Raw genomic sequence first — 65,004 nt, 5'->3', positions numbered from 1 at the left:
TCTCACCCACAAACGCCATCTTAAGATACAGCGATAGAGGTAGGAGAAGCACTCCTGATAGTATGACTATACTAGCTCTGTGACCAAAACATAGAGGTACAAAGCTTTGTGCAGACACTTGTGGATTTCAGATTTCTGGCTTAGCTGTCAGTACTTTTTATCTTAGTCTTCCTCCTTTCATTCTTCCTGTTCTTTAACCCCCTTCAGCTCCTTCTCTCATGTATAGTGCCTTAATTTTTACGTGAAAACTTGCTTATTCTCCTTACAGATAAAATATGGTTTTAATAGCAACATAGAAAATAGATACAGTTGTGTTTAATTTTGTTTGTTTGTTGGTTTGTTCGGGGGCATTTTTGGTAGTAAAGTTTAAAGAAAAAAAAATAAAATCCAAAGCCATAAACTACCTCCACTCCACCCCCAATCCTGTAATGCATGTGAAGTTTTGTGTTCGTGTTTTGGGTGGGTGGGGGGAATTACCTGTAGGTTCTCTTACCAATGTACTTACTGTAGAAAATAGCATAATAGTCTTGCCAAGTCTTCATTTCATGGTATGTCTAGTTTAATTTTAGAGGGACTTACTTATGCAACAGAAAAAAATCTCTATGCTTAAGCTAAAAGCTAAAAACAAATAGGCAAATGAAACAACAATATCTAGTTAAACACACATGTAGTTTACAAATGAAGAATTTGGCCTGAACATACAAGTAAGAAATGTACTTGCAAAGGTATTAAGTGTTGCAGCTATCTTATTTGAGTAATTTCCTTTCATTCTTTTAAGATAAATCTACAAGTAAGGAAGAGTATTTTCTCTTGCTGGAGAGCGTCTTTTGTATTCTATTTCCAGAGCTGTTACTGCTGTCTAACATTTTTACCTGCATCTATGTTTATCTTTGACTTCCACGTTACAGATACATATGGTGGAAATTTTTCTCTACCTCTTCTCCACTGGATTTTTCTTAGCACAGTTTCTTCAAGGGGGGGGAGGCCAGCTGTCACAGCATACCTTTACAGATAAGTTTATTTTGACTGCATTCAGGTTTTACTTCACCAAGGTACTGTGTAAGTTGTGCCTATAGAATCTAGTTTGCCTGTTTTATAGTTGTCCAGTTTATGATAAATGAATAAATATAGGTAGTAAGAGGGAGGGAATGTGTAAATACAGTTATGTATGTATAAAATATACTGGAAATGTCTCTTTTATACAGTTCCTAAATTAGCATTTGTACCCTGATGGCTGTGTAAAAACCTCATTGTTGCTGCAGCTACCTGTAAACTCTTAAACTGGCAAATCTCACTTTAATGGCACATTTGTAGCAACAAACCCTTCTTGCAGGGGTCATCCTGCTGTGTAACTGTAGGAGCAAAAATAGGAAGGGAGAAAATGAAAACTCACTGAACTTTACTTCCCCTTGTGGCCTGCTGAACGTTTTTGTGCTTACAGATAGTCCTGACAGTTTACAGAAGTTGTTTTCTCATGAACTGAGTAAAAGGCTCATTACAATGGAATGGAGTGCTTAGGTCCATGCTGTGTATATATTTTTTTGTCTTAATAATTTGGTTATCTAGGGAACCAGTGAAAAGACTGTACACACTTGAAATGCTGCATAATTTACTGTAACAAAAGGATATCTGGCTGGGATGTGAACTCTCTGTCTACCTCTTCAAGTAAAGTAGCATGGTCATTCTAGAAGATGAACTCCTGATCCTAATAACAGATAAGTTATTGTTCTTGCTAGCAATCTTTCGTGAAGGTTAATTTTTTTTTTTTTTATATTATTATTTTTTCATCTGAAATGCCTTAAGAAGCACTTGTAAATCTGTCTGCCCCAAAACTGTGGGAAGGGTAGCCTGCAGATGTAACAAACTGCTTGGAGACTGACATGGTACTTGACAGAAGCTTGTTTTGAAATTAACTTTTATTTTCTTACACATGAAAGTTGACAGGTTTTGTTGAGTTCTGGTTTGTTTTTTGGTTGGGTTGTTTGGTTGGTTTTTGGTGGGTTGTTTTGGTTTTTTTCCCCACATCAGGCTTCCAGATGACCAAAAGTTAGATTAGAAAATAACCCAAACATTTTGTTTTGTTTTGAAGTAAACATCTGCATATCCTTTAGTTCCCCTAATCAGGCACACAACTGTTCAGTTCCTGTTTTGTGAAGGTATTGTGCACAGTTGACAATGAAGTCTAGAGCTTCAATATGAATAAACAGTCAGCTTGGCAATGGACAAATGCCTAATACACATTTTATAGTTTATTAATACAGCTGATGTCACTAAATGGAAATTAATGTTCAATAAGAAAATTCTGCATTCAGCTTTCAGCATGTGTTTCTATTTCCTTGAAGTATGGTAGACACCTTGGCATAACGTAGCAGCACATAATGGTTTGTGGGTTTTGAAAAGGTGCAGGCCATATTGTGCTGCCTCAAAAAAACAAGGATTTCATCATCCTGAAGAGAAATATCACTTATGAATTAGTCAATCTTGTGATGCTGATGTCTGTCATACCTTAGCAGCACGTAAATATTGGTGTTAAGACTGTAAATATCTCCAGTATTAACTGTGCTGCTGAAGTAAGGCTAGCCACTTCTGCATGTGAGTCATGAAAAAGGATATTTCATGTATTTCCAGGTGCCTTTTTGTTGTTAGTGCTGATTGTTTATGTCCTTGGCTTTTGTTTGTATTTACATCTGTTCAGGAACAATATTTAGGACTTCATAGTATCTGATGGCAAATATAAAACAGATACATACAACTTTGAATGCTTTGGTTTACATTGAAGCTGGATTTATTAAAGAAGCCATCTCAAGCTATACCTGTCTAACAATACTTTGGTAAGTGTGTTTGTATGAAAAAAATACTAAAATGGTTTTACTTTAAATATCAGTATTTCTTTATTAAAGCTCTTAAAATTGTGTGTTCATCTTTACATCATTTTCTCAATGAGTGGAACTGGGGAATGTTTTGTCATGCTTTTAGCAAAGTGAGCAAATAAATCAAACCTATCTTAAGTTTTTAACATAACTTTTTAAACAGTTTCTTAAATCACTGAGTCTACAGACAGGTAACAGGCTTATGGTTAGAAGTTTAAACTGTGTACCTGACTGAATTTACTAATTTTTTTCCCTCATTTTCCACTAAGAGTTTTTACTTGCAGGGGAATCTCATTGAGATGATTGAAATCGCTGCAGTGAGAATGGAAATTACTTGGGCTCCTTTCCTTTTAAAAGCTGCATGCAAGAACTGTGTGGTGAGTCAAATGTAGACTAATGGTTATGTAAATGTCACTAATTTTAGATACAGTCAAGATCTGCAAGTGTGTTTCCTTTTAAGATTTTATTTTCTTCACTATCATGACTCAGTATCACTTGCTAATCTCATTTTATTAGCCTTGTTAGATTTTACCATTAAAATACATGTGCCTTTTAAATAAGTGCTCGCAGCTTCAACTTTATATTGTATAGATGTTTTAAAATGAGAAAGAAAGCTTGTCTTCACTGGAGTTTTGTTGTGACTTAAGGCTTCACAAGCGTGCTACAGGTGCAGTTGCACAGGTACAAGTATGATGTAGATGAATCTTCATTTAAGTTGTTGTGATTCATAAATCTGCATTATATGACTGTATAGAATTTCAGCCTGGTGTACGTGCTGGTAAAATTCACACCTTTCTCATCTGCCCCTGCTATGGATTTCAACTGGTGAAAGGACTGCTGGCTAAGATTTCCAGTTCAGTTCAGACCTCAATTGTAAAGCTATGCAGTATTAGCTAGCCCACAGCTTTTCATAAAGTAGACACTTTTGTGTTTACATTTACCTGCTACAGGGTTTTAAGGTATGCAGCCAAAATGAGGTTGACTACTGAGAAGACAAAAAAAAACGCTGTCTGGTTCAGACTGTAACTGCTTAACACTAAAGATCTGCACTTGCATTTCAGCCATTTGAAAACTTAGAAATCCTTGGAAAGACCGGACCCAGTGAGTTGTAAAAGAAAAAGACCTTATTCTTCCGCTGTTCCCCTCACTTTAAAGGTCACTGACTATTGTTAGCACATTGCAAACTGTGATGCTTGCAGAGGGCCTTCCTAGGACTCTTGCAGAATCCAGTACTATAATGTATTTAGGCTTTTTCTCTGGGATTTCTAGGAGTGGATGTGAATCTAAAGAGCTGTTCAGAAAGATCTGAGACCATGCAACAAGTAAGTCTATTTGCATGGCTGTGTCAAGGTCCAGTAACCAGACCATTTGTTCCTGACTACTTCATTGTGCCAGTGCAGGCCTTCGTGTGAATAGTTAAAACAGACTGCTTCCTTCTGGTTCACCATGAAAGCCCCTTCAACTGGCACAAGGCAGGGGATGGCAGGCAGTGGGAAGAAGCAGAAGTGGAAAGGTTGAACTGCCTTGTTTGGTGGCCCTAGCAGCTTGTAACAGTTCAGTGATATGATGAAAATACAATTTGAGCATTCTCAGAACCAGAGCTCAGCTAAGGAACCAAAGCTCCCATCTGGATTAAGAAAATTACTTCAAGTGCTTATGAAGGCCTACTCGATTTATTTAGATCCTGAACCTTTGAAAAGACTGTCTTATTTTGCACAGTCCACAGTTGCCTTAAATAATATTAGCAATTGTATTTTCCAGATGTTTACCTGCATGGGCAGAGCCCATGGCTGAATGGAACTCCCTCTTCTTTGCAGCTCTGAGGTTTTAAGAGTTATGTCTGATTTAACAAAGGCAGGCTTGCTGTTTTCAGCTAGCCTTAGGAACCGTAGGGGAACAAAGATGCTTTATTCATATAAAACGAAAAGAGAAGGTAGGTCTGTTTGAAAATAAACTGAGACTAGCAGCTGTATAGGAGTGAAGACAATTAGTGAGAGGAGCATGTCTAAAAATCTAATGTTGAAAGGCTGGAGCTGAAAACTGATAGTGGAAAGACAGATCTGATGAAATGGAAAATTCAATGGATTGGGACAGGTTGGGCAAAATTTGGGGTTTTGTTTGTTGAAATTTGAAGAAACTGCAGCCTGACAAAAGGGATCTGACCTGAGGCAAAGAAAATGAGTCAGGCTTGGGGAAAGGGGCTTTTGCATTTTGGGTCATTCCTAACATTCACAGGAGCACACTGTGCTTCAGCTCCAGAAGGGAATGCAGACTGTTAAGTAGTAGCTTTTGCTTTCATCTGTGAAATCACTCAATTGCATGCCCCCCCTCATCATATTCAACACAGAGAGGGCAACCTTTAGCGTTCTCAGCTACTTCATTAATTTTGGCCCTGAAAAGAAATTCCGAAGTAACATAGATGAGGTTGGAAAGGACCTCTGGAGATCACCTAGTCCAAGCAGGGACAGGCAGAGCAGGTTTTTTAGGGCTTTGTCCAGTCAGGTTTTTAATATCTTCAAGGATAGAGACTTTTCAACCTGTCCTGTTCAGATAGTTTTTCCTGCATCTCATTTTGTGCCTGTTGCTCCTGTCCTGTCACTGGACACAACTGAGAGAAGCCTGGCTGTGTCTTTGCTACTCTCCCTTGTCCCCTGTAGCAGGAATTGATAGATTCTGGTAAGAAAACACACACACAAGCATTTTCTTCTCCAGGTCAGAGTCCCAACTCTTGGCCTTCATGTCAAAGGTGCTTCAGTTCTCTCATTGTCATTATGGAAGTAAATAAAGCGTTTCAACTAATATGGGAATTGGAACTCAAAGAAGGAAATGCTTTTTCTAGGGAAGGTGCTGGAAACAAAACACAACCTAATAACTGCAAAAAGAACATGACGATTACAAAATTAAACACTAAGAAGTTGGGTAACTCCTGCTTTGAGATTCTGCAATCTTCATTTGCCCCCTTGTGTTAGTGTACTATGAAGCAATCTGCATGATCATATGGAATATTTAATCTAACGATAGGACTAGCCTGGTGTGGTACTGAGCTACAGAAGATGTTTGTGGGCTGAGCATACAAGAAGCCTGATGCTGCTATAGGTAGAAACTGGTAGAAAATTCTGTAGGGAACAGAACAAAAGACTGCAAGTAGAGGAAACCATGTCCTCATGCCAAATGAGAATTCCTGAGAACTGAATGATGCTTTTCTGCTTTTATCCTTATATGTTGCTAAACAGGTTAGCAGGCTGTTGTTTTCATAGTACTTGCATTCCTCCCTTCAGAGGTGTCTGACTTAAGAGCCTAACAGGAAACACTGGCTGTTCAGATTTGCAGCTGAGCTTCTTAGGAGATGTTGTTTGAATTAATGTTATCATGTGATTTGATGTCTGTTGACAGTCTCTTCTTAAACAAGGTACCTCACATTCTTGCATGCTACTATAGTTTCAACATCTCCATGTCACATTTAAAACAGGGGTACTTACCTTGAAGGGCTGTTGGCTCTTAGTTTAAAAACACAACACTTTTATTTAGTAGCTGTACTACAGTAATCCTCAAGGAATTTTCTGTGGCCTTTATTCTGATCTGAGAGGAAGAGGTGAGTATTGTGCATCTTTTAAAAACCAGGTTTGTAATCAACTTCCCTTGTTGTCAGCTGAAGATGAGAAACCAAGTTTCCATGTTGCTGATTTATGGTCTACTCATCCAGTCCTGTGAACTCCAGAACGCTGTGATTTATGTCCAGTCTTGTCAGGGATTCATTTTGCATATATAGCTATTAATATTAAACACTTGTTTGTCCCATTTTTGTAATGTGGTTTCATGAGTAATATCTTTAATATTCTGCAGAACCTTTTACACACTAAAAGTAATGTTCATGTTTGAGCTTCAGCATATTTTACAATAAATTTACCTATAAACTTCTATGTTGCAAAAAGAATGAACTAAAATATTAACACAGTTTTTTTTCTGTACAGTGGGAAGCAGTGCATCTTTAGAAATGTTGAGTGACTTACACCTATGTATTTAGGACTTTTGCAGGCCATTGTTCAAATTTCAAAAGCAGTTTTCTTGGTACTGAGTATAGCACACTTTATTGAGTGAAAGTGGTTCTGATCTTGATATTTGGATTTAGAGACCTGAAAATGTTTCAGCTCTTCCCCTAATCATGGTATCTTGTTAAATATTGGGGGAAGTTTCTCTTAATCAGTGATGATCAAAATTTGAAATGTTTATAAACTGCTTTTGTGTTCTTCCTCACCATCTCCTGTCATAGAAGTCTCAAGAAATGATAGAAATATATCCAAAGTGGTTAGCTGCTGTTTTACCACAGTTTAAATTGAAGCAGAGCAGCAGTTCTTCATTTAAAACAAACATTTCAAATGAATTTGAAGGAAAACTTACATCTGTGATATATGTGAATCTCCTTTCTAAGGTGGCAGTTTTAAGTGTGTATCAGAAAATATTTAACTATAAACATAAATAAGAAAAAATGGTGGAGAAAATGCAATGGCACAAGTGACATTGCTCCTCTTTCTGTGAGGGAGCTAGTATCATTGGGATATTACCTTAGCAGCCTAAATGGAACAATTCGTTTCTGTTGTAAGTTATTTAATGACTCTGAGGAGCAAAAACTCAGGGTCTTTTTTTTCCAGATTTGATTTGCTTATAGCTCTGTATTAGTAAATAAAATAAAATTTATCTAATATCGCTTCCATCTCTCAGTGTAAAATTTGAATCATGTGTTTAAAAGTTCTGAAATTAACAAATTATTTATATCAGCATTGATCCAGTTCAGATCTTCAGTCTGAAGTCTACGGTGCTAAGTAGCTAGAGGCTGATTTACTTAGCTTCTGTTGAGAAATGGGAATAATATATTCATAATGCTTTCTTCTGCTGTTTATAGCCATAGGAGACAGCCATGGATAGAAAGTCTCACATTCCCTTATGTTTTTTGCAGGGCAAGCATGTGGCTTTATTACCTATAAAACAACTTTCTGTCAGCAGCTTTTACACTTTTAAGTGATTTTAAAAGTAAAACATTTTAAAATCTCTCATAAAATACTCCAAAAACTTTTAAGTATTATAAAATTTGAAAAATATAAGGTATAAATTGTAGAATATAAAGTCAAATGTATACATTTTTAATACTTTATTGATATAAAGGCAAAGGAAAAGCTTCAGGGATTATATTACTGGCCCAGCTAGAACAGTCAACAATAATATATGAACATGGTTCAAGCCATTGTGATTCTCAAGCCAGACAAGTTTGGGACTGACAGAGTCTTCCTTTTTCCTTCAGTATTAACCTGGCTCTGATACTTCCATGGTGGTTTCACTGAATGACTTTGGGTTCATTTTTTGTAAGCTCAGCCAGCTGAATGTGCTTTCTGTGTGAGCAACAGTGCTGGCACCAAGGAAAAGTTCCCTCTGCTCCCAAGAATGGCAGTCCAGTATTAAAGTTAATTTCAATTGCTTAAGGCAATGTAAGGAATATTCAGGACCTTATTCTTCCTTTCTTGGTACTCCTATAGACAGCCTTTGCATATTTGCTCCTTAAATAAGTATCAAAGGGGCTAACAACATCTTGGTCTCTTCCCCTCTACAAAAGATTGATATCTACATATGACACTAACACACAAATACTCGCATAGATACAGCTTCTTAGCATGTGGCAACAGCTGTGACTCACCTTTCCTGTCCTCAAAACCATGTGAAAATCTTCCTCTTCCAATAAGCAGTATCTGTTATTTTCAGATATATCACTAAATACATAAACTATATTATCCATCTATGTATAATGAAGCTTCAGACAACGAAAGACATTTCCAGTAGTATCAGACAAAGATGGAGAGCTCTGCTGTGTTGGAGGTAAGAAATCTGTGAAATTACCTGTGCAACAGCCAGTTTTAGGAAGTGTGTGGGGATAGTAGGTTGTACGCTTAGGAAAAGGATTTCACTGCAGACTCAATACCATCATGTAGCCAGACAGCCCCCTGTTGGTTGTATTGTTAGAGAGGTTCCAGAAGTGAATTGCACTTGAATTCAGCAACTTACTGCACACAACAAGCTATTTTTTTCATTCCCATATCGCAAATGGGGGGGGGGGGGGGGGGAAATGTGTGTGCTTGTAAAAATTACATTTGAATCCGATTTTATTCCCCTTGTGTATAAGATAAATGTTAAAACTTGGTCAAATAAGTGTGTCTGCACTCTATTTCCTTATGTGTTTATAGAAGCTTATTTTTAAAGAGCTGCAGTGAAAATGCAGAACAGTACCTTGTCCTTGTGATCAAACCCTAAGACTAACATGCTTTAATATCATATTTAGAAGCTGGCTAATGGGAAGTGTTTAGGCAAACTTAGGTTGAGAATGCAGGTAATAGGTTTTGAAACATAAAAGTTTGTAAGCCAGCAGTGAACTAGCCAGAGACAGGCTCCAGCCTTAATTAATGAGTTGGACTCTCTTGCAGGCGTATCTAAGAGCCTCTGCTATTTAACAAGGTACAGGTTTACCAAGAGGCTTGTTTTATTTTGGTTTTATTCAAGTTTGCTTTGCTTTAATCTGTTCTTTTCTATGTGGCTTACGTTGCCACCCATGCAACTAGCTGCTTACTTCCAGTTTGTGTTTTCTCATGTGTTAAGAAACCCAATATCTTACTCTTCAAAAGAATTCAGTGTCTAAAATATTGGAAATTGAATCATAGAATCATCAAATAGCTAGGGTTGGAAAGGACCTTAAGATCATCAAGTTCCAACCCCCCTGCCATGGGCAGGAAGACCTTACCCTAAACCATGTCACCCAAGGCCCTCTCCAACCTGGCCTTGAACACTGCCAGGGATGGAGCATTTACCACTTATTTTGGCAACCTGTTCCAGTGCCTCACCACCCTCATAGTAAAGAACTTCTTCCTTATATCTAACCTGAAGTTCCCCTGTGTAAGTTTAAGCCCATTACCCTTTGTCCTGTCACTACAGTTCATGATGAAAAGTCCCTCTGAAGCACCCTTGTAGGCTCCCTTCAGATACTGGAAGGCTTCTCTGAGGTCTCCACACAGCCTTCTCTTCTCCAGGCTGAACACCCCAACTTTCTCAGCCTGTCTTCATACAGGAGGTGCTCCAGTCCCCTGATCATCCTCGTGGCTCTCCTGGATCTGTTCCAACAGATCCATGTCCTCCTTATGTTGAGGACACCAGACCTGCACACAATACTCCAAGTGAGGTCTCATGAGAGTAAGAGGGGCAGGATCACCTCCTTCGACTTGCTGGACCTGCTTCAGCCTGCTGAAGGACCAGGTATAAGTTATTCTGGCTTTTTTGTTTGGGGTTTGTTGGTTTTTTTTAGTGCTTGTAAAGAGAAACTAAAATCTGCCTTTCGGTGGTCACTGCATACCCATGTGGTGATGGAATGCTGTAGGTACTGTATGAATGTATACAAGCAGTTATTGTCTAGAATCTGATAATGTATACATTCTTAAAAGACACTTTTTGTGGTTAAATAGGTAGCCCAAGAAAGGTTTTCAGGGAGAACTTTGTCTAAGAGTCCTAAAGGCACAGGATCTTCTGCTCCAAGATAAACAAACAGAGGTGATCTCTTTCTGCATTCAGTATGGCCTAAGTTACAAAAGCTCAACTTTATTTGAAGAATTTAATTCGTGGCTGAAAATCCATAGCTCTAACAGTAGTAGAGAAATAGATCTGAGAATTATCTTCTGCAGCATAGAAGAACAACATCAGCACCGCTTCTTTCAAGACGGGCTCAGATAGTTGGGCTTGTTCAGCCTGAAGAAGAGAAAGCTCTGGTGAGACCTTATAGCAGCTTCCAGTGTCTAAAGGGGGCCTACAAGAAATCTGGAGAGGTACCTTTTACAAGGGCATGTAGTGGACATGTAGGACAAGGGAGAATGGCTTTAAATTGAAAGGGGGTAGAGTTAGATTAGATAGTAGAAAGAAACTCTTCACTATGAGAGTGGTGAGGCACTGGTACAGGTTGCCCAGAGAAACTGTGGCTGCCCCATCCCTGGAGGTGCCCGAGGGCAGGTTGGGCAGGGCTTGGAGCAACCTGATCTAGTGGAAGGTATCCCTGCCCATGGCAGGGGGTTAGAACTGGATGAGCTTTCAGGTCCCTTCCAACCCAAGCTATTCTATGGTTCTATGAAAACCAAAGTGCCCAAGGATTCTTTTTCTTTCTCCCCTTAGGTACACATTAAAATATATATTTTAATCAGATATTTTAGAATTTTGAAATTACAGAGTGTAAGGATACATGCTGTCATTGAGGAAGAGAGTTGGAAAAACAGGAACAGACCAAAGAGCTGCTTAAAAATTGTCATGACTTGCTGAAGTCCATCAGCAGGCTTTAAGAAACTGGCTGAAACAGTCTCAAGGCAAGGGGATAGAAAAGCTTGGTTTCAAAAGCCTGAAGGAATACACGTTATTCTTCCAGAAAAGTGCCCAATGGATGTTATCCACAGATGTTCCCCATCTTTCTTGTTAAATCAAGGATATGTGCAAAAAAAAGAAGTCACAAAATGGCCTTGTTTAAAGGTTGTTGGCAATGATAACTATTACCATCAGCAGATGAAAGCAAGCTGCAGGTAGGATTTCAAAGGGTAGCAGAATTTGCTTTTATTGGACTAACTGTGCAGTTCCTTGCAAGTTCAATATTGCTTTCTTAAGATGTTTCCTGAAGTAACAGTAAAATGAGCATACAATAAATGTAAGTACCCATTAAAGCTCACTAAACGAACACCTTATGTTTCCAGTAGATGAACACTGAGATAACTGAATATTTGTGAATTGCATCACAGACCTCTTTTATGCCAAAGTTCTGGGGTTTATTGCTAAAGAGAGCACCAGTAAAAGTGGCTTTAAACTGCTTTATGTTCCTACTTTCTCTAATGCTCCTGAAGAGGAAAAGCAGGGAGCAGCAAGCAGCATTAAAAGACTTCATGGCTGTTCAGCAACCAGCAAGGCAATTCACCTCTTCCCTCCTTCAATCTACACACAAGCTGTTTTTTTTCTGTGAAGATGCTTTCTGAGGGTTTGGATTGGTGGGTTGTTTTGACAGGAGGGTTTACAATCCACTTAAATTAGTGGCATTGGTAAAAACCTATTCTGGGTTGAAGAACATTCAAGTATCTTACTCTGATAAGAAAAGTGACAACATTTTTTCCTCCTCTGAGGTGTGGTTACTTAGTCCATTTCCAAACCAGAATTAAATTGTTGGACTTCATCCTGGTTCTTGAGGTATCTAACTTTTATTTAGTTCAAGCAATTCTAGTAGCATAGAACATAAGGGTTACTTGCAGAGCTGTGATATTGCGATCCCATTATTTTATGCTTATGCAGGCATAAAGTAAGTAGCCTGAGAAAGGCACTACCTTATGCTGTGAAAGTATCTCAGTTTCCTCTGCAATTGGATCTTTTTCCCTTTAGCTATGAACAGTTGTCCAGGCAGTGGATATGTTTAATGGTAATTGACCAATTCTTTAACTTTATTTTTTCACATTTATTTTAGCGTTCTTGTAAAATAGCTCTTCCGAGACATGTGGGCCTGGTGAAACTACTCTCTTTTCCCATAAAGCATCTCCTTGGGATAGGAGTTTCTTTGTCACCCTCTATATTAAAACCAAATAATTTATATTGAGTTTCTTTACCTTTGCCAATTTCTTTCATCCTCTTCTTGGTACTATATAGACAAAACCAAAAAAACATCCTGGATTTTAGTATCTTTGAGAATTCTTGGAATTCTCCACATCTCTGTGTGTTGGTACAGGGGTACTGCATGCAGCCATTGGGACCTATGCATCTGATACTCACATGGGAGAAGGTTGTTCAGCAGCACGTGAGAAAGCAGTAACTGTGTGTCTGTGAAAGGGCAGTGTCAGTTCTGCCACCTCCCCATGTTCTTCAGACAGCTGGTGGCTACAGACAGAGCTTTTCATTAGCCAGTGATACACCAGGTAGTTTGAATTATTCACTAATTCATACTTACATTAACACTACAGTAGCCATTAAGATTGGATTTAGTTTTAGAAATGGTATAATTTCTGTTATTTGTTCCTTGGACAAGCTACTATAACCTCAGACAAATTAATTCTCTATCAATACATACCCCATGAATGAGCATGACCTCCCCAGCATTCAGACACTTACTGTGTCATGTAGTGGTGTCATTAAAAACCATCTGCATAAGATATGTTTTATTTGGCTTGATAAGCCAAATCTGACAATAATGCTGAGCAAGCAAAATGTCTTGCTTCAAGGTGTCCCAAGTGATACTGGCACTTGGCCTCTGGTTCTAGTTTGCCTGAGCAGAAGCACTGAGAAAGACCAGAACACTTGCTGTTCCCACTGCTTGCCCTAGGCTGTCAGCAAGTCTCCTAACATGGCTAGACCTTGATTAGAGGGTGACAAGGAGCAGAACATTTGCAAAACAGATTCTGATTTTCCCATACATAAATTCTTCTGAAGTTAAGCATAGCTCAAACCTGGAAACATCAGGCTGTCCAATGATGCAGAATTCAAATTACTTTGGTTATTTCATGGTCTGCAGTTCTTGGATCCCTCAGCAGCCATGATGCCCTCATGGGCAGTTCTTGGAGCCCTCAGCAGAAATTATCAGTAACACCAAAATTAATTTTGACAAGGTCAAATCATCTTTGGACCCTTCAGCTGCAAGCCGACAGAGCAACCCAGCACCCTACTGTCAAATCGTGCTTGGAATCACCCCTGGTAGGTCTCTATGGATGCCCAGCTTTCGGTATTGATTAAACTCTGCTGGCACTGAGAGGTCATTTTCTGTAAGTTTCTGCCATCCTGTAGGACAAGTTCCGTGGAAAACATTCTTCTGTTCAGTCAGAACCAGAAGAGGACTGACATTCCTTCTGTAAAGTTCTCTTTAGCTAGGTAGAGAGCTCAGGTGTGGCTCACACAATGGTCGTTCTTGCATTTTCCAGCATCTCTAGATTCTTATTAACACTTCTTAAATGCCAAGTGTCTTCAAGGTGCCAATCTTGACCTTCAGCTTCAGCCTTCAGGGTGAAGTCAATACCTATACAACATAGTTGTTATGTCTCCAGCTATCATAGTAGCATCCATGTCCACATTTCATTCTGTTTCTTAACACAAAGCAGTTCCTGACTTGCTACTTGCATCCAGGGAGTATAAAGCCTTCAAAGATCTATCTGGCAGGACAGTTTTAGCAAATAACAAAACCATTACTGAATATTGTTGGACTGGAACATTGTCTCAGGGCTGCCTTCTCTGGAAGGAAAGCTGCCTCCAATAACAGCAGAAATTGACACCTAATGCAAAAAGACGTTTTATCACTACTACAGAAAGAGCTACACTCTTAGAATGAGGGTCCCAAATAGGATATTATTAATCAATATTGCAAATACTGATTTTGAATGGCAAGATTTGCCACAGGCATCTAGGAAGAAATTTAGATGTGGTGCAGTAGGGACCATTTATGGCAACAGTAACACTTCCAGAGCCATCTTTGTGAGAACAACTTCATTATGGGTTTTTGAATTAGAAGCAGCTTTGCAGTCTGTATAGACAAGATTGGGCACACTGTTCTGAGGCCCCCGTGACAGTGAACACCAATTCCCAAGCACTGGCATCACAGAGCACACAAGCTTGCTAGCCACATGGACCTACATGCCCTCCAGGAAAGCAGCACAAGATTTGGAAGAGATAACCCAATTTATTTGAGTGTACCAGTTCACCTGCTTCTTCCATCAACAGGACAGAGTGTCTAACTGTTTGAGCTGGAACATTCAGAATGTTTAAGTTCTGCTTTTTTCTTTCAACCACTGAAGTGATTTTTGTAACAGGTTAGTGCCCACCAGTTGTCACAGAGATGTAAACCAGCCTGAAGGAGCTGTGTGGTCTTTGTAGCAGGAGTCATTGCCTTCAGAAGACCTGTCTTTGTCACCACTTATTTTAGAAGAACAGAAATTGACATATTCATATCCTGAACACTCTGGGTGCTATCTCCTAAGAACTGTTATATCCTTCACTCATGACTATCTTGGTGCTGGGTGTAGACAAGAAATAAGTTTAGATCCATCCACAGAATATAGATGATCAAAACTGTAGCAGTTGTGTTCTGCTAGCCTTCTGGGGCTTCATGTGATGTTCAGCTTTTCCATTCAAAACCTACCTCAAAAGTTCAGTGAGAGCATGGGTCAGGCTTTCAAAAGGGAAGCACAGGAAATTGTTACAGCACAACTCTTTAAAGGGCAACCTACAGCAAACAGAGCAGTCACACAAGTGTCCCTGTGCCTGTTTTTCCAGCCATGTTCTGCAGAGAACCCCTGAAATAAAAGCTGAGCCTAGCAAAAAGATAACCTTTTGCCCGTCCTTTTCCATATGTATCCGTAGAGATTTCAGGACTGTGTATGAACACTAGTGAACAGTTTTACATTCTTGGCATGGCCATAGTAATCGTTAAGCCATTAATGTGTTCCAGGGATGCACAGTTTACTGAACCATCTTCAGAAGACAATCTTTTGAACAATTTTAGGTAGCAAAGGAAAATTACATGGCTTAAGGACTGATTTCCAAAAAAAATGTAAACCAGTCTGCTCCAGGTAGGTTATCAGTTCATAGAAAATTAGGAACTTACAAGTAGGGTTACTGCTCACCCTATTGCACCTGAAATTGAAACAAAGGCCACCAGTGGGATGTATCCAGGAGGCTTATAAACCCAGTGCTACCAGAGCAATGCTTTCATTCTGCTCTGCAGGGTTTGTCTGTTTGGCCACCAAAAGCTCAGCTTCTGTTCCTAGATGTGAGGTACCAACATGATTAACCCATCTTATGTCCAGATCCTGCAATGTTTCATTTCACAGAGCAGATGCAGGAAATTACACCCAAGACAGAAATTCTCTTCTTCAGGTATGCAAACTATTGGCATAGGATGTTCTGCAGATCCACTTACTGATCACATTAGGAAAAAAATAAAACATCCCTATAGTCTCACGATTGTTTTAAGTCTCCCATCTAAGTCTGTGCGGTTTCCATGTTCCTTTAGCAGCTATCTTACACCCATTCATTCACAATCATAAGATCTGCTTTTCCTTATCTGGTGGCGCTGAAATTTCTGACAGCTCTGCTAACTATCCTCCCTTCAATACAATAAGTTGTGTCTCTGGTCCCACGAAGGCAGTGATTCTATCCAGCCAAATTTTATTCCTTAACCCACTCTCTGTGATGGGTAAGAAGTGAATTTGCTGCCTTCCATGGATCTCTGGCTGCCCTTATCACATAGCCTCTTTCTCTGTCCTAATAGTGACCTGGCTAAGGAGCAAGCTGAAGATGCAGTATAAAGACACAAAGATTAAAGGACAGAGGGATCAGCATGCCTTCCATTTATTGTTGAATACAACACTGTAAATAAAATGGTATGTCAGCAGTTATTTTATTACGCAGTTTAGTTACCACTGGGGAACAAAAACCATAGGCTCTCAATGAAAGCTACAAACTGCCTTCGGAATTCGGAGAAAACTGAGTTCCCATATCCAAAGTACTAGTAGAACACCAGACTGGATGTTTCCAATCTATTCCCTTTTTTCCAATGGAGAATCAGGATGGAACAATGTTGCAACGTTTAATTCTTCATAGTTTCAGCCAGCACTCAGCTGACTGGTGTACCAGAAACTTGCTTAGAGAGCAAAGCCCTAACTCCATTCTCTACAGCAGACTTGCACACATTAGTGTTTCCAGCCTTTAGGGCTACATTCATCATCCTTCTGACCAGAAAGAAGCCACCAATTATTGAACTGTTGTGTTAGAATGGAAGTGGAGTAGAACTGGAGGAAGGACTCTTGGAAAAATTTACACATCAGATCACATTTCAGGGGTTATTTCAGCAGAAGCTACACGATGGTCTAGAGAACGGACATGCCCTTTTTTTTTAATAGAACTCAGATTTATTTGTATTTTATATGATGACTAATGATTTACATCCCACCCACCCATTTGAGAGTATTCAGGGCTCCAGGCATATCTCCAGCTGGTTCCAGACTATTCACATCATTGTTGGTCCATCCATTAACTAGTCACAACAAGGCCTTCTGTGACTAATTATGGCCTGACTGCAGCAGGAGAGGCAGCTTCAAAGAATGTGTCTCTTCAACGCACTAGCAGTTCTCTTGATTCCCAAATTCTTTATTTATGTGGATTACACCGAGTTGACAGATTTAACTGGGCTGTTGAAGATATGGTCAGAGAAGCAGAGTCACTCCCTTCCCTTTTATTGTTTTCCTAAGACATAACAGCCATATGCATCTGTCACTAGAGAGAGGAAGTTCTCCATCGCTGGACTTCATTTTGGGATTTCATATGCTTTTTCAGTAGCATCTGGGAATAGATCAATACAGTATTTGGGAAGGAGTTGTATTTCCTCATGATGCACTGTAACTCTTTTATTGTAGATCCTCCCACTGTTGATTGTTGAAAATCGATAAAAATAAACCTTGTAAAGCTAAAGCCTGGCAATGGTTCAGCACAAATCAGAGGGAAGGAGTAAGAGGCAATGCGTTTCCCTCCCCATCTTGGATAGCTCCCAGCTTGTTTCCCAATGAATATTCGATAACACTTTCCAGCAATCTGAGAACAAATGAAATAAAAAAATAAGGAAACCCAAAGCTCTGAACACTTTGTTGTAATGTCCAACAGGAATTCTGTTCCACTTTGGTGCCTTCCTGGTAGTGAATTCAGCTGCGAATCAAAACAGTCTCACCCAGACTGTGTGTTGATATACCTTCAACTCGCCCCCTCCAAAGACAGACACAAGCACATCAGCCTTGCTCAGCTCAGACTAAAGGAGTTATTTTTGTGCACTGGGGAACTGGAAACCAACCTAAAGAGGTAAAAAGTGGGAACAGCCCAATGTGGAGAAAAGTTTCTTTGAAGCCAGAACAGAAGTCACCACCCTTGTTTGCCAGTCTGTCGAAGCAGGACAGGGTGCAGTTACTCCAGCATCATTATTTTGCCCTGTGGCTATTAGTTCCTCATATACCGCACCTTAAGAGTGGAGTCTTGTACTATTTCCATGAGGTTCAACTATGCAGGGATGTGAAAAATGGTTTGGAATTATTTAGTAAAGGGGAAACTTCCCAGTACTACGGTCAGCACTAAGAGATCAGTTGGTTTTAGTCTAAATGTAGTGTCAATTGCAATAGCTTTATTTAAGCATCTATTCTGAATCAGTTACACAATCTTATGAGCACTGAGTGCAGAATCTATAAAGAATGCAGAGACTGCACTTCCAAAAAGAATAAAACCCCTCATGAATCAACATTGAAATCAATACCCAAGGAACATGGAGGTATTTCATGTCAGACTCCTTCCTGGTATCAGCAGATTACTGAATAATTCAGGTGGAGAATAAATGATATGGCCCCCAAAGGGATAAGAAGAACATGGGAGAACTTCCTGGGGTGTGAAGAAGAATGTTACTTAAAAGCAGAAATATGTAACCAATCACTATAAAAGGAAGCAAACGGGGCAAAAACAGGGGGATGGAAATAGTGGCATGTCTTTATCCTGTTGGGACACCCAATAGGCACCACGAGACTACTGATAAATCCCTTGGCAGCCTTGAATATAGAAATACAGGATGAAACCCAACTATAAATGAGGGGAAAGTGATTAAAATAAAAAAGATAAGACAAATGAAGTGTTGTCTTTCTGAATCACCTGCCTTTGCAAATCCAGCAAACTGTCACCTCTTTTTTGATGATCTGTTTCTGCCACATAAACCTGCAGTTCATGTAGAACAGAGGAATGGTGCTACCTTACTGTTGAGTTTGCTTTCCTCTTAGTGATCTCACTGCTATGGCAGTCCCCTTGTGTGTTAAAAAGCAGAAGAGGGCTCACTGCTTGATGTAAGTGAGCGACAGGACTGACCTCCAGCACTACGGCATCTCAGGGAGCAGAACAGTTTGCACATCTTTGCTGGATCAAAGGAAGAATAAGAAGGCAAACACAGCAGTTAAGTCTACTGAAATCAGTAAGTCTTGCACCTTCCCAGGAAAAAGGAATTCTCTTGATAAAGTTGGCAATGACGAATCATATCAGAGATCCCAAATTCCAACCTCATTGGAAAAAAATGTGTAAATGTTTCAAACTTCCATTGCTATTTAATATAGACTGAGATGTGAGCAGTCAGAGCTCCTTCTTCTGTCACATGTAAAAGCATGGCTAAGCCACCTACAATAAACTTTCCACACTGCAGAGATCGCATTTTGAGTTACTAGAGAGCTATTAGTTACTCTTTCTTCTAAATAACATCCCCAGTGCCTGCAGGATATGCTGTGTAACACTCCAAAGAGGGCACATTAAAAATTGCCATCCTGGTTCAGCAACACTCTACAGTCTTACAAGGTGGAGGGCAGCAGCTACCCAGGCCAGCTGAGGATCCTCATAGTAAATTGGTGCTATTTTCATACTCATTTGTCTGCAAATGAACATACGTTCACCCTTCCTCTGTGATTACTGCCATTTAGTTGTAGCTTGAAGCTATGCCACCTGTAGGTCTATCAGTGATGCTTTCACTTTCTGTATCAAGAAACCCAGGAATGTGCGTTCCTTCAAAGAAGGTACATTTTTCCAGAGCCAAAATATTACATTCATAGGATGATGTTTGTGCTGAATAAAAATTAACCCATGATGGGAACCAGGGAGTGTTCAGTACTAGCCCATCACAAGGTGCTCCTGAAATGGTTGTTTCAACTAGTCACTTTGCCAAAGCCATGGAGCATCAGTGACGGCACAGTTTAAAACTCCAGGGCTTTTTAAAATTGAAATATTTCCTATTTTCTTTCCATTTGTTTAGAAAAATGTAATCCAAACTTTAGTTTTCAAAGTGGCTGCTGCAGCAGAAAAATAAACTCACTATTTCTGTGCTTGGTGAAGTAGCCTAATTTTGTTACTATCAGGTGTTCTGATACTATTCTCAGTCAACACTGCTGCTATCAGCCATCACTGAAGGTGTGGTGTTTAAACACAGCTTCAAATCCCTTTTTTTGCCTTTCCCTCTAGAAAACTGTCATTTTTGTCTTGTGCTTCTTGCTATTGTTGGTAAGCCTCTTCACCAGCAATATTCACAGTCGCTCACCCCTTCAATACTTGTCATTACTGTTTTCAGTTTTATCTCAAGTTGAGGAATGGGAACTTTCCTGGAAAGTCAGTACACGGACCTCAAAATGAACTTGGAAAACTAGTGTTGTCTTTGTAGTACAGCAACCTGTCAGGACAGTCTCCCCATACAGCTTGTCTGCTGTGTCACCCAAATGCTGCCCTCAGCAAAATGGCCTTTCAAAGGCCACCATAATAGGCTTTCTGACAGACCTTCACAGGGTCTTCACAGAACAGGCTGGGCTGGGAGGCACCTGAAATGATCATCTGTCCAGCCTTTGGTGGGAAAGGGAGCCCAGGGGAGATCATTGCACATCCTCTCCAACCACATCTTGAAAATCTTCTGCAATGGGGACTCCATCACATCCCTGGGGAGGTTGTTCCAGTGAATGATGGTTCTCACGGTAAAAAATGTATCGAGATGAACATATTGATGTTATTGACAAAAATTCCCATTTGAACTGAAAGCATCCACTCTAATGTTCCTCAACATCTATTACATTATAAAACTTGTAAGCAGTTTAAGAGCTGTAGTCCCATAATCACATTAATCTCAACCCAGAAGGCTCTGGAGAAAGAGGACCTCATTGTTGCCACTGAACTTCTGAGCTTGTGTTAAGCTAAAATGCACTGCAAAAGAAAAGAGCTGCCTGATAGCGGCACCACCAGCATGGGAAAATCCAATTCATGAAAACTCCTAAGGGCAAGAAACAGACAGGTGATTTCCACCACCCACCCCATTTTTAAGTACTGCAAATAAAGTTATAAAACACACTTTGAAGCTAATGAAAAGGCAGGTCTAATTAGCCAGCCAAAACAGCCCGAACAAACTCTACTTGGCTGTTTGTAACTTTGGGAAGATGGTGTTTTATCAACATCAAAAGTCAGATTCAAATAATGAACCCTTGAAGTTATTGCTGTCTTTCCCTGTCTTGGAGGACAAAAGATTTTTTATTTCTAAGGCCTCATTAACTTACCTCTCCTGGTACTTGAGCTAATTTTGGCATCTTTACAAAGCATTGTACAGGGCTGATATTCACAAGGCTTTTAAAGCCACTTCTGCCAAGCCTTCCTCCTAAATATGTTTTGCACTTGACAAGTTTCTTAATCCTTTGTACTATGCTTAAAATTGTACTAATTCTCCCATCTGAGGGACTGTTTATCACATTTTCAGTCTTTTCATAGTTCTAAAAATCTTGTATAGCTCTAGAAATCAGCTGACCCTTTGTTCACAAAGACCTTTATCGTTTCATTCTCAGCACTACAGAGCAGTTTAATGCCTTTGGAGTGGGAGGAGAGGACAGAGGAGTATTCTGCAAGAGACAATAGTAACACGTTATTTCATGACTCACTATTTGTGGCTTCACAGAGCCACTTTCTCATGCCTGTAGCCATCCAGCAATACAACCTGGGGTGTTTCTTACATTGCTTTCTCCTAACTGCAAGAGAGTTAAGTGTACGTGCATCTCTTGAAAGCAGAAGCAATATTCAGTCGTTGAGGTTTGCATTCCTTCTCCAGCCACTTCTCCAAACTGTTGGGATGACAGTTGTGTCAATCTGTTATTTCCTCATGTAGTATCATGTATTTAAAATCTACTTGCAGATTAGCACAGGACATAGAAATGATTCTCTAGCAGGAACAGCTGATTTTTTGTGAATCCTAATACAAATTTTAGCCAGAGAGAAAAACAAAAACCTTTGAAAACACTGGAAACTGGTCCACAGTGGATCTGTGGTTCTTTTATTTAGAGTTGAAGAGGGTGGAGTAGTAAAAAGCAGGAAAGCAATTTTTTTCCTTCCGAATACTAGAAAAAAACCCAACTTGTTTGTTTGTTCCTTCCCTCAATAGTTGCAGTTTGAAACAAGTCAGAAAAAGGCCACTAGCACTGACACACCCCTCTTCCACCTTCAGCAGATGAAAAGAAAAGCCTTTATTTCCCTTTCTGCACTTGGCTTCTCTTTGCCTGTGCCACCCTGGAGCTCCCTGGGGTGTTCTTCAGTGTGATGGCAAGGCCTGCTGGCCTCTTCACCCGTTCAAAACTGAAGCATTCCACTTTGTCTTCACCAGAGACTGTCCTGGTGCTTATGAGGTGAAATCCATCTCTGAGTAAAGTGTCAAGTAGCAGGCCTAGCACGTTTGTACCGTTAATCAGCTTTCTGTTATCTGGCTTTATGGAAACATACCTAAAATAAGGAAAAAATAATCAGTTACAACACACTTCAGTGACTTCCTGAAGGACAGAATAGATCTTTCTATAAAAACAATCCAGGCCTCAGATAGTGCAGGTCAGCACAGTTGCACGGGTTTACGGCAACCAAGGTTCCATGTATTTTTTACCTTCTTTAAGGACAGTTTAACTCTTCCCCTCATTATTAGAACAGTAATTCCCAGCTCATCCAGTTACATGCTGGGGAAGAAGCACTCTTCTTTCACCTCCACCCCAAAACTTACTTACCTAACAAATAGCTGTGATTGACCTCCACCTCTTTTCATTTATGTAACACTATACATCATGCCACAACAGTTTTTCAGGTAAGGGTAGATGATGGAAAGGACAGTGAAGTCACATTCACCCCAAGAGCACCACTTTTCATTACACAGGATCTCTCTACAAACAGTGACATTTATTGCAAAATTACTTTGTACAGCAGGTCTTGTGGTAGCACGTATGAAAACCATTTTCACATTGCTCAAATTATTTTACTTGATATAAAGTACAGTTTAAGAATCTATCCAGACATTGCAAGGAACAAAATTCAGGTAAGAATACTATTACAAAACACATAAGTTCACAAGGGTGAAACTGTTCCATGGTTCAGAGGAAAGTACAACAAATTATCACAGAAAGCACAAAAAAAGGTGAAAGAGTATGTGCCATCACAAAGGATAAGTCAATAGAAATTCAGCAGGCAACATAATCGAACTGAACTTGTTTCATTACTCAAGATTCTGCAGAGGAATACTTTTACTAAGTCTAAAGAAATAAAGGAGCAAGAACAGTTTCCCCTATTTAAGTTGCCATAACCTACTCAACCAGTTGTTAGTCCATTAAGATGAATAATGCATTATAAAGTTAAGGTCTAGCCCATAAATGTATGCTGCTTTGCAAATGCAAAGTAGTTTTTCTTCTACTTCCTTAGCTAAAGGAAGCTAGAATATAAACTTTATTATAAATCAAAAGACTGCTGGGTTGATTCACATACTCAGACTAACCCTTTTGGAAATATTTCAATAAAATTTCCTTAAAATCCCAGATGTTCTAGTAGCCACAGAGAACAAATTAGGCTATGTTTTCTTATACAGTAAAAACGTGTCTCCATACAGTAGAGGCATCCAGCAAAAGCTTGTTTAAAAAATGTAAGTTGTCATTAGAATACAATACTGCCATCACAAAAGTCACTGATATACAGTCATATTAATAAAAACAAAACCTGGCTCTTGAATTGAAAGAAAAGCCACTGTGTAGCATAGAATTAATAATCTGCCCCTTCTCCCTCCCCCTAGGAAAAGGTTATACAAAAGCTTTCAGCCCCCAAATTGGTATCCTAGTTCCACTGGTGTCTTTAGCCCTGTTCAGCTGCTCCCTTTTGCCTCTTTTCCCTATGAAAGTCTTTTGGACCATGAGCTACTAGAGATTTTAGGCTTCCCCGGTGCTTAATACCTTATTTATTTTGTTTGCTTTGCTTGATTTTGCTTTGGTGCTTTTTCAAGTCCTCTAGAAGGTCACTGATGCCATGGAATTCTAAAGCCTGAGAGAGTGAATGAGGAGGAAAGGGGAGAGGGAGAGAAAGACCCAAGAGAACTCAAACCCAAACATCAAGATCAGCATTTTAGAAAGCTGAAGAATAGGCAAATCTGTGTAACAAATTAAAACTTGAGTATTTCAGAACTAGAAAAAGATAATACTAAGCTAGCAGAAAAAAGGAAACTTACTTCTTTTCTCTCAGGCAGCTGTCCGATAGCTACCTTAAAATGGTCTTTGCTAGCATGTAGCATGTACTTTATGAGCTAGAAGTCATTACGACATCTCTGTAATGAGAAGTCACACAAGGGAGAGTACCTGGCCACGAACTGGTCACCAGCAGAGAGGTCAGTACCGCACTGAAAAACCATGTCATGATGAGAAGGTCTTTCCAAAGGAAGTGGAACAAGGGGTTTCTGAGAAGGAAAACAGCTGTTCCAGCTCTGTCCTGACTGCTGCACCATGAACACTGTGATCTTTTCAGCTAGTGCCTCAACAGTGGCACTGCAGGAACTAAAGATCCGGAAAAAGGCCTGCATCTCTTGGAGAGAAAAACGCACTTCCAAGATCTCCAGCCTTGGCTTCAGCAAGTGTTCTTGGCTCAGGAGGTCAGCCAGAGTGTAGAGCCCATAGAATTCTGCTTCCCTCTGCAGCCTCTGATAGTCTGAGAAATCAGTTGGTAAGGAGACGTGGAGAGTCCTCAAGAAGTCCATGATGTAACTAAACAAAGTTCCATCTCTGTCCACAAAAAACTCTCCATTCACCAGTTTGAATTCCTGGTTATCATCATTCAACATCCGTGCCAGCCTGGACTCTGGGAACTGCTGCAAGGTAGAAGCCCTGGTTACAAATCTCACCCCTCCCACACTCAGAACAACCACCTCTCGATTACTCATTGCTATCTCAGCCACTCACAAATTGTAAGTCTCTGATCTACGTGTCTGTGACTTGATCTTTCCTAAACTGCAGTGCATCTGCAACTGCAAGAACCATTCAGTGATTTTACCAAGTGTTTGGAGTGAGGTGTGGAGCAGCAACAGTATTCCCAGGCAACAAAGATGTAAATATCATGTACAATAGTTTTGTTTGCAGGGTTTGGTTGCTTGGAAACTTTGATTCTTGGAATCTAATGTTTCATTTTTGAAATGAACAGCTTGCAAAGACTACTGGAAGACAGTGAATTGACCGTCACAACTTATTAAACCTTGAGAGAGGCTAATGAATATCCCCAAAGTATGTCACACTTCGTGTTTGTTTCCCAGAAAAGTCAACTACATGTTTTCATTCTATATATACTGGTGCTCACAGGACGACTGCAAAAGGTTAGATGCTCTTCAAGCAATACATCTTAGTATTGTATGCTCTCAATGAAGGGCACTTCAAAGAACTCAAGCTTACAGTTCACTTTAGACCACTGTTACCCACGGCCAAGTCAATATTCTCAGAAAATTCAACTAACTCCTGAAACACGGTATCCAAAAATACAGTAACACTAGAAGAACCTATGTATGTTCCAATGCTAAAGCACTAACAACATCCATACTCCTGTCACTTTATGCACTCTGTTCCAAGGAAACATCCCATCATTTTTCCTGGGTTTTGAAATGATGATGTGGAGTCGGAGAGGGACAAGTGGGAAACTGCTCTACCTGCCACCTTTGCAGGGCTAGAGCGCAAGCTTGCCTTCCTGCAGCTGACCCAGGCATGCCTTTACCTGCACTAAACTCAACACATTAAGGCCGCTTTCAAGAAAGTGTGGCTTCAGAGAAGCATGGATTTAGTAAGACAGCTCGGTTATCCCTGCAATTTGATGCTGGAAAAGTAGACTGCAGAGTATGTACTACCTGTAGAGCACATACTACTTTATAGCTTGCTCTTCTCTTACCAACCTCAACTGATTTCTCTTTACCCTAGAATTTATGCTTGTCCTGAAGACACATTTTTTGTATAGAATGTGTAAACAACAACCTACAGTAATCTGAATGCACAGGATAATCACAACATCTGGTTATACAAAAAAATACATGTGTCTGTTCTAGCAAGAAGCAACATCCTCAGATAGAAAGTGGTTCCAGAATGTGAAAGATGCACACTGTATTCTGCAGTGGCAGGGCAGTCCTCAGCCAGCCTCCATACAGTGCTCTTCTCAGTCACAACTCGTCTTCCTCTTTGCCAACCACCTCCCATTTAGGAAAAAACAGTTTTTTAAATATGACCTCTGAGGAAGTGACACTTTTTATCTTATTCTACAATTAACATTAAACTACATACACAGTTTCGCCCTATATTTTGGTAAGAAGAATGATTTACAGTGAATAATATTCCCATAATCACCACTAAAAGAAGAATCCAAAACAATGTATTTTTCAAAGCTTCATTTCATCTTCCAGTTAATCAGCACTCAAACTATCTGAATTGTATGAATGTTTTGGAAACATTTTGAATCTTGGAATGTTTTCACTGGAAGCCTTAAAAACCCAATCAATTTTAAGAAGTTTTCCTCACCAGATCTCTCTTACTTCTCCTATTCCTGCATGGCCTTCACAACAGTTTATACTTGCACACAAACTGTGCAACATTATCCAGTACAACCAATGTATAGTTTTTACACTTTTCTCTTAGAAGTGAAGCTCCATCTGTCATCTGTTCCCAGTAAAAGACTGCGTGATCTGCTATCTCCACCGTATCTGCCAAATAGGACAAGTTAATTGCAAAGAATTGAGATCTCCAGCACTGGAGATTGTCAACAACTGACTCCACAAAGGACATCCTGGTGACAGCAAGAATAAGCAAGCAAATAAGAGAATTCACTATAAATCGGCGCGAAAAGACTGAGGAAATCTTGAATTTAAGAGTATTGTTTTCCTGAGGCAAGGAAAGTTTGTCCACATCAACTAGCTTTATGCCATTCCACTGGCTGGTATCAAAGCTCTTCATTGTAGGGCTGATGTCCACACTGGAACAAGGTAAAGGAGTTTCTTTAAGCACCTTGATTTTTTCCCTGAACTCCTGCATCTGCTGCAGAAATATAATGGGTTCAGACACATCTTTGAAGGCCTCTGCAATGTTAAAAGCCATCCGCTGCTCCTGCAGAATGGTGTTCAGTTTATTGATTTCCGGGTCATAGGCCTGCATCACTGCAAGTTTCATGGTCTCAAAGTCAGAGAGGATCTCATTGCGCTTCTGCTCCAGCGTGTGCTGTAGCTTCTCAAAGAATTCCTTCACTTTGTCAGAATCTTTGGTCAGCATCTGCAGAGCTTTCCTCTTACTGGTTTCTAAGGTATCCAGCCGCGAGAGGGCATCTCCACAACGCCACGTTTCAAAGCCCTGAAAAAGTGTTTCAAAAGCCCGCTTCTCCTGGGAATAAGCTTCTTCAATAGAACAGAAAACATGCTTTGTATGGTCACCACGGGTGGCACAAACCCCACAGATCAGCTGCATGTCTGTCCGGCAGAAAATGTTAAGGGGTTGCCCGCTGTGCACTTTGCACACGGGCATTTTTGGAGTTACTTTGATTTTGTTGTACTTCTCCACAATACCTTTCAGGGAGTAGTTGACTTGCAAACTGTTGACACCAGTAACAGGAGTCTCCTTCCTGCACGTGGGGCACTTGAAAGGGGACGGCCTCCAAAGAACATTCCGCACATTTCCATCAAGAATTCCTTCCAAACACTTTCTGCAGAAATTGTGGGAACAGGGCAGGACACGAGGATCATCAAACAGGCTACAGCAAATGGGACAGGTGAGATCTTCCTCTAGGAGCTCCATCATCTCCTAGGAAAGAGAAGAAAGATAGTAACGGGAACTTAGAAAATTTATTTGTCTTCTAGGGAAACCATGCAAAAAACAATCTCCACCTGAAACACAGCTCAGTGAGAAAAGGATCTGCCTTTTCTCCAGTATGCCTAAGACGGATATACCCCTAAGACAGCTGGGGTCCGCAGCCAGCCCAGTTAGCTGTGGTATCTGGCCACCAGATGGCAGGCACAGGAACAGCTCAGTGCTCAGGCAGAACCATTTCTGGACTCCCAACTAGAAATGCTGGAAAAAAAAAAAAGGCTTGCCAGACCCAGCAAGGACTCTGAATGGAAACAGCTCACGTACTCATAACAACAGTTTAAGACTTACATCTTTCTTCACTGACGCAATACACAGAAACTGGGTTTTCACAGAAGATACCCAGCCAACACACCCTGCTAAGATTTGATTACACCTTACTTGCTCAACTCCTCCAGGCCTTACAGTTTCAAACCCCATGCACCGCTGCTGTAGGAGGGCAATATTAAAAGTGTCTGAAAAAGCCCATCTTCAAAATTTCTTCAGCTAAAGAGTATGTGATGTGGTTCCGTGCTCTACCTGCAAAGCCAAAGGTGAGTCACCACACTTAAAAAGTCAGCTTTCCTCTTGCTCCTGCAATATACTTAAATAACCAAGTGAACATGGTATTGTGCAGCTATTCAGCACTAAGTTAAAATACTTCCAAGATCAGCTGATAATTCAATAGGAAACAAAGCTGTTCACCAGTTTTACCCATCTGCAATCTCTATTTCCAATTCCACTCTTAAGGCATTCACACCTCAGTAATTTCTTTCTGTGGGTAGGACTTACATGAAGAGGATTTATCATGTAATTCTTTCTACTGGGAAGTCTCTGTGAAGGGACCCAGTGCTACCCTCACAGTGCCTCTAACCAAAGCCAAGTTCTGGGTTGCAGACACCTTGTAACCTTGTGACTTCCAGCAAGCTCTAAGAAAACACACAGCTAATAAAGACCAAAATGGGTGACAATTTGTATTAGGCAGAACTCTCAAATACTTAGTTTCAAGATATAATTAGAAAGATGCTTCCCTTGCATAAATTATTTCCATACTATACGATATGCAGTCATATATAAGTAATACAGATATGTAATAAAATTCCATTTATAAATTAAAAGATGTATCACAAAGAAAGAGCATTAAAGTACTGCTGTGACAGCAAGGCATATGAATGAGCTCTTTTAATTAGTTTTGAAATTATTACTAAAGTTTCTGTCCCCTCAAAGAACTATGAAGTTGAAAACATGGAAGCCAAGAGTACAGCTGCAAGAGAAGATCCATGCTTGTACATGCACAGCACTTGGAGTACCGTGTACAGTTCTGGTGTCCTCAACATAAAAAGGACGTGGAACTGTTGGAACAAGTCCAGAGGAGGGCCATGAGGATGATCAGGGGACTGGAGCACCTCCTGTATGGAGACAGGCTGAGAAAGTTGGGGCTGTTCAGCCTGGAGAAGAGAAGGCTGCGTGGAGACCTCATAGCAGCCTTCCAGTATCTGAAGGGGGGCTATAGGGATGCTGGGGATGGACTCTTCATTAGGGACTGTAGTGATAGGGCAAGGGGTAATGGGCTTAAACTTACACAGGGGAAGTTTAGATTGGATATAAGGAAGAAGTTCTTTACTGTGAGGGTGCTGAGGCACTGGAATGGGTTGCCCAAGGAAGCTGTGAGTGCTCCATCCCTGGCAGTGTTCAAGGCCAGGTTGGACAGAGCCTTGGGTGACATGGTCTAGGTTGAGGTGTCCTTGCCCATGGCAGAAGGGTTGGAACTTGATCATCTTAAGGTCCTTTCCAACCCTAACCATTTTATGCTGCACAGAAGAATGAAAGCAATACCACTGATCCAAGGAAAGCAAAGATCACTACAGGTAAGAAAAGCAAGGTCAGTTCCGAGTTTCTTTCACAAGAGGACCCATACAGTCCCAGTGAGACTTCTCAGTAAAAGCCATTCTTGAGAAATGTGGTTCTGGGTTGCCAGCTGGGCTTAAACCACGACAGGTGTAAGCAAACCTCACATGCTTTTCCAGTGACAAGGAGAGGTATTCCCTTGTTTGAACAGGGAGAGTTTGAAAAAGTTGCCATCTTTTCTACTCAACCTCAGGACTAAGGTCATTGGGCAGAGGAAGCCCAAAGAACCATTACAGCTAGGGACAAAGCCTCAGAGAAAAGCTCTAAGGACTCCACTACTACCTAAGGTTTCCTGCAAGACCACAGATTCCATTCAGCGAGTTCAGTTTCTGTGAGAGCGTGATTTTGAAGCACTTCAACACTAGAATAAGCAGTGCTTCTCTTCCACCTTATTACACCTAAATAGAATGGGATGATGAGATGACCGTGATTTTGCCCTATACTCTTGAATCTTCCTCTTTATAACTAGTCCTCAGAAACAGCACAGAGATTGGTTTGGCTTCTGTATTAAGAGAGTAATAACTACAAATGTCAGTTATTAAAATGTCAGTTCTCCATTTGCTGTGCTCCACCTCCTTTAGCAGGAAGGATTTCACTTCTCAGGGAGCTGGGAGAGCAGCTCTGCATGCCTGAAAGTGAGGACTCCAAACCACTGCAGAAAATGCTTACTACAACACGTTCCATTAAAATTGCAGGACAAACACGGAAGACTTTCATGCTCCTAAAAATACAGGAAAGATACACAAAAACGTTTCAGGATCCAAATAAAACTGTTCTGTTTCATTCCAACCCCACTTATCCAATTAAATAATTACGCTTTATAAATGTAACTGAACTTCCAAACCATTATATGACATCATTAAAACCCTCAGATTTTTTAAAAAGGAAATGGGCAAGTCTACAAGGGTTTTTTTTCCCCTTCTTACAACACCACGACCACCAAACCAACAATACTGAAAACCCGTATGACTGGTTGGAGCAGCTGAACTTCTGTCTTGGTTAGGACATTAATTTCTGTGAGCAAGTCATCCATGGATTGAAACATCCCTTTGTATTAGCAACCTGGTCCTTTTGTGAGAAACTGCAGCAACATTTCAGCTTCTCCACTGTGTAACTTCTGATCCAGGTTTGGATGGCCCCGGAATTCCCCACACGTAGCACACGGCCCAAAAGGCACAGTGGTTTTTTTCTGTCACCTGAGCTACATAAGCTCTCTGGGTACAAACCCAGCAGATGTCACCCACCTCAGGAAGAGCCACTTGCAGAGTTTATCATTAGGAAGATGAACAGCCAAAGAAAACAAAACCTAAATGCAAAAATAACCACAGTGGCTTTTCCACACACTCCAGAGACATTCACTTAGCGTGCTTCTCAGCACAGACACAGGCTAATGACAGAAGCAGGCTGAAAGCAGAACCAAAATTTCACCAACCTTCAAACAAAACAAGAAGGTAGCTCTTGAATTACAAGCTTCCTGCAATGGCGTGCAAGGGATCCAAACAAAACCTGATCGAGTCAGGCTGCATTTCCACAAGCAACTGAGCTAGTCAGACTTCTTGTCTCCCCTCCTTTGCAAGGACGCCAGTCCTTGTCAGGCCTCTTACAAGCAATTTCCCCACCTTTCTGTCAGGCTGGTGTGTTGAATCTGCCCAGAAAGGGGTCTCGCACAAACAAGGTAGGAGGAATGGTGATGGAAGCTCCTCCCTCCAGCAGCAACGATCTTAACCACCATCTAGAGGACCCACAACTTAATGGAGGGTCAATGTAGACACTTGTAACATGGAACTATCGAACCCTGGGTGCAGCGGGTATCCAGGCAGCCAAGAAGAGCTGAAGAAAGTGGCCATGCTTTAAACCATGGCCAAACTTTTCCCATAAGAACCAGGTGGATCAAACACGTTCAGCCTTCAGAACTCCTGAAAGGCCTGGAGGAACAAGCAACGCTGCTTCAGCGCAGTCGCAGCCCCAAGCATACGGTGTCCTCCTCAGAGCCTGGCATGCCGACCGAGCAGCGCCAACGTCCGCTGCTGCGCTCGCTCTCCCGTCCCCCGGCAGGCATTCTCTCCGTGCTCCTGCCTACAGCCCCGCTCCTCCGGGATCCCCGACACGCGCCTGGAGGGCCATGCCGCGCCCGGCCCCGCTCCCGGGGGCACAGCCGCCCCGCCGGGCACCGCTGATCGGGAAGGGCCCTCCCTGCAAGGCATAGAAGGACCGAGGCGGGAGCAGCGCTGCCACCCGAACCAACGACCGTGCCGCCCCCCCCCCAGACCGCACAATGCCGGGGCCTTCACCCGCCCGTCAGGGCCTGCCTCTCCTGCCGCCCGGGCGCGGGCCGCACCGCCGCCTGCCCCCGCTACTCACCATGCCGGCCCGCGGGGCGCGGAGAGGCTGGGGCAGGCGCAGGGAGCGGGCAGCCGCGGAATCCGCACCACGCCGCGTCCAGACCGGCCCCCTCGCCGGGCCCCAGCCTGTCGGCCTCTGCTCCCGCCGACCCGCCTGTCCCGGCCCAGCGCGCTAGGCCCGGTGCCCCCTCTCACCCCGGCGAGCGCGGTCAGTGGCGGCGGGCGATGCCGAGGGCCGGCACCCGCTGTCCGCCCGGCTGCACGCCCCTCCTCGCCGCCGCTCGGCACAGAACGGGTGGGCAGGCCCAGGCCCCGGCCCCGGCCTCTGCAGAAGCTGTCGGTGGCTCAGGAGCTGCTGCCCGCAGCCCCGGCCCGGGTGCGCCCACCCACCTTGGCCAGCGGCCGCCGATCGGCCCCGGGGCAGGCGCTGCTGCGGCGGCTCTTCCTCCTCCACTCGCTGGCGAGAGGCAAAGAAAGGCCCTGAGGCTGCCCGGAGGGAGGAAGGGAGGGAGGGAGGAACGGGCGGCCTCGCTAACAGGCGGTGAATGCCTGTTCCCTCAGCTCGTGGCCAGGCTGCGTGTGCCTCCGCCGAGATGCTGACGGGGTTCTGTTGTTTATTAACCCTGCCAAATTAAACTTGAGGCTACAGCTCCCCAGCGAGCGCTGCGCAGCCTAAGGAGGAGCACTGCTGGGTGGCGATCCGGACGAGCATCTTCCACATCCTGAGAGCACTCATTAAACAATTAACATCTTAGCCAGGTATCCTTATGTGCTTTCTGAAGGGATGGAGATGTATTCGTGTTTGCTTTAACACACTGGCTGTACCATTTCCTAGCAGTGAATCTGTTGGAGAGTACCATGGCCTGTCAAAACTAGGCAGGTCTCCTGCACTAACACGGTCTAGTCCCAGGGGGATGGAGCACGATGGATTCCACATCTGCCTGGGAGGACCCTCAGCTTACAGGACTGTGAAACCGCAGCTGGAAGTGCTGAGACCACAGAGGATCTTTGTGCTTTGTATCTTCCTTGCAGTCCTTCTGTTAGATCTCAGTCAACAAGTCTCACATCAAAGCCAAACTGAACTTCTGAATTAGAATTTGTGAAACACTATGCAGAAGCTGTTCCCAAACGCCTGTACTCTGCCTCCTGCACCCCTGTCACTCCCCTGCTTTTCACTCACCCAGTGCAGTCGCGTCACTCGTCAGCATGGTGGAGTCTGTTCACATTCAGGAGTACCCACACAAGTAATGTCACAGGGTATACCGTATTTCTCTCAGATGGAGTTCCCTCATGCAGCTGACATCTTTCTGCCAATTGTTTAGGAACCTGGAATTTTAAACCCATTCAATAACATGCCGAAGCTGTGGTTCCCCACTTCACTGCAGCCAGAAGAGGAAGCAGTCTCCTCTTCCTTGCCTTCCCTCGTGATGCCTGGCCTGGCCTCTCAGCTGGACTTAACAGTTGGATCAAGGACAAGTGTTTTTGGAAACCACTTCAGAGTGCTCATACACTGGGGTATTTCATCCACTGTCAACCAGAAAGCAGCCCTGGAAGGCAGAGCTGCTGCACAAAAGCAACTGAGACCTTAAAGTGCTCTTAACATCCTGCTTGTTTCTTCCTAATTGTCCATCATCTCCTTTGTCCATCTGTCCATCACCAGATCATCCTAGTTTCTCAAAAGTGGTAGCTTAATCCACTCCTCCACTACCCAGACTGTGTTCAAGTGAAATCCCAGTGCTTGTACTTCGTGTTTTCAAAGTATCCCTCGTCTACACTTCCCCAACAGCCATTTTTATATCAAGAACTTCCTCATTCTTCTAATCTTCTCTGTGATTTTATGGTTTAAAACACCATCAGCAATAGGGCATTTTGGATTCCTCACTCATTATTAAGTTCATACATTTCTCATCCAGCTTTTTTTCCTGAGATATTTTTAGAGTACATTTTATTCACCACTAATTCTTTGCACTGGTCCTACTCTGTCCCCTTATAAAAGAAGAGGAGCTGTATCAGCATGAGTGGACACCTGCCCACCTGTGATATCTGCTCTTCATTTGAAGATGTTCTTGTCCCTCTTTGCCTGGACTTCTTTCAAAAGATGAAAGCCTAAACTTGGGCAAGCACAGCATGGAATTTCTGTTCTTGGTGCGTGGAGACAGTGCCCAGCCAGTGCCACGCTTAAGTGTGCCATGACTGTCCTGAGCACATCAAATATAATTTAGGCATTTTACTACTATCTGAGCACTAGAGTTGCACACCACCACCTGTTTTGCACACACATGAGTTCATCTTTCTGTATTCTTTTTAACCAGTTGTTGTTTATAGAGGTCTTTTGATAGCAGCTTGCTTATGAGCTTGCATTCCCACATCTGAGAGCACATTGTGTTCCTGAAGCAACATCAGGGACCATTTGTTGAAGCTTCAGAGAAAAGTTCTGGCTGATGCAAAAGAGCATTAGTAGATCTGTGGCAATATTTCCCTATCTAATAAGGAAATAAACCCAAGGGAAATCTAGGCTCAAAGGAGAGGCCCTCTTGGAGGGAAGTGTTAGGACAGATGTCACCCACAGGAGGGTTGAAAATAGGGAGGAGTGTGGAAGGAATTATAGACCAATGGCAACTTCCAGCTTTATCAGACAAACACCACATTTGTTGTAAGACAAAGGGATAGTGCCTATTGTCATCTGTAAACTGCATAGAGAACCCAGATTGTGACTGTTTTGCTAAGCGTTACAGCAGGGATTTCTGAGCCAGAATCTGTGTGCTGTGTTCAGTCAGAGACCTCAGAGCCCGCTGCTGCTGCCTTCCCTGCCTGTACCAGCTCTGCAGCCTTGGCAAATGTGTTACTGAGCTGATTCACCCACTACGCCAGCAGAACACTACTCCCTTTTCTTTGCCAGGGTGAGCTTTCTGCTGATTCAATGGGTTACACCAGTTCAGTCACCAGGTGTAACGTGAGAGGAGTGAGGAAAACAAGATTCTTCCCTTTCTGTGGAAGCAAGCTATTAAAGTGACTCAAGCTGTAACAGGTAATTTTACCCTGAGAGGTAGATTTACGGGGGTTAAGCCAAGCTGAGACTGTGCTATTGGCAAAAGAGATTATTCCATCCTTTTCCCTTCCCTTAGTCATGCTTTCCTGATGCCTCCTCTCTGCTGGCTCCAACATTCATGCAGCCACATGTTAAGCTAGATCCGCTAGCCAACAGAGCTGAAAGCTAATCTAGTTTAAAAACAAAGGAGAAGTTTTCAGTGGGATCAATTTTGGCAGCCAGCTGATCCCGCAGCCGAGCAAACACCAGTGCCAGGACGAGCCAGTGAGAGGGCCTGTTTCGGTGGCAGCCGGCACACACGTCAGCATAAAACACAAGTGCCCCCACAGGCCATACTTTCACAACTCCTTCCAGCCAGCTATTGCCGGCGCTGCTGCCAAAAGTAACACAGCCTTGCCCTTAGGCAACACCAGCTGCTCATTCCGGGCCCCAGGCACCCCCTGTGCTGCACTGGAGATGTCTAACACAAAACTGATTGATAAATGTAGCTGGAGTTAAAAGCAGCTTTTCTGTGTTTGGTTTTTGTCCTCCCAGGTTTGTATTCCCCATTAGTAAGGCTTCTCTGAAGCCATGCTATCAAACTTCTGTCAGACTGTAACTGTCTCCTAGAGTGAAAAACCAAAGAAAAGAGGTAGTTGGGGTATTTTCCCAGTCTTACCCTTGGCTGCAAGTCTGCCTTTTACTTCCCACTGAAGAAGGTTAAGCCTTCACATCCTATTGCAGAATTGTCAGAGTACACTCTTGGACAGTGACTTCATAAAATCAGACTCACAGAATAGTTTGGGTTAGAAGGGACCTTTAAAAGTCATCGGCTCCAACCCCCCTGCAATGAGCAGGTACGTCTTCAACTTGATCACACTTGAATCATGCTGCTTTATTCAGCTGTGCTGGCATGAGCCTACCCTCAAATGGAGAGGGACAATCGGACATGTATGATGCAGTTGCCGTGAGGGGCTAAATACAGACATAAACCTGCAAGAGCTTTGATGCAGATAGCAGCTTGGTAAGAAGACACTGTAAGATAACACAGATAAAAGAAACTATTCAAAACAGCTCAGTGTATCAAACATCTTACTCATGTACATGTTTCACAACTATATATCTGACCGCATTTCTTTTCAACAGATACATCTGGACTATATTAGACACTCCAAACAAGGAATCAGAGAATACATTTTCTTGTTATTATTCCATAAAAGCTACTTTCAATACGCATTGTAGAAATACCAGGCATTAAAAATCCATGAAGGGTCATCAGCAATGGAAATGATCAACTGTTGTTTTGAGGTCTGAATTTCAGAGACTGCCTTGATACCTGCAGGGTCTCCAGTGACCATTTTAGCAGTACTGGCAAGCCCTGTAGTTCCAAGTACAGAACTTTGACCCACACAGTTAACTAATATTCAGCACTTTGCCATGTTTTATTTGGAGGACTGGGAGGGGGGATCGATGATGAATTCAGTTAGCTCCTTAGCGTAATCCTATTTATTTACAAAGAATGTACAGCCATGTCCCATTTCCTTGCACGCAGAGGAAGCAAATGGGAGGGAGTGCTGCGCGGCAGTCCAAGTTTGCTGCTCTAGCCAGGATCCTTGCCCAGAAGAAGCTGTCCCTTGGCTTTTTCTCAGGGCCATACACCACTGCTTCTCCCACTGTCTGCTGGCTCTTGCATGGTGTTTCCGGCCCCGGACATGCACACAGGCAAACACAGCTGCAACCAATCTGTGCTCTTGCTGCCGCATCCGCAAGCAGTCCCTCGAGAAATGGCTCTGACTTTCCCCAAATTAGTGCTTGCTCATACAAGCCCGCTCATCCCAGTGCTTGGCCACGCAGCCCTCTGCCATGGGCAGTGGTTTCCAGTCTTCAGTAGTCTTATGCCATAAAAGAATTGAATTGCTCCTTCCTGAACAAAGCACGGCCAGCGTGCCTGTCAGGTTTAATGAGGTTTGTGATTGCCTGGAGATCAAAGCTCTGCTCTGGTGGGTTTTGCTTAGATTGCATAAAGAGGAAAGGAGCAGTGACCTCCAAAGTAAATAGAACAACGAGGAACAAAATTAATTTTCATATACAATTTCTTCTATGATTTGGCAAGCGTCAGATTAGCTGTATAAACCAGAAGACTTTCTACAGAACATTAATCCTCACAAGAACACGTTATAATGAAGATTTCAAAAGTACAAGCACAACCTGTTTTTCATCTGAGACCTTGTCTGTATCATCTTCCAAACCACAGGCCTGACCCTGGGAGTGGAAGGGCTGCTTTCAATAAACAAACCTTGATTTTCCAGTCCTGCACCATCATTTACTTCTGTGCAAGCTGCATGGCGATGTTCCTAAAGCCATTCCAGCATATTTAATCACTATTTTTTTCACTGGTTTGCACAGGTGTAAGTGCCTCTGCAAAGCCTGTGGCAGGAGAGAAGCAAGTCCCAGAGGGTTTTACTCACAGGATGAAGAGGAATTATTTTTCTGAGAACTGGTTCATTGTGTTGCATTACATACTGAGACAATTGGTGAGAGAGTTCTCGTCTCGCACACAAATTTGGCGGTATCAGGGAGCCCTTCTGAAACATACTCGTCTGCAGCCAGTGTAGATCTACTTTGCGGGGCTAATGAGAGACGGTTGTGTTTTTTGAATGAAGCTGTGAGCTAGAGAACAAAACAAGTCAATGACCGCCATTTTCTTTCGGCAGGACCTCCAAATATGCCTGCATCTGTGAAATGGACGGGACCGGTCATTTTCCTGTTCTTCTAACATGGTTCCCAGACAAAATGTCTCTGCTGCTACTGTTCAAGGAAATAAAGTTAAAACCCTGTGAGCAACAAACATGTTTAGGCATGCTGAGCATAATTTTGCTTCCGGTGTGGGAGGGTTCTAAACACTTGGCCTCCCCAGTGAAAGAAATGCACACTGAAGAAAGGCAGAAGCTGAATTAACCCTTCATTACCAAGCACAGTTATACTTCTAAATACTTGAGCCCAGATCTTCATTTCCTTGAGGAAATGTGCACTGTAAAAATTTCAGTGCTCAAATATACTCTGAACAGGCTGACAAGCACATTTACAAATAAAATACTATCCTGCTAGAATTGCTCACCTCATCCTCCAAGACAGGCATATGGATAAGCGATGTTTCCTATCAGCTGACTTTTGCCTTACTTTCACTGGACCAGTACTATTACCTGCTTGATTTTGTCTAGCACTGGAGCCTTCACAAACATCTTTGCTGCTGTTCCTGCACAATTCATTGTATCCCCAGCTGCTGACAGGGTGCTCAGCAGCAAAGCTACACTCCTGGAGGGAGAGAAGATGGGCGCAGGGTAAGGGCTGCACTGACCTTGGTCCTCCGAGGCTTCCTGACTGCTGAGCACATCGGCACTGGAGTCAGTGTGCTCCGAAGAAGCACCAGCAACTTTTCCAAGCTGTGGCACGCACTTTACCCCATAAGTGCTGCAGTCTGCTCACCTGTAAAACCAGCCTCTCAAGTTAAGAAAGAAGTGGAGCAGGAAACTGGCAGGAAGGCACAGCCAGCCACTGCTCCCCAAGGCCCCATCTCCTGGGAGTCCAACTGATTTGGCAATGCTGACTTCATGTGGTGAGATGTGTTTATATTCCAGTGCTTCTTTTGGGGAAGAAAGGACATACTGGGTCTCAGAGGAAAAAAATGGGATAGGGAGTCATCTGGAGTTTGAGTCTCCTTCTAAGTTTGGGGTTTGGGTTTTTTTTAACCATATTAACATTTGTCTTTCAGCATTTACTGTAGCAAACCCACAGTGTGTGACAGACAATAAAAATCCCGCAGTGATTTAAATGGGACTAATTATGTGAACAACAAGCCACCAATAAGAATCATGATGCCCTCCACACGAAATAAATAAACATCAGCTTCCACCTAATATGTACTTCTTAGAAGTTCAAGACTAATCCCATTTGGCATATTTTAAGGAAGTGAGCTCTTGACCCCAAATGTTTATGGGCTGTAACAGTAAGTCCAATAAAAGAAAGGAAGTATATTTTAAAGCTGCTTTTAAAATCAGATTGGTTTTAGGCGCAATTTTGAGAAAGACAGCGTTTCACCTCATATTTCAAGTAATGGGGTAAGTGTGACTGATACACCCCATCCAGAACAATAAGATATTTCTTGCTATGAAGATTTCTTTTAACAAGGGTTTTTGAATATTCGCTTAACCCCTCACCCTCTTAAAGACAGACAACACTGTACCACATGGGTTACATTAGTTGCATCATATTATGTACTGTAATAAAACGGTAACGGAGCTTTGTAGGTGAAATGCCACAGAATCATGAGAAACAAGAGTTTTATCCCAAATTGGTTTCGGAAGGAAACAGACCTTTAAATGTAAGTATTTAAATTATCTGCAAAACATTTTAGATCAGCAATAGATGGCACAACATGTCTTGGATATTTGCCTGTAGATAAATAAAAACGTGAAGTAGATACAGGTGGGCTTTATAGCCGTGTTATCACTGTTTGTTATACTTGTTGGAGCCCAGTTTGTGGCCCCTGTTCTGGATGCTGTAGGGACAGCTCTAGGGCTTTTGCTAAAGAAACACTTGTTTAACCCGAGGCTACAAGCAAAGCTACAGCTTTTTTAATTAAGTGGCATTCTGCCTCTATGAAAGGGACACAAAGCTGGTCCCAAAGCATGCTTTGCAAAACGACTGCTAAGCGCAATGATAGCATGCTGGCTTTTCACTGCAGCAGTCTTTCCAGTTCAGTTTAACGCTTACCAAAACTTCTGAACGAATGAGGAGGTGCTCTAGAAGCAAACAGGACCCGAAAAAGTTAACACTCACAAGCCAGACAGGCCTGGAAGATGAGGAGAAAGGGAAACACACAGGGGGCAGACACCATCAAGGCAACCATGGTAGCTGGCCCTGGCTGCACAAACCTTTGCTTCGAGTAGTCCTGTCTGTTGACTTTTCTGAGAAAGAATTAAAATAAGGAAGGGAAAGAACGAATAAATAAATAAATAAATAAATAAATAAATAGGGTTCCTATGGGAGGGAGGGAGGGAGGGAGGAAGGAAGGAAGGGAGGAAGGGAGGAAGGGAGGAAGGGAAGGGAGGAAGGAAGGAAGGGAGGAAGGGAGGAAGGAATGGGGTTCTTATGGGGTTCCTGTTACTTGGAGACAGAAATAACTGCCCGGTACATTTCCACTGTGGAGTGTGCTGATGTGACATGTACTATCTGCCCATCATGATCAGTTTCCTCTTTCATTCATGCATATATATATATATATTCTCACATATACATGTGTAACTTGTTGTTTAGGTGGCTGCATGCAGAGGCTTGTGTGCTCACACCTCAAGCCACCACCACGTTACCCCACAGCTGCAGAGAAGCAGAGGGTTCCTGTCCTGCACTCGCTTCCATTTGAATTTTCACTGCCTGAGGAAAGGCGGAAGTTTAATGGGATTTTATTTTTCAGGACGTGCTGGATTTAACGTGGCCCCGTGTGCACAGCCTGCCCCAGGCGCCGCTGCCCCCCGCCTCCCGCCATGACGCGCCGGGGCGGGCATACAGGAAAGCAAGCCCGCCCGCCCCGCTACCTCCCGCCCGCCAGGGGGCGCTGCCCCGCCCGCCCCACTGGCCGCTGTTGCGCCTGCGCGGCGCGCTGGGGTACGGCCAGTCATGGCCGCCTCTGTGTGGTGTTGCTTCTCCTGTTGCAGGGGTGGTGGTGCCGGCCACATCCCTCTAAAGGAGATGCCGGCGGTGCACCTCGACACGCAGCGCATGGGTAAGCAGGGTGAGGTGGGACCTGGTCTCCCTTCGCCTCACCATGAGCCGCCTGCGACGGGCCGTGGGGCGGGAGGGAGAGCGGAGAGTGAGGGTTGGCGGCGGTGGGGAAAGGCCGCAGGTCCGCGGCGCGGCGGGGCTGACTTGAGGCGAGCGGGAGGCTTATACCCGGGAAGCCTGAGTGTGGCGCTGGTAGCGGTGTGGAGTTAATACCGTGTAACCATACTGGCCGGAGGGGGAATGTGCCCTGCCCCAGGCGCCTTCTCTCCTCCCAGTGAAGTGTGCTGGGGAGGTCGCTTTTGGGCTACTTCTCCGGAAGGATTTGGCAGTTTTCAGGAAGAAGTCTCACTTTGGCTTAAATTCAGTCGAGGCTTAGCAGAATGAGTATGTAGGGGTGCACCTCAGTTTCAGAGGGGTTCCCTGAGGAGAGAAGGCAGGCTGATAGGGCTGAAGATCCTATTCATTCCACAAGGGATGGTGATGCAGAGGAGGGGGTTACAGGAGTGAAGGTGCAGAATGAGCCACGGGTGTCTGGTCCATACCGCGTGTTGAGGATGAGCTGTCCACAAAGCTATGCCTGGGCGTTGTTGAGGAGAGAAGGGATCTGGGTCAGCTGCTGCAGCAGAGCAGGGGATAGAGCTAGGAGGAAGGCAGTGTGGCTGATCCCAGCCACTCAATTGTTAGTCTGGTTTTATTCATTTGTATCAGTGAACTTTGACTGTTTCCCATGTTCCTCACAGTGACAACAGTGCCTAAGGAAGAAGTGTTTCACTGGAGAAGAAAAATTTGGCAGAGGGCTTCTTCTCTGTGTTTTGCCAGTCATGTTTCTAATAAAAGGATTTTTTCAGAGAATAACTAAACACCTTGCAGTTCCATCCAGTGTTTCTACTCAATGTGCCTTTTCTTCTCTTAGCAGACATATTTCTGTGTATAGAGACAGGGTACAGGGTTCTGGTCTCACAGTGAACCCTTTCTAACTAAATAGTAAGTTATTCTTCTGATGTGGCTGAGCAAAGGTTGTAATCAGCATGGTGCCGTGAAACCCAAGAGGCAAAATTAGAGCAGCATATAGATTTTAAATAAATAAACCCTAGTTGGAAGATGAACTACCCCATAAACAGGCTTCCTTTTCCTACTTCAAAGCATAGCCTATCATCATTATTCTCACAAGGTAATGAAGCTCTTACATGGGCAGAAAGAACAAAAACAGTTCTCAGTGTTTAGGGCTTTTAAGGGCTGCTTCCAGACTTCTAAAGATGTTTTGAAGTTTTGCGGGTGTTTTTCTTCTTGCAGGAACAGATGTTGTGATTGTTAAAAATGGCAGAAGAATATGTGGCACGGGAGGCTGCTTAGCCAATGCACCTTTGCATCAGAACAAGAGCTATTTTGAGTTTAAAATCCAGTCCACAGGTTAGTCAGCAAAAACGTACAACTTTAAACTTGGAAGGTGTGTTGGTGTGACTGCGGGTGGTCGTATCTCCAGTGCCGAGCACGTGAATCTTTCTGATTGCATCCTTGAACTTGTGAATGTTGGAGAGGTCTATAAGCTGACGTTGTGTAACAGGAAATTTTTTTTCTTTTTTATCATGGCTCTGAAATATTAAAAAACATGGTAAGTGTATTACTAAAAGAGTGCACCCCCTAAAAAACACCATATTGTTTTATATGCTGTTATATGCATGTTTTTCAGTTAGCATATGTTAGAAATGTTTTTTGGTAAATAAATGCTTATAACCACATAAAATACTGTCGCTGTGAAGTATTTTTTTAATAGTGCAGTTTATCCAGCAGTATTTATAGCTATTTGTCTACCTCCATTTGCTTTTAACATGCACCGTGTTTGCCCAAGCAAGGGTAACACTCCTTGTGCTACACTTCGCTGTTCAAATCAAATGTGCAGCATTTACTCCAACACCGCCTTATCAAGAGGAGCCTTTCAGCACCCTGTTTCTTCGTTTTGCACAGATATGGTGCAAGGCAGCTGAAAGTGAATGGAATTCAGAAGCATTAATACAGCCAACTTCACTAGTACAGAGCATGCTTCTGGCTTGCCTGTTTTCTGATGTTAAAAGTTACCCTGTATTTTTAAAAACAACAGACACTGTGAAAATGAAGCGGTTCTTTCCCTAAGTACATAGGGAAAGGGAAGAAGGGAAGTGTTAGTCCAGAGACAGCCAGGCCTTACAGTACCAGCTGGAGCTTGAACCTGGCACTTTCTGGGTAAGGGTTGTTTGCATTCAATTGGATTGGAGTGCAGGCAGCATGAACACAAATCTGTCCAAAACACCTTGCAGTCAAACCAGTTGCTTGGTTTTAAACTGTATGTAAACCCCAGATCAGTCTTAGTTTGGCAATTTTAGAGTCCTATATGTTAGGGGAAGAATCCACTGCAGCTGTTATTCATATATGGTCATTATTCACACAGATACATATCCATGTTCTTGTGCTTGAGAAACACAGGAAATAAACTCTCCTGGTTCTCATGACAGGAATAGACAAGACAAGCTGTGTCTTGTCTATTTCTGTGCCTCAAGGCAGGAGGACTGTAGATCACTTAACTTAAAACTTTGATTCCCAGAAGTGTCACTGTGGGGTCACCCTGACCATTGGAAAGGTTTTAGGCGTGTAATCTGAATCATGTTCACACTCTTGTCCTTTTCATCCTGAGCATGTAAGAATAAGAATAAACTGGTTTGCAATTTTGTCTTTTGAAACTGATTTTATTATATTTTTGCCTCATTTTAGTCTTCTCCAGATTAAACAGCCCCAGGCTGGTTTGTTGGGTTTTTTTTTAATTGTCTCCTTATAGGTGATGTTTTTACATTTTTGATTGGTTTTGTTTGAGAATATTTCTAACTGAACTAATTTGTCTTGAGATACGATGCTTAAAATGGATGCTGTGCTCCAGCTGCAGCAGCAGTAGACATCCTTCATCTGTTGTACATACAGTGTGTTGGCTTTATATGTGCCATATGTCCAGAAGTTTTTCACAACAGTAGGGCACAGACTCATGCTCAGCATGTGGTCTGTGATAACCCCCATATTATATTTTATGAGCTGCCTGCCAAGCTACTATTGTATTTGTGCCACTTAGTGTTCCTACTGTTCTTCATAATTCAGAAAAAGCAAATGCATTTTCCTTCAGGCCTCTTATCAATTTGTCAGGATCGTTTAAAACTTGAGGGGCCTCTGAAGAGCTTGCAGTCCTGTCAGGTTGGTGTTGGCAGCACATTTAACCAGCACATCATCACGTTACCCAAGTAATTGATGTGAATATGGAACAGTGTCTGGCCTTGTGCATTCACTGCAAAACCTCAAACCCCACTTGAATCATCTTTTTTGATTTGGTTTGATGTGATGAGTAGTCCTGGAATACGGTTTTCTAACCAGTCGTGCATTTATATTGCTGTAAAGGTCTAGACCATGTTTTCATAATCTGAAAAGGTCTAGACCATGTTTTCATAATCTGACTATTTCAATGTTGTATGAGTTTCAAAAGCATTACCAAATCAAGATCTGTTGTATTTACAGTTTCTTCTTTTTCCCTAAGAATAGTTTCACCAGCGGGAAAAGGAAATGTTCACAAATCCATGCTAGTTTGATTTATTTTTCACATCCTCCTACAGTTTCAGAGTCTCTTTTCATATTTTTCTGGGAATAAAAGTTAAGCTAAGTGATTACAATTCTCTGAATTTTTTTTCAGGATACATACTGGTTACTTCTATTGACTGCTTGTACTGGGTCTATCCAGCATGGAGTTAACTTCCTTCATAGCAGCTCCTGTGATGCTGTGGTTTAGATTTGTGACCAAAACAATACTGATAACAGGCTAATGCTTTAGCTATTTCTGAGCAGTGTTTACACAGCATCAAGGCCTTCTCTGTTTCTCACTCTGACCCTCCAGCTGGGGGGCAAGAGGTGGGGAGGGGACACAACCGGGCAGATAACCTGATCTAACCAAGGAGATCCTCCATGCCATGTAGTTCCATGCTAAGCAACAAAAAGGAGAGGAGTGGCTTTAGGGAGGTTAGCCATCTTTTGCTTGGGAATTGGCTGGGCCTCAGTCTGCCTGTGGGAGGTGGTGATTGCCATTACATTCCTTTGGTTTGTTTTGTTTTCTTTCTTCCACTTCTCCTTTGCTTGTTAAACAATTTTTGTCTTTACCCACAAGAAAGGTTTTCTTGGTTTTAGTCTTCCTTCTCTCTTCCACCATCCCTCTGGGGCCTGTGGGGGAGAAGTGAGTGTATGGCTGCTTGGTGCTTAGCTGCCTACCAGGGCTAACCTGTGATAGTTCTGTTATGTGCAAGAGATAGTAGTAGTACGGCCATAGCACTGGCATTCTGTATTCTGTCCTGATTCAGGTAAGTCTTCAAAATAATGAGGTTGGTTGGTTTGTTTGTTTTCTTACCATGTTACTGTCACATTTTAGGGATTTGGGGTATTGGAGTTGCAACTCAGAAAGCAAACTTGAATCAAATTCCACTTGGTCGAGATGTCCATAGCCTGGTGATGAGAAATGATGGAGCTCTCTACTATAACAATGAGGAGAAAAACAGACTACCAGCGAACAACCTTCCTCAGGAAGGTGATGTGGTGGTAAGTTCCTTAAGCCTTCTTTACTTTCCAGATGTTCCTAGATTCCCCTTATTTACAGCTCTGTGGTCAGACTGACCATTTCAGTACAATTATTCAGCTTGCATCTCCCAGTTTGGGAAGTGCTGATATAAAGTCCCATTGTGTTTGGATGGATTAGCAGCCTGGGTATCAGTGGACTTCAGTGGTCTTCATTCTCATTGATGTATTTGTGAACGAGGGACAGACTTTGACAGTGTTTGAAAAGTAGCATCTAATGCTCTCTTGCAGTCTAGTTGCAGTATCTACCTGATGGATAACTCCCATCACAAGGATCTTACATTGAGATGGGACCTTCCTGAATAAATAATGTGCTGAAATGCATTACAGAGCTATGCACCATGCCCAGCCAAACTCAAGATCCTTCAGCTAACTGGTTAATGATTAGGACAGAGCTGAGCAGAGATAGGTCCTGGACGATAGATGAATTGTATTTTTAGCCAAACTTTTATAGGGAACACGAGATATTAAGTGGGGAGGGGAGTAATGCTCACTGGGAAAATTATTAAGAATGAGAACAAACGGAGAATCTTAAGATTTTTTGTACCTTGCTATTCCAGGTTTCTCAAACCATCTTTAAGTGACTTTGTTCAAAGGGTTATGTTTTATTGCTGTCATGTTCGCAGTGTCCGGTAGCAATGGTTAGAAATTTCATATTTAGAAGTCCTAAGAAGCTAAGGTGATGCCTCCATCCTTTACCCTCAGATACTACATTATTCTTTTAATCCCCTTCTGAAATTGTTTTTTGGATGGTTGCAGAGTGTTTCAGCATTTGGTCAGCCTAAGTTGACCAGCTTCAAGGAGGCTATAACTAGGTGGTCTTTAAGGTCCCTTCCAACCCAAACCATTCTGTGTTTCTATGAAAAGTAGCTGATGTATTACTGCTAATTCCCCAGTTTTCATTTATTTTATTATGTCACAGAAATAGATTTCTGAAGTACTGAGGGACAACACAGATTGTCACACACAGCCGTGCCAAAACAGTGACAGAAGTCATTTACCTAACAAGTAATTTATTACCTTGTTAGTGTTTGCTTTCTGCTGTGTAGTTGATATATTTATAGCACTGTGTATGAAACCATGATCTCTTGCTGCTGGCAGAGTAAATGTGCTGAGAGAGGTTTCTGTATGGAAGCATGGACAGACCACTCTTTACTAAAGTTATTTCCATGAGGAGATATAAACAAGAAGACCACAAACTGCTTAATGTTGAAATAATTGAAAATTTTATATATCCTTAACATTTGATAAGGAACCTGTTGAAGAATAGTTTGGAAAATCATTTTGTAAACTCAGTGAGATACGGTATGCAGTACTGTGCTGCATCCAGACTGAGTAAGCATTAAGGAATCCTGAGTATCTGCAAATACAAATGTTACTGGTCATTTATTAACTTTTAGTTCTTTGCAGGAATATTTCATGCAAGGTTTTCTAGGACGCTGTGGTTTGCATAATGATGTTAAAAGTTGGCTGTGGCTAAGAAAGCTAAATTAAGCAGCAGCCTTACATGTATAAAGTTGTTGATGGGTTTTTTTGTTAATTACTTGTGCTTTTAGGGCATTACATATGACCATGTAGAATTAAATGTATATTTAAATGGGAAGAACATGCATTGTCCAGCTTCAGGAATCCGAGGGACTGTCTATCCAGTGGTCTATGGTAAGTCAGATATTTTCAAACTGATTCTTGGTATGGGTCCAGAAGGTTGGGGAGTTACTGCCCTCAGTCTGAAAATTGCCAGGTAAAAAAACTGAAGCAGATGGAGAAAAAACAAATTCAAACTCATGTAGACTTGTGGGCTAATATGCTTTCTTTCTGAAGCTTGGTATTTATGCCTGTGAATTTCACATATTTCACAGATTCATTCAGTGTTAAATGCAAATAGATACTGAATTGCTGTTTGTATTTTCTTCTGGAAGTAACAACTTTAATGCAGCACTAGTACAGCTGCTGCTGTGTAGTGGTACAGCTCCTTGCTGCTGTACCAAATCAATGCCCAGTTTTGAAATCCAGCAATTGCTGAGCAAATTGTGATAGCTATTTTGGCAGCAACCATCAATACAGCACAGCAGTTTTGAACAAGAAACGAATACCATATCCAATTAATCCCTGCAAAGGCAGTTTAAGAAAGAATTTATGAATTATGGAAGTTGGAATTTGGCCAAGACATGTGTTAACAATTTACTTTTCCAGAACTTGGCGATGATTTTGTAGTTCCCCAGTAGTCAGAATTCTGTTTAACATCTCTTCTGAAAGGCATCACTTCCCCCAAATCAGTGCGTCATCAAAGCTACACTTGTGGCTTGTAGCTTACAGTAAATGATAACTGCTCCTTGGATTCCCTCTGTTACATCTACAGCTATCCCCATCTTATGTTTATTCCCATGTGAGCTTTATCTAAGTAGTAGCCTCTGCCAGGATACCATTAACTATGTGATGTGGATAATTTTTTCCTGTCATGGTTGGTTCCTGGTGAGCTGTGGTCATGTTACCATTGATACATTTGTAATATTGAATTTTATGAGCAGGAAGAAAATCCTCTAGGTGTGTTATAGGATCTTTGAAGTCTATAAATGTACATGACTTTTCCAAGTTGCTAGCGAGTGGAAATTTTGTCTGATCACTGTTATGTGTTCTGAAGCCACATGATGGCGCTGCTAAAAGGCTGTTGCGGACAGTAACTGCCCTGCAGCACTGCGGGATCTCCTACAGAGTGCTGCATGAGCAGCTGGAGGAGAATTGCTGTGGTAATTCATTGGTACATCTTCCCTTTGTTTTGGAAATGGTGTAACGTAGCATGAAGGGTGCAGGTTGCTCTCGGAAAACATTTGGTGGCATGTTAGTCTACCATAAAAAATTTTTTCTCTGACTAAAGTAGTTCCATGCCTGGAGGACGTGCAGACCTTTTATTGCCAGGCTTTTACTATCATCTTCCACAAGTGGGCATAATTTCATCATAATCATCATGTCTCCTACTTGTAGCTAAAATAATTGAGGTCTGCAGATAATTTTTTGTGGTAGTTACTTAGGATAAGCTTTAACTATAGATGTTCTTAATTTAACGTGAGCTACTTCTAATCGCGTGAAGGGATTTGAACATAGAAAAGAGAATTCCGTAAACATTACTCTATCCATAATTCAGACCAGAACTACAGTTACCTTTTAAAAAGAAACATCATAGGGCAGGCAAACACAGTATCAAGCCTGAGAATGTAAAACAGAAAAATGGACTTAAAGGTTTTTGCCTGCAGCAGCTGTACCTCAGGCACTTATATGGAAGTGAGATGCAAACACTGCTTAAGTACTGCAGAACTGAACAAATATGCTAGTAAGAGTTTTAACTGAGCCTAGGAGGTTAAAATTCCTACCTTGCCTCTGAGATATCTAAATTCTAAGCCAAAATAATGAAGGTGAAGCTTTTCTGTTTTAACATTAATAGTATCAGGTTCATCTTGGAAAGAAGTTGTCTTTGAAAGAGATCTTGCTTTTCTGACTGGTTGGGTATTTCCATTTGCTAATGCAATATATGAAGGCTTTGCTGTGAAAATCCTCAGCAGTTTCTTTTCTATAAAGTGTCTACATTCAATGTAGAAACACTCGCATCTCGGATTATCCAAAGGATTGAACACTGGGAGAGGTATTGTAAAAAAAAAACATCAACTTTCAAATTAAAGAAGCAAAGATGCTTGCTTTGCATCAGATGGTCTTTGCTAAAAAAGATGGTCTGACACCAGCCATTGCAGGCATCTGAAACCTTGTAAATCTCCTGAAAAATCATTGCGCACAGATGACACTCCAGCAGAATTAGAAAGTGGACAGAAAAATATGCAGCTGAGGAGGTGACACCTCTGCCATGGGTGTCAGTAGTGTCCTTAGTCTGGAGATTTCTGGAGAAATAGAGGATTTTGAGGAAATGGTCTAAAGCCCTGCTAATGCTTATAGTGAAATCAGAGGTAGCATTCCCTTTGGCTGCACCAAGGACCATTACTGACTAAAGAAAACAGCAGAGAAGAAGGATGATTTCCTCTCTGTGGCTGTGTGTGTAGGGCTTTAACATGTTTGTTGAAGGGATGTCTTTTAAATGTATTAGATACATATAATGGATGAATTGGAGAATATTCTTCCTGGTTTGGGCATGGTGTGTAACTTAGTAAGACAGTGTAGTAGAGGATCAGTGTGTAAGTGCTCCTTCTCTGATTCCTTCTTTTGGTTCTCTTCTGCAGTTGATGACAGTGCCATTCTGGATTGTCAGTTCAGTGAATTTTATCACACACCTCCACCAGGGTTTGAAAAGATCCTTTTTGAGCAACAAATCTTCTGAATGTCTTCGTACTGAAAATTTGCACCCTGCACTGTTACAAAAGCTTTGTCATCTTAAATAAAGCTTCACGTTACGTTTAGAAACCATATCTGTATTTTAAGTAAGTACTTGTGACTGTGGTCTGCAGAATTAATGTGTTGACTGCAACACCAGGTAACTGTACTGCAAATATGAGATTTCTGGCAATGATCTGTAGTTGAGAATGAGTGTTTGGGGCAGGATTTTTCTCCGATTTGTACTTGATGCATAAGCATACCAAGGGACATTATTGTCATCAGTATTACAATCAGTATTTTGAAAAAACTGGAGCTCTGTAAAGCAAATAGTTCTTATGCATACGATAGCTATGGAGATGGATAGTTCTCTTGACTATATTTTTCCCCCTAGCTTTTTCACCGGAAGTTCATACTTTGTTTAAAGGGAGCACTATATGTCCAGCATGTGATTTGGAGTTGCGATGTCCCAGTTGTGCACAGTGACTAGCCATACAATGGCATAACTAGCAGATATGGGTACTTTTTCTGCAAGGTATAGTTGAATCGATTCCCTCAGTCTTAGACAAGCAAATGTAACTTATTTATTTCTCCTAGCTTTTAATTTGCTTTTATTGTCACAAATAATAATAACACTCTCTAGTAATACTTTTTTGCTGGACCTTAAAAATGAAACCTGAACACTACCTGTGTGTTTGAGGACCACCACGCTGCGTTGCTCGTGTAGGAGAGCAAGTACAGATCACTCAGTTTGGGTATGTCAAGAGTCAGGTGGGAAGGCTAGGAGATGTTACGGTGAAGCCTTACATCTTAAACCGTAAGTTAGATTATTCTCTTACGGAATAGCATATTTAATTTCTTTGTGAATCATTTATGAACGATTGATGGCTAAGACATTGTTCTAAAATGTGATGCCCTTGAATATAAATTATGAGATGTTTTCTCTTTTTTTGCTCTTGTCGCATTTAATATACTTCCTAAAAGAATTTTTATTGTAAAGAAAATCTTCATACTGAATGTTTGTGTTTTGGGTTTTGCTCTTCCTGGGTTAATGCATTTTCATAAATGAATTATTTTATTTAAATATTTTTAGAAATTACCTGATTCTGGAATTTTCAAATACAAGCAGCTTTCTCAAAGCCTTTCACCTTACAGTTTTCTGCATCTGTCTTTTCATTTGGAGTGGTCCACGTTTTCCTTCCCTTTAGCCTTTCTATCAAATGACGGTGTTGGGTAGAACTTTTCAGCCTGAAAGGAATGATGCCCTTGTCAGCATTATGGTATAAAGCTCAGTTTTATGTAAAGTGCAGTTTCATCATCTCCCCTTGAAATCTGCTCTGTTTTGCTGTGGTTGGATACATAATCTAAGTCAAATGAAACATTCCTGTGTTTTGCTTCAGTTTCCCCAGTAGATGTTTTGAGCGATTTTCCTGGTAGATAGTGCTAGGGCAAAAGCTTCTGTGGTGGGCTGGACACTGGGTACCCACCAACGCCACTCTGTTACTCCCCTCCTTGGCTTGATAGAGGAGAGAAAATACAATGAAAGCCTCATGGGTCAAGATAGAGAGAGAGTTCGCCAATTACAGTCATGGGCAAAACAGACTCAACTTGGGGAATTCGGTTCAATGTATTGCGAATTAAATCAGCATAGGATAATGAGAAATAAAGCCAGATCCTAAAATACCTTCTCCACACCCCTCCCTTCTTCCCGGGCTTAACATCTAAATTTTGTACCTCTTCCCCCAGCAGCAGTGCAGGGGGATAGAGAATGGGGGTTATGGTCAGTTTGTCACACATTGTCTCTGTTGCTCCATTCTCCTGAGGGGAGGACTCCTCACGCTCTCACATGCTCCAGTGTGGGTTTTGTCCCATAGGAGACATGAACTTCTCTGGCATGAGTCCTTCCCATGGTTTCTTCACCAGCTGCGCCAGCATTGGCTCTATTGGACAGAAGCTTCTGGCAGCTTCTCACAGAAGCCACCCTTAGAGGCCTGCTGCTACCAAAACCTTGCCATGCAAACCCAATACAGCTTCCAGACAGACTGAGCTCCAGATGGCTGATGCAGCCCTCCAAATCCTGGTTGGCAGGGAGTGGCTGGGACTGCTCTGTGGGGCCAGGAATGATGTCCCTCTGCTCTTCAGTAGGGGTGCTGTCCTGGAGAAACTGTGCTGCCAAATGTAGGAATTGCAGAATGCAGTGGGCAGCCTGCACCACATCAGAGAAGATGAAATAGAGACGGGCAGGATTTTCTCTGAAACTTAACAGCTTGAAGAGCCCCAGATCCCATCTGCAGCAAGGAAGCAGGCAGTGTCTACGTTGCACTATTAAGGTTAGCAAAACCTCTGGAGAAGGGGAAGGATGGAAGCCAGGGACTTCTGGCAGCAAGAAGGTTCCTGCCCCACTTAACACAACTGCAAAATAGGCTCACTGCTCTCAGAGCTGATGAGGAGCTATATGTGTCTTCAAGCAAAGAACATGGTCCACTTAACTCCAAACCGTGCAAGACTTACCAGGAATGAACAGTGAGTCATTGTAATGAGTGACTCCCAGCTGCAGGGGACAGAGGCACCCATCTGTCAACCCAACCAATTGTCCAGACAGGTTTGCTGCCTTCTGGGAGCCAGGATCTGGGATGCTGTGGAGTGGAGGAACTACTGAAGCTCATCCAGTCCTCTGACTATGACCTCCTGCTGTTGCTCCATGTGGGAGTGAATGATGCCAGGGGCATGGGAGCCCAGGTGGTTGGTTCAGGCCTGCTGGTGAGGGGAGAGGGAGTGAGGAGGAGGGCACTAACAGGACAAGCCAATAATTAGCCGCGTAACTGGTGTTGGCAACAGGGTTTTGGGATTTATGCTTGTTTGCACGTAAGCGTCTGCTTATAGGATAAACCTATTTTTGCCAATAGGATGGCTGATTCCATCAGGAGAGCTTTAAACCAAGAATGACAGATGAGGGACAGAGGGACAGGGTGACAGGTTACCTGAGCAAAGGGCATGGGTGGTTGATGGAAAGGGATTACAAAATCAGCAAAATAGGTTTTAGGATGTTACTTCCAGCACTTGCATGTATACAAGAAAGTGTCTACAAGTCACCATTATGGAGAAATCCCCAAGCCGTTTCTAGGAAGTCAGCATGCTGAGATGCCTCTCTGAAGTGTCTGGAGAAGGGTGATTAAAGATGGTGAAGGTATCAGAGCATCTCTCCTATGAAGAGGCTGGGAGAGTTGAGCCTATTTAGCCTGGAGAAGAGAAGGCTCAGGGGGATCCAATCAACGTATATAGATACCTGAAGGGAGGGTGCAAAGAGGACAGAGCCAGGCACTTTTCAGTGATTCCCAGTGACAGGACCAGAGGCAATGGGCCCAAACTGAAACACAGGAGATTCCCCCCATCAGGAAACACTGTTTTACAGTGAGGGTGACTGAGCACTGGCACAGGTTGTCCAGACTAGCTGTGGAGTCTCCATCCTTGGAAATACTCAAGAGCCATCTGGACATGGTCTTGGGCAACTGGCTTTAGGAGGCCCTGGTTGAGCAGGGCAGTTGGCCCAGATGACTTTTGGAGACCCCTTCCAACTTCAGCCATTCTGTGATTATTCCTTGAGGTGATGCTGTACTAGTTGACACATACCATAATGTTTCTGTCATCAAGTTTGTCAGCTCTTCAAACTTGAACTGATTATATATGAATACAGGGATATACATACATAAAAGGAATGGGAAGGTGTGTGTCCTTTTTCCTTTTGATAGCTTTCAACAATGCCTTCAACAGTGGTTCTTTGCCATGAAAGACTACTGAGATAAAAGTGCTTCTTGTGGAATGATACTCCCCATGTTTGTGGGCAAAGGAGGAAGTATCTAAAGAGATTCTTATCGCTTTATCTAACTGCACCCAGAAAACAACCTGTTTTTTTCAAGCTTGCTGTGTTTAAAAATATTTAACGGTAGAAGCTGCTACCTTGAGCTTAATGTAGATTTCCTTTAAAGTTCAGAGATGTCTCCTTCAAGGCTGGTGTTTGAAATGGAAAATATTTTGATAAATGTAAACCATTCAAAATAGCAGCTAAATTCACCAAAAATATGAAAAGGGCCTGCTTTTATAGCTCACAGTGATTAATTTTTCATCTTAGACAGAGATAGGCATCTGTAATACCACACAATGTAACTACCCCTCTTGTGTAAGAAGCAGAAAACTCCTGGTTTTATAACTGGTGACACAGGGAAACTCTATAAAATAAGGGAGTATGTGTGTGAATAAAAGATTACTACCATCTATTTATCAAAAGGGGAAAGAGAGCACCGCTTTCACCTGAAAGTCAGCTTTGTGGTGATAGTTCATGAGAGAAGCAAGGGTCCATTGCATGGATCAGAAGACAGGCCACAGAAATAGAATGTGAATTAACCTGTGTCTCAGCATGTCATTTCAGTATCCGGCAATAAACCCAGATGTTTTCCCAGGTGTGTTCCAAGTTCCATCTTTGCCCAGAGGAATCAGGTGCAATTCTTGTTTCTAGAAGCTGCACTAGAAAGCAGCTTTCAGGTAAGATTTAGCAATATATTTACTAGTAGCAAATTCATTTTAATAAGAATGAATCGTGTTTCCCAGTGAAATGGTTGAGGTATTTCCATTAATAGTTTATACCCAAATACCTTCTTTATCGTTGAATGTTACCATTCAGGCACTATTTCTTGGAGGGCAAAACTTTGTATTGACAAATCCTGTATGTTTTCTGAGTGCTTTTGAGATTATACTGTGGCAGCAAGATATAAAGTCTTTATTTGTGCATCCACAATAGAACTGACAGGGCACGTAATAGAGATCAGTTGAGTTGTTATTTTTGTAATACTGAAACAGTTTATGGTGCTTTCGGGATAGCTGAAATCGGGTAGTACTATTCCAACAAGCTTAAAAATCCTACTTGGATAATATAAACCTAGAAATACTGTAAAAAATTGCCTGGAAAGGTACTACTTCACAAAAGAATCATGCCAGGGTATAGCAACGTAGAAGACCTGCAAAGAGAAACTTTGTGATGTGCACTGGGTCCCTTAAATTCCATTGAGAGCAGTTCTACTCCCAGGCCTACAGAAAGCATTCAGAGATGGCAGGACCTGCTATTCAGGTGCAAATGTTCATGAGAACACAGACTTCCATGAGCATTCTTGCTGGTTTTCCTTTTCTTGGGAATGTACTGCCATGCATACAGCTGTGTGCAAAAACAATAAAAAGAACAGGGTCCTAGTAGTTGATATGGATTTCTTAACTTTATCTGAGTAAGCTCTTAGTTTATTTTTGTAGTACTTAGTCATCTTTGTTATCATTTTGTGTTCATGTTGCTTTGTATACTGACTATCAGTCAAGCTCATGGCTGAGATAAGGTTTCACAAAGATCTATGATCAAATTAGCAAAACAGATTCTTACATGTCTCTCTGAACCCAGGCTTTACAGTCTAAGGATCCAGCCCCCCCAAGATACCTAATGTGTTAAAAGACAACATTGCTTTTGGAAGCAGTTAACTATTACCTCTTGCTGTAGTGAGGGACCTGGTTGCAGAAATAGATTCAGGACTGTGCCACTAAGATATTTGGAGGAAACCTGTGATAGAAGATTTGGTATACATCTTAAGTACCTCTTCACTGCTCCTTTCTTTGCCTAGTTCCACAGTAAAATACTTCTCGGGTTATTGACATCTTGGATATGGATTTCAAGGCAAAAGCTCAAAGGGCCAGAGATCGTTCTCAGATGCAGAGTGTCTGACCTTTGCTTTTCTTGAGTCCTTCATGTAAGCTCTCTGATGTGGCAAATCTTGGTGTCTTGAATGTTGAATTTCTGCATGTTGAACATTTGCAAGAACAAATAGTAGGACCAATTCTTTCCTGAAGTGGCTTCTGTGAGAGCCCTGGTTTCCCCCCCTTTCCTCCTTCCCCCTTTAGCTTTTCCTAGCCCCTTTTCTAGCCCTGTGTTGGACCCAAGGAAACCCACCTGATCTGGCTGCCAAATGAGTCAGCAGAAGAGCTCTTTATCTACCCATGTGGCCCCAAATGTCTGACACATCCAGGGAAGAGGAATAGTTGCTCAGACGCTGGAATTTCCTTTGCTGCAGTCAAGAGAAGTGGGCTGGGGATTGAATGAGATTGAAAGAACATTCTTGTGGGGAGTCATCTGTTAAAATGCCAGAAATTCAGTGTGAAAAGAAGTGCATAAATAAAACTAAGGTCACTTTCCCTAATTCTATAACATGCCAAGAAAAAAATTATACCTTTGTATATATGTATTTAGGTTGCATTGTGCCTGCAATCTAATTCAAGATAATGCAGGGAGAGCAAAAATAGCAGCCAAGTCACATCCATGGAAAACTCTGGCATGTTTAGCAGACAAGACAGTTCCTAGCTTCAAGAAACATGAAGACTTGAGTCATATTTCTTGGATGCGCTCATTAAATTGGCAAGCAGTACATGTTAAAATCCCCATTGTTGAGAAATCTAAATTCCCTTTTGCCTTAAAATATCTGCACTTATCAGTATGAGATGGCTTATGACCTTTCCATAAGTGAAAAAGAATTACACTGAATAATGCTTGCAGTAGTTCACTGAGGATTTTGTGTGGAAAAAGGGCAGCTCTGGGCCAAAGTAAATTCTGGCAAAATCGAGATAAGCTGGTGGAAGCAGCCTGTTGGTAGCGTGCTCCAGACAAAGGCATCTTTTCCTGTCTGTGGGTAGAAATGGTGCTTCCCACTCCAGGGGGTGTCAGGAGAACACATCTAGGGAGTGTGAGGCCATGTTCAGGCTGCTCATACCCTAATGCCTGTCACAACTCCATCTCCATTGTCTGAGGAATCAAGTCTGAGCAGTCTGAATCACTCATGACTAATCTGAATGTAGTAGTTATAACTCCTAAATTAAGCTCTCCGAGTAGGGGGTGTGAGCACACCTTCAGACATTACAGTAAAGGGAGGGCCATCTAATTATCCAAAGAGTCTGTATTTTGCCAGAGATTTCTTTAGGAAAGGATTGAACTGCCTGTAACCTGTTTCCTCTCTTCTTATCTAATTCATAATCTTTTCTTCATCTGCTGTAAAAAGGCCCATTTTCCCAGTGGTATTAAAACAGGCGAAGCGCCAGCGATTTATTTGTCACAGACTAACAATTCCCAAATTTTGGGAAACTTAGTCTCTTCTTAAAAAGTAATGGTCAACATAATCCTGTTGGCTAGAGCCCCCACGGGAGATGTATGTCGAACAGCAAAAGAGCTCTGCTGATGCTGCTCGAATGATTTTCTCAGAGTGAGCAGTTGTGACAGATGGCCTTTTTTCCCTTCTTCCATGTATTGCTGGAGCTTTTCCTTGCAGAGCCGTGCTAGTTGGGATAAGGTGGCAAACTGAGCTGCCTGGAGGCTTCTCAGCAGGATCAGCACAGTGAAAGTTGGGGCTCCAGGGAGAGGAGCCAGAGCTGGACCAAATGGTAAGGGCAAATCCAAAATCCTCTGCGTTTGTTTCATTTTCTGTTGTCCTGTTAAGGTGGGAAGGGAAGAGTCAGTGACTGTAACTGGTGGGAAAACATACCTCTCCCACTCCAGCAGCACTCTGGTAGAGCACTCCCCTAAATATTTTATCCCAGGTCACACAAAAAGTCTGAATCAGGTGAACCAATCCAGCTCTATCGATGAGGAGAGGGAAGGGCTGCTATCCCCAGCTCACACAGTGTGCAAGTGGGAAGGAGCTTCTGGACTAGTGAGTGTTAAACTGTCAAAAGCATTGCTTGTGGCTGCATCACTCCTCACTGCATTCAGGAGGGTGTTACCCTGCTTACAAAAAATATTCCAGTTTTACTGAAATAGCTCTGTCCTCGCTAGACGTGCTTCGCAGGATAGCACGCTGCTATTCCGGTACTGATAAAGCTGTCCTGTTGTGCAGATAGCCTTAACACCACTGCTATTTCTTCTCCTCTGTAGAATGGCAATCATAATATTTCTGTTCCCTCATCCTTTGTCTTCATCCCAAGAGCCAGGGATGTCAGATCCATCCCAGGGAAACGGACAGATCCCCCAGGTTTGGCTGTCAATTCGGTTCTGCATCTGTTGCTCCACAATGAGCCTCCCACTGAGGGTGGTGGGGGGGAAGGTAGACTGTGACCTTCTGTAGCAGTGATCTGCTTAGCTGTGCTTTATTGTTTAGTACCTTATTGTTGCTTTCAGGATTGCTCTGTAAGTAAGTTCCCCTTTAGGGCCATCTCTGTTTCTGCCCTTTGTTTCTCTTCCTTCCGTATTTTCCTGTGTCTGAATGCACCGACACACAGTATTTATACCAGTGCAACCCCTGTTGCACTGATATAGAAGGATCTGCAGTTGCTGATGTTAGCTTGACTGGTGAATTTCTTGGTGGCTTAGGCTCCTCTTAGAGCCTGGAATCATTTTCCACCACAGTAACTTACACTGCAGCAGTTGCTGTGTGGTTCCTCTCTCAGTCTGCGTGATCTTGTCTTTGTGTGGAGTTGTGCTGGCCTGCAGCCAGGCTCCACTTATTTGTGTCCATATGCTCCAGAAACTTTAACACATTCTCCTAGTTAGTTCTATGCCCTGCCTAGTGACAGTGCTTCCACCTGGTCCTGGTTTCCTTATCCTCTGTGGAGAGAAATAAGCACAAGTCTCGATTTCTCAGCAGAGCTGCTTTGACCCTGCACAAAGATGCTGCTATTGCAGTGGCAGAGCAGAGCTACAATCAGGGTGGCACTTTGTGAAGGACAAACAGGAAGAGTTAAAACTGGCCTGCAAGAAGGCTGAAGAGCAAACCCTGATCCAGGCACAGTGCGTCTCCCAGCCAGTTAGCCACTTGCCTGGTGTGTGCTCCCTTTCCCTGTGCCACACGCATGTTCCTAGCCACAGCAGGTTAAAATAAGGGCAGCTTGCTCTAGAAACATGGTTGTGCGAATCCCAGCATACCATGTCTGCATTATGAAGCACATGATGTGTTCTGATCCCATGAAGGGTGATTTAGACAATAGTGTAAATCACTAATTAATAAAAATTCTAGACACAGATTCTGTTCAGTGTGTCTCATCAAGGTCTTTTTTTGTTGTTTTAATCAGGAGAACTTTAGCAAGGCTTTTTATTTTCAATCTGTATGTGTTTGAAAAGGTGCCTTTTACCAGCAACCTTTATCTGTGCTCTCTCACAGTTTGTTACCAAAACCCATACAGTAGCAATATTCAAAGTCCTGAAAGCAGTGTCCTGCACAGCACAATGTTTAGGCACTAAAAATGAGCTTGAAAGATGCCTAAATGGTTTTCAAACTAGCACTGGAGACGGACTCTTCATCAGGGCCTGTAGTGATAGGACAAGGCGTAACAGGTTCAAAACTTAAACAGAAGAAGTTCAGGTTAGATATGAGGAAGAAGTTCTCCACTGTGAGGGTGGTGAGGCACTGAAATGGGTTGCCCAGGGAAGTTGTGAATGCTCCATCCCTGGCGGCGTTCAAGGCCAGGTTGGACAGAGCCTTGGGTGACATGGTTTAGTGTGAGGTGTCCCTGCCCATGGCAGGGGGTTGGATCTTAAGGTCCTTTCCAACCCAAACCATTCTATGATTTTATGATTCTATAATTCTATGATTAATTGCTTATTGAACCTGGATGGTGCCATGAGGCAATGGTTGGTTGATGCCAGCTAGAGTCAGTAGCAAACAGCTGGCAGCAAGACTGCTTTTTCCCCTTTCCCAAGTTGGCCCATTCCCAGGGGAGTCTTTGGGAAGTTACTCAATAATAGCAGAGGGAATGAATAACTGTTTCAATCCCAGTTCCTGGAAAACAGGCAAGGGCCTATAGCACTTGTGCAGTTGTTTTGCACAAATTAACTTGAGTCTTTTGTAACACTCAAGAAATATTGACATAACTGACTTAAAAGTCCACACTGGCACCAATAAGGGTGTCCATGTTCATCCTCTTCCTCATGCTGGCATTAGGCTTCCATAAAGTCTCACAAGCTGTCCAGACCAGGGACATTCAGGCTAATTTTTGAAACACTGGGAAGAAAGCATGAACAGCAGCTGTGTCAGCTCTGAGGGGAAAATAAGGGGAGAAAGAAAATGTCTTTTTTTTCCTGTGCAGAAGCGTGAAGTCCAGTCTGTGCACCACTTCTCTGCTGTTCAAGGAAAAGGCTACAGGATTTGGGAGAGGGGTGGAATTTCCCTCAGAAACACACACAGAGGTGTAATTCTGGGTGCCATACACAGGTACTTTCTCATAGTAACACATTTCACCCTTTTTCATGGATGTAAGTTACACTGCTAATGCTTTTTGGCTGGAATATCTGCTTCCACACTCGGCAACAAGAAAAGGAGGCATGGGGATTATATAGTGGTAGAAGAAAGAAAGTAAAACTTGTGTTTGAATGGGGCCTGAGTGTCAGGAGCAGCACTACAATCTGGGAACAGTTTTGCAGAGCCCCATGTTTCAGACTAATTCTAGGCTCTCAGTCTGTGGCAGAGAGAGCTTTTGTTACTTTGGGTAATTCCTTTTCTCATGCAGTTTGAGGGAGCAGGGTCCTACAATTGAAAGCATTTTGCTTTTCAATGTATTGAGAGACTAAAAGGTCCCTAACTCCAGTTCCAAGAAGCTTAGCTGTATGGCCACATGTTTCTTCTCAAAAAGGAGCATGGGCAAGCCACCTGCCTTACAGATTTGCAGAACGATGTGGTAGGTCATGTAATGCATCCATCTGTCTTGTAAGCCATGTAAAACTTATCTCTTCTTAGTTGAGAAATACCTGTTTTCTTCAATGCAAACAAATGCACACAAAACCCAAGGGACTCCAATGCAGGTGCAATTGCATCCTTTTAAAGAAAGACATTAATTAGTTAAAGCTAAAAGCTTGTTAAAACTTGGAACCAAAACTGATTATAAATTTTTTCAGTGCAGTCTGAACACTGGGGCTGTGCAGGATAAGGGAGGCTCCAACCCTGTGGAGCACCTTCAGTCCTGTAGCTAGGAAACAGCTGATCTTGGTATGAGTTTCTGGACCCAACACAGAGAACGGTCCTTCTCCCTTCCTCAGGAGTCACCTGTACAATGACACTGAGCTTTTCTCCTGTGGTGCAGGCAGGCACCCTGGGAGTTACCTGGAAGTACAAGTCCTCCTGCCAACTTCACAAGGGGATGGGGAGTGACAGCAGCATGCAGGGACTTACTCCTCCAGCACTTTGCTACTACACAAGGCTGCAGCAGCCAAGTCGTGTAAGGCCCCAGCTTCATTCATTCCCCAAGTACAGCTCCTCCAGTGTACAGCTCCCTCTGCAGCACCTCCCTGTGGGAGGCCACCAACATGCCCTACCATGCACAAAGACATTGTTCTAATTAATATCTAATAGTCATAAATGGGATTGTGTATAGGTCTGTGGTACCATTTGAATATGTTGCTGTTGAAATCTGATTTCTAATGCCATCAGTGATGTTAATGAAGAAGGAAAACTGGTTCTTTTTAGTTGCAGGAAACAAACAGCAATCCTGTCTGCTTTCAGATAAGTCATAAGATCTGGAAAAATATCTACTAGCAACATTATTTGCATTTGCAAGAAACATTGCTGCTTTGTCCCAGTATATTCTAATGAATTCTTTTAGTCATGGTAATCCCTTCTTAAATATCCCACAGTGTGGTAGTGGCATTTTAATCAGTAAGCTTTGTGGAAGGTGAAGTGTCCAAAGTAAGTGATAAGTTTGAGTTTCAAGTGTTCTGGGAAATAGGCTGTTTTGGGAGGGGGCCACCTTCACAGCCACTTTTTGAGATGAGCCCCATAAAAACCTCTTAAAAAACCTCTGGAAATGAAATGAGCTAATGTAGCAGTCCCCAGGAGAGGACAGACTTGCAGTCAGGTGGGAGCAAAGGCCACATGAGAGGAAATACAATTTAGCGGATGTTAATTCACACCTATAAACCACTGTGTGCAAAAGCAGCTGGGATTCAACTCCCCACAAGTTAAATCCGTGACAAAACATTTGCAGCAATAATGAGTTAATCACCCTTTGAGAAAGGCTCCTGGGGGGAACTGAACAGGGGCAGGATTTAAGTCTGGCAGCAGTACCACAAGTCTGGCTACAGATGCCCGGAAAGGTGTTACTACTGCTTCTGCTTCCACTGATATTGTAGTAGTGCAGCTGCATTGTGGAGTACACTTCTGCTTGAGCAATGAAATGGCACATAACCCCTAAGGAATCTTATCCTAACAAATTATTATTATTATTATCATCATCATCATTATGGTCGCTCTCTGAGAAACCTATCTTAAGCATGCCAGTGTCTCCAGTTTGCATGCCCTGAGTATGTACTCATTGTCAATCTTAAGCGATACATTCCTGGGTGTCCTTCAAGTTTTCACACAGTCTTTTTGCTTGGGAAGGGGTGGGACAGTTGAGAGGGTTGAGCTGCAGCCTGCCCCAACCTTTCACAAAGTTCAGAGAGCCTGTGGTGCTGGGGTTCTTACCTGTGACGTGCTCAGCTCACCAACTCCTCTTCCCTCCTGAAATCTGGCTCATCTTGGGCAATAATCAGTCCTTTCCATTTTTCCTTGTGAAATTCCCTCTAACGGCTTCAGAGCTTGGATGCAAACACCTTTGTTCAAAATGCAAAACGATAGCAGCAGATGCCTTTATAGCCAGCAAAAGGCTTGAAGAAGGGCAGATTAAAGAAACAGCAAAAATGGAATATATAACATTGCCACACAGAGAGGAGCTTTCTCTTCAAAATGAAGCAATTAACATGTACAGACTCATTCTGCTGGGCTGGGAGGAAGCAGGAGGCACGTTATTTAAACGAATTGCCATGTAGCCCGTGATTATCATTAGGATTCATTCAAACCCAGGCATTCAGTAAAGCTCCTGCTCTGCGGCTGGCTCTGTGCTGCCTCTCTATCAGTACCTATTGTTTCATAATCTCACCATACTCGACGCTTTTTTTATCCCAACCAAGTCTGCCTTGTTTATTACCCTCCCCAGTGACTAAGCCGAAGCGTGATAACAATGCATGGATTCATTCGCCTCTTTTCCTCATGGTAGCTGAAAGAGTGATGTCTTCTCCCCTAATTGCAGAGGATCTCTTCAGCTTCGCAATTTCTGTATGGAAAGCTTGTTTAGGGGAAGGCGTGGGGATATACATAAACCTGAAAACTCCCTGACAGAGGAGCTAATTGCTCAGAACAAGCAAGTTTCCACACGACAGACAGGAGCCTTGCACATGCTGAATGGCTTCCCTCTGCTAATAGCAGTGCAGCTCATGTGGGCTCTCTGTGGCCAGATCTGGCTGTTCCTGGCTACGCTCTGCCCAGCTAGATCCCATGTTGGCCTGGAGTCAAATGGGATGGAGATGCACTGCCAGGGGCAGAGCTTCCGCTTGCACAAGCACCAAGGCACCACCACAGCATGTTTCCTGCAGGCAAGGAATCTGGGGACAATTCCCCTCTCCTTCACAAGACAATGGAGTTTGTCACAAATACACAATGTGCAACAGGACAAAGGTTAATGGTTTCAAACTAAAAGAGGAGAGATTCAGGATGATGTGAGGAAAAAAGTTTTTACAATGGGGGTGGTGAAACACTGTCTCAGCTTGCCCAGAGAGGTGGTGGATGCACCATCCCTGGAGGCATTCGAGGCCAGGCTGGATGTAATTCTGGGCAACCTGACCTAGTGGAAGGTGCTGCTGCTCATTGCAGGTGGTTGGACCTTTGAGGTCCCTCCCAACCCAAACTATTCTGTGATTCTGATCTCACAGGTTTTTAATTATTCTCTCCCTCTGTTCTGATTGAGAGCAAAGCCAGGGTGTTTCTGTTCTTTTGGAAGCACTGACCTCACTGAGAGGGAATCTGGCTTCCCAAATGTCAGGGGAGTCCCCCTGCACTTGCAGCATCCTGTAGCAGGTGGGTTGCAGCATCAGGAATCCCATCCCTGCCCAAGCTCCAGCATGCTTACGTCTCCCTTGGCATCTTTCCTTGCCCTTTGTCCTCTTCCACAAACATCTGTATCTCCCAGCATGGGCTGAGTACATCCAGCAACCAAGCAACCCCACTGCATAGAAACACAGACCATCACTCACCTCCCTCCTGCTAGGAACACGTTGCAAAACCACCCCTCCTTCCTGCAGAAAGCTAGACCTCTGTCATCTTCCACAAAATCTCTGCATGTCTCCTATTGAAACCTTAAGACCACATTTTCAAGAGCAATTTGGAGCATCCCTCAGTGTGGATTAAGCCCACTGGAGCTGGGCTGTGTTTTACCTTTCAGCACGCTGTGCTTCAAAGATGCACTTTTCACAGCGTCAAAGCCTCTCTATCCACAAGTGAAAGGAAAATGAAGCACTAGGCACATACACCACAAAATGTAACATAAACAAATACATATTTCATATATAATATGTCTATATAAACAAAAATGCTATAGATTATATAAATCTGCATATATACACATCTGGAGTATTTATACATGAAACATTGATACTATATAATAAACACAAATCTATAGTTCTATACTATGTTCATGTATTTGCATTTATAAAGATACAGTATGGCTATGCAGTGTATTTGAGTCATTGGTGTTTTGCTCAAATAAGATGTTTTTCAGACTGACCTTTTCCCACATGTCTGAGAAGAGAAGTCTGTACCTCGAGGTGGATGTCTGTGGTTCAGGTACCACAGGTGGGGATGGACAGGGGGTCCTGGGAGAGCTTCGACACAGTAAGCAGAAAGACCTTCAGCGAGTGCCGGCCCAGAGCTTTGCTTTAGATCATGTCCCTGATGTGAGGGGAGAAGGTGCTTGCTCAGTTCACCCCACTTGCTGGTGCCTGAAGCTGTCCCTCTGCAGGTTATGGTAACCTTGTGGTATCCCAGATCTGACCAAGACAGGAGGAGCACCATGTCCAGTGGGACAAGGAGCTGCACTCAGCACAGTGAAAGGTCACCATCACCCAAAGCAGGTCTCTATGACCCAGGCCCTGCAGGGTGGGTTTGGCTGGGCTGCAGGTTTCTGGCTCTTGCTGCTTCTGCTTTCCAAGTGTGAGGTGCATTGATACCTTGTCCTCAACTCTGAACCGTCTCCAAGCTTCAGCAGCAGTGTGGGCAGGATTTTGAGGTTACAGCTTTTGATTTAGAGTTGGGAGCTGTGGACTGAGCTAACCATAGCCACTAACTCCTCCTCTGGAGCAGGACCTTGGTGTGGTGCACCACAAAAAGTACCTTCCACTTCAAGACAATCACTGGCTGCTATGTGACTCTGAAGGGACCTGGAATCATGTGTGACATGGCAGCTGGCCATGGCATCCACCTGAGGGTGCTGAGGGAGCTGGTGGCAGTTCTTACCGAGCCCCTGTCAATCATTCATCAGCAGTCCTGGCTGACTGGGGAGCTCCCAGCTGACTGGAAGTTAGCAAAAATGGTGCCCATGTTCAAGAA

The 65,004-nt window shown here is 42.7% G+C and overlaps 3 protein-coding genes across 7 annotated transcripts; 1 reads left to right on the top strand and 2 right to left on the bottom strand.

Moving 5' to 3' along the window:
• Positions 1-21,743: 21,743 nt before the first annotated feature.
• Positions 21,744-24,657, bottom strand: KCNRG (potassium channel regulator). The gene is made up of 2 exons (XM_061353099.1): positions 24,080-24,657; positions 21,744-22,202 (listed from the first exon to the last, which is right to left on the bottom strand). Exons 1-2 carry the CDS (start codon positions 24,655-24,657, stop codon positions 21,950-21,952), a joined length of 831 nt encoding a protein of 276 aa, XP_061209083.1. The 3' UTR covers positions 21,744-21,949.
• A 1,633-nt stretch (positions 24,658-26,290) lies between these two features.
• Positions 26,291-32,367, bottom strand: TRIM13 (tripartite motif containing 13). 4 transcript variants are annotated; one of them, XM_061353096.1, is made up of 2 exons: positions 32,023-32,367; positions 26,291-27,535 (listed from the first exon to the last, which is right to left on the bottom strand). In XM_061353096.1, the coding sequence occupies exon 2, from the start codon at positions 27,530-27,532 to the stop codon at positions 26,303-26,305; it is 1,230 nt and encodes a 409-aa protein (XP_061209080.1). In that variant the 5' UTR covers positions 27,533-27,535; positions 32,023-32,367; the 3' UTR covers positions 26,291-26,302. The 4 variants fall into 4 exon arrangements, with proteins under 4 accessions (XP_061209080.1, XP_061209081.1, XP_061209082.1 ...); XM_061353097.1 differs by having other exon boundaries at positions 26,291-27,532; positions 32,214-32,344; XM_061353098.1 differs by having other exon boundaries at positions 32,218-32,289.
• An 8,112-nt stretch (positions 32,368-40,479) lies between these two features.
• Positions 40,480-50,734, top strand: SPRYD7 (SPRY domain containing 7). Of its 2 annotated transcripts, XM_061353092.1 has the most exons (5): positions 40,480-40,637; positions 41,930-42,046; positions 45,066-45,232; positions 46,825-46,927; positions 49,492-50,734. In XM_061353092.1, exons 1-5 carry the CDS (start codon positions 40,532-40,534, stop codon positions 49,587-49,589), a joined length of 591 nt encoding a protein of 196 aa, XP_061209076.1. In that variant the 5' UTR covers positions 40,480-40,531; the 3' UTR covers positions 49,590-50,734. The 2 variants fall into 2 exon arrangements, with proteins under 2 accessions (XP_061209076.1, XP_061209077.1); XM_061353093.1 differs by lacking the exons at positions 40,480-40,637; positions 41,930-42,046 and adding an exon at positions 44,289-44,717.
• Positions 50,735-65,004: the final 14,270 nt, after the last annotated feature.

This window comes from Neopsephotus bourkii, unplaced genomic scaffold (assembly GCF_033783945.1).
Source record: "Neopsephotus bourkii isolate Nb327-2 ecotype Australia unplaced genomic scaffold, CSIRO-AGI_Nbou_v1 NB_663, whole genome shotgun sequence".
Lineage (NCBI taxonomy): Eukaryota > Metazoa > Chordata > Aves > Psittaciformes > Psittacidae > Neopsephotus > Neopsephotus bourkii.
This window is presented reverse-complemented; position numbering and strand designations above follow the sequence as displayed.

What these genes read in the sequence shown, in the direction of transcription:
- KCNRG (XM_061353099.1), bottom strand. Translation starts at nt 24,657, where the DNA reads ATGAGTAATCGAGAGGTGGTTGTTCTGAGTGTGGGAGGGGTGAGATTT. An exon ending in GGTGACCAGTTCGTGGCCAG is followed by an intron (nt 22,203 to 24,079) that starts GTACTCTCCCTT and finishes TCCTTATTTTAG; the next exon opens with GTATGTTTCCATAAAGCCAG.
- SPRYD7 (XM_061353092.1), top strand. Translation starts at nt 40,532, where the DNA reads ATGGCCGCCTCTGTGTGGTGTTGCTTCTCCTGTTGCAGGGGTGGTGGT. An exon ending in GTTTAAAATCCAGTCCACAG is followed by an intron (nt 42,047 to 45,065) that starts GTTAGTCAGCAA and finishes GTCACATTTTAG; the next exon opens with GGATTTGGGGTATTGGAGTT. An exon ending in TGTCTATCCAGTGGTCTATG is followed by an intron (nt 46,928 to 49,491) that starts GTAAGTCAGATA and finishes TCTCTTCTGCAG; the next exon opens with TTGATGACAGTGCCATTCTG.